General features: G+C 37.6%; 3 protein-coding genes across 3 annotated transcripts; 2 read left to right on the forward strand and 1 right to left on the reverse strand.

Annotated features, from left to right (window-relative positions):
- Window positions 1-18,658: 18,658 nt before the first annotated feature.
- Window positions 18,659-23,393, reverse strand: TFPI2 (tissue factor pathway inhibitor 2). The gene is made up of 5 exons (XM_007195760.3): window positions 23,085-23,393; window positions 22,619-22,801; window positions 21,211-21,390; window positions 19,834-20,004; window positions 18,659-19,504 (listed from the first exon to the last, which is right to left on the reverse strand). The coding sequence occupies exons 1-5, from the start codon at window positions 23,368-23,370 to the stop codon at window positions 19,422-19,424; spliced, it is 903 nt and encodes a 300-aa protein (XP_007195822.3). The 5' UTR covers window positions 23,371-23,393; the 3' UTR covers window positions 18,659-19,421.
- A 16,355-nt stretch (window positions 23,394-39,748) lies between these two features.
- On the forward strand, window positions 39,749-50,878 carry GNGT1 (G protein subunit gamma transducin 1). Its single transcript, XM_057550343.1, has 2 exons — window positions 39,749-39,846; window positions 50,750-50,878. The coding sequence occupies exons 1-2, from the start codon at window positions 39,751-39,753 to the stop codon at window positions 50,876-50,878; spliced, it is 225 nt and encodes a 74-aa protein (XP_057406326.1). The 5' UTR covers window positions 39,749-39,750.
- A 6,145-nt stretch (window positions 50,879-57,023) lies between these two features.
- On the forward strand, window positions 57,024-61,909 carry GNG11 (G protein subunit gamma 11). Its single transcript, XM_007195758.3, has 2 exons — window positions 57,024-57,529; window positions 61,479-61,909. Exons 1-2 carry the CDS (start codon window positions 57,434-57,436, stop codon window positions 61,602-61,604), a joined length of 222 nt encoding a protein of 73 aa, XP_007195820.1. The 5' UTR covers window positions 57,024-57,433; the 3' UTR covers window positions 61,605-61,909.
- The last annotated feature ends 10,180 nt before the right edge of the window (window positions 61,910-72,089 follow it).

Below are 72,089 nucleotides of genomic sequence, written 5' to 3' on the forward strand. Positions count from 1 at the left end.
GGATATACTCTACCTCCTCAAGCTATGAGATGAATAAAGACATAATAATGTCAGAATTGCTTATTTTTCCTGTTACTGGAAACTGTCATATAATGGAAGTAGGGGGGTAAAATTTTGCTTTTTTTTTTTTTACAACTCCAGGTAGACAGAAAGTATAATATAGTCTTATTTAGGATATACGTTAAGAGGAGGTCAAACTTAATGAAAGGAAAGACCTGAGACCAATATCTTATACCTACTTCATTCTTAGGACCCGTTTTCCCCATCAGCTCCTTAAACTTATTGGCCCCAAAGACCAACTTCCACCTCTCCCTTCTGATTCCCTTCAGAAACTCAGTGATTGCAAACTGGAACTGAAGGCCAAGGCTAGGAGACAAGACAGTGAGGTGGGAAACAAGGTTTTAAAGCAATTAGCCTGTAAGGAAAGGAGTTTCCAAAAAGAAAAGTTTTCGTTAGTGACCCCAGAGGGAAGGCCACAATTTATGTCCTGAGAGTCAAGAATGAAGGCATTCATGGTTATGGAGAAGCTTTGGGGCTCTCAGAGATACTCTGGAACCCCCAGGTCCTATGGACTCGTGAGTATTGGAGAATAATAGTCATGGTACAGAGACAGATTTACTGTGATGCTAATGAAGACTAAGATTCAAGGGTTTTCACCTGTGAATAGTGGGTGTTGTCGGGAGTTACAGAGTGTTTTGTGGGAGGGGAAGCCAGGGTGCAATCAAGAAGCATATCAGTATAGTTTTACTAGAGACCTCGGAAAAAAAAGGAAATTTGTGTCTCCCAGGCTCCAATATTTTACTGGCATTTCTTTTCTCATTCAAAATAAGCACTTTTGTACCTAATTTTGAATTTGTAAATTACCTTCTTTATCTAAAGATGGTCTCAAAAACTCTGTAAGCTTCAGATCTGTCACCTGGAAAATACCACTTAGGTAGTCCTGAAGAAGACTGGAACTGAACTAAAGAGCTATGCTGTACACTTTGCTGGCTTCACATGCATGACTGACTGGTCCCGCCAACATCTCTTATAATTTCAGCTGCATGAAAGGTGATTCTATGTTATAGGTGCATACATATTAATAACTGCTATCTTTTCATTGTGAGTCATATCCTTAACATTATTTTATGTCCTTTTTTGTCTTATTTAAACCTAGTTTATAACCATTTATTCTACCGTGTCTCATATTAAGAACACAATCTGTTTTCTTTTTACTTGCCTTTACTCTTTTTATTTTTAACTTTGAATCAGATTACTTTTAGATTTGTCTGTTGTGTATAGTACAGAGGTAGGTTTTTCTTTGTGATCCAGTCTTTTCTTTTCCACGTGATTTAGATCCTTACCTTCACTTATATGACAGGTGTGATTGAATCCTTTCATAGTGTTACATTACTTATTCTGTTTTAATTAATAGACTTTATTTTTTAGAGAAGTTTTGGGTTATAGAAAAATTGATCATACAGTACAGAGAGTTCCCATTTATCCCCCTTTTGCTCACGATTTCCCCTATTATTAACAGCTTGCAGCAGTGTGATATATGTGTTACAGTTGATGAAATAATATTGGTGCATTATAATTAACTAAAGTCCATAGTTTGCGTTAGGGTCACCCTTTGTGTTGTGCATTCTGTGGGTTTTGACAAATGCTTAATGTCATGTATCCACCATTAAGGTATCATACAAAATAGTCTCACTGTCCTAATAATCCACTGTACTCTACCTGTTTATCCCTCCCTCCTTCTCAAACTCCTGGCAACCACTGATCTTTTTATTGTCTCTATAGTTTTGTCTCTTCCAGAATGTCATACAGTTAGAATCATATAAGATGTAGCCTTATAAGACTGGCTTTTTTTTACTTAGCAATATGCATTTGGGTTTCCTCCATGTCTTTTTGTGGCTTGGCTTGATAGTTTTTTACTGCTAATAATAGTCCATTCTATGGAAAGGAACAACACTTTGTTTATCCATTCACCTTCTGAAGGACATCTTGGTTGTTTCCAATTTTTAGCAAATGTAAATAAAACTGCTAAAAAGATTTGTGTGTAGTTTTTTGTGTGGACATAAATTCAACTCATTGGGAAAATACCTTGGAGCATGATGGCAGGATCATATGGCAAGATGGTTTAACTTTGTAAAGTTGAGCCCCCAGGTGTTTTTAATGTCTCAAACTAGCCCGTGCTCAGTCTCCAGCAATTAGTCAATTATTATTTAAGTGTTCCTACCTGCTGCTCATGTGAGCTGTGGGATTCTGCTCCTGGACCTCTGCTCCTGGTAAGCTGTGATTCTCTGTATTCACCTTTCTCTTTAGTTTTCAGGGTGGCAGTTTACACTGTGATGTCAATTATCTGATAGATCTAAGAAGGGTTGTTAATTTCCAGTTTGTTCAGCTCTTATCTTGTTGTAAGGACAGAATGACAACTTTCAAGCTCTTTATTAGTGACTGGAAACTGCAAGTCTCTTCTGTTTTTATATATATGTGTATTTCACTAGATGTTCTATTTTCTTTGCTTTTTATTCCAGTTCTCTAATATTTAAGAAGTTTATTTCTTTTCTACTGGCTACTTGACAGTTTTACTTTTATAAAATGCTCTTAGTTCCTTCTTTCTTTAGTCGCTACCTATCAGTTCCCTATTATGAGCTACAGTAAAATTAACTTACGTTCTACCCGCCACTGGTAGTTGAACTGCACACTCAAGAACTTGATCTTAGTGTTTGTATTTGTGAATGTGTTACTATTCCAACTACTTGACTTCTCAGCTGTAAGTGATATCCTTTGACTCCCAGGTATCACAGCTGGTTCTGTTTTCCACCTTCTCTTTTCTTTGGCTCCTGATTTGTGTTACTAGTTTCATTTCTGCATTCAGCATACAACAAAATCACTCCACTCTGTTAGCCTTATTCCCACCTTTTTTTAAAATTAGTCTACAGTTAACAGCATTCATAGCTCCCAACAATAATTTTTCTCACATTTCTCTCTTGTTACTTGCTTGACTGCAGATTCTCCTCTAGGATTGTGTCCATTTAAGATTTCTTATTTGTTGTCATAGAAATTGTGGCAAAAATGCTCTTATTATCCCTGTAATCTCTATTCACATCTGCAGTTAAGTCTTTTGATACTTTTTTCTTTGTTTTTGTTTTGTTAATCTTTCCAGAAGTTTATAAATTTTACTAATAATTCCAATTAATCAGCGTTTGCTTGTTTGTGTGTTTGGCATTGTGTATTCTGTCCATTTTATCTTTGTTTCTACCTCCTTAATTCTTCTACAATTTTCTGTTTTGGGGTTTTGTTTTGAGCTTTACTTCATTGTTCTGACTCTAGTTTCTTGGGAAATAAATGATCAAAGCAGAAGGTCTGCACTGCATTTACTCTGCCCGTCAGGGGAGGAGACATCCCTGGAAAAGAATGAAGGCAGATGTCCCAGTCTAATCTCCTTGTAAACATACTGATGATAGACTTCATAGTAAACAAACGAAATGGTTTTGCAGAAAAATAGGCCTTATCTATGAAAGGCTTTTATCAGGGTGTGCCTAGTTATTAAGAATTGCTTAAAGTAAAGAAACTTGGAATCTGTGGATTTATAGGATATGATTGCCTAGAAAATATCATGTAAACTATAAGCATCTGAGTAGAAAGCAGAGATGGTTTATGGCCTAGATAGCACCTTCAGTGTGGGTGCTCTGAGCCAGAGAATTTCTGATGCAATTGGAAAAAAAAAAAGACCTGAGAATGCCCAACTAGAGGTCCTAGACCTCTCTCTGTGATTTGACTATGCTCTTTGACTGTTTGCATCCTTAATAAAGCTTGATCTCTTATTCATGTGAGTCTTATTTGAAAAATCCAATCTTTTTTTTTTTTGAAAATCCAATCTTTTTAATCTCAATTTTTAACTTGGTCATTTAACTCATTAGTTTAAGCCTTTCATATTTTTCTAATATATGCATTAAATGCTAACAATTTTTGTCTAGGAGCTTCTTAGCTGCTTTCTATGAGTTTTCTGTAATAGTTTCATTATTATTCAGTTCAAAATATTTTCTAATTTCCAATTATTTCTTTCTGACCCATAAGGGTTTTTCTAAATTTCCAAGCAAAAGTGATTTTCTAGTTAACTTTTTATTGCTATTAACTAAGTTAACTGTATTGTTTTCAAAGAATGTGGCTTATATGATAGCAATACCTTGAAATTGGTTGAGTCTTGTTTTAGGGTTAGGTGGTAATTTTCATTAATGTTCAATGTGTACTTAAGAACAAGGATCAGCAAACTATGGACAACAGGCTAAATCCAGCCAGGTACCTGTTTTTATAAATAAAGTTTTATTGGAACACAACCACACCCATTTATTTATGCATTGTCTGTGTTTGCTTTTATACTACAGTGGCAGAGTTGAGAAGTTGTGACAGAAATTCTATGTCCTGCAAAGGCTAAAATATTTACCATCTGGCTCTTTACAGATCAAGTTTGCTGACCCCTACTTTAGGAAAATATGTATTCTGCAGTTTGGGAGCAGTGTTCTATGTTCCATATAGAATATTTGTTCATTTAACCTTATAATTCTGTAAAATTTTTCAGTTTTGCTGTAGACAGATAGATAGATACACAGATAAATGATTTGTTCTTAGATGCACAGAAGCTTAGAATAGTTATATTTTTTAGGTGAATTGATTTTTAAAATTTGAATATTGGATGGAATTCTGGCCTTTTATTAACATACATATACTAACCTTTTTGTTTGGTATTTGCCTGGTATGTATTTCAATGCTTTTATAGTCAATCTTTCTGTGTATTATGTTTTAGATTTGTCTCTGCTGAACAGCAAAGTGTTGGAATTTATTATTTATTCCAGGAAAATAATCTTTGCCTTTAAAATTTCTTCCATGTGCATTTAATGTAGTTACTGTTATATTTATTTCTAAAGCTTATATTGGACTTTCTATTTGTCCTGGCTTTGGAATCTTTTGACTCTTTTTTGCCCCTTTCTTGCCCTCATTTGAAATGATTGTTTCTAATTTTATTTTTTCTTTTTAACCTAACAGAATCATGTACCTTTACTTTCTTAGAATACTTTCATTCTACTCAGTTTACTTTCCACTTAAACATAATTTTTCAATTTAGTTCTATCATATTTTAACCTCCTCCCCTAAAATTAGTTGTTATCATTTTTTTCTTTTTTGCACGGATTTATTTGTATTTAACTACAGTTTTCTACTATTTTAACTCATTTATTATTATATTTCAAATCTTCCATATAAAAAATTTCAAGTAAGGAAAAAAAAACTTACAAAAAGAATGTGGTGGAATTAATAAAGATAAAAGCAAAAGTTAACTTACTAGAACATATACAAATAGCAGAATCGTTAAATTGAATATTTGTTTATTAAAAAGTCAATAAAGCTGTAATCAAGGATAAAATTAACGAAAGGTTTGTCTTTAAAAATCTGATGTAAATTTCATTGCTAAAAATTTTGAAAGCCTCCATCAAATTACTTTAAAGGAAAATATTGATTGCCAAAATCAGCCCAAGAATTTATAGAAAGCCTGAATAAATCAAAAGTCATAAATAAAATGAAAAAGGTTGACAAAGAACTTCCTTTAAAAGAGTGCTAGGCTTAGACAGTTTAATGTGTGAGTTATTAAAACCATTCTTAACACAAATAAATAAATCTTATAATATTATAAAATCCCAGAGCATAGTAAAAGATAGACTACTTTAGAATACACCTTTTTTTTTTGGTCCAGCATAACACTAATGTCAAAATTTGACAGAGCATTAGAAGGAGAAAAGCTACAGATTTTAGATAAAATTCCTTTAAAATGATCAAATTGAATTCAGAGCTATATTAAAAGCTTTAATGTTTATATAAGGTTTATTTTAAGAATTTATACATAAGCTCATATTGAGATATCTATTAGATAATTTATCATATCAAAATTTCAAAGGAGAAAAAATATCACATTTATTTGCTGAAAATCTGTGTAACTAGAACCATGATATATTCCTCGTATAACGAAAAACCTCTTAGTAAATAAGGAAGATGATTATATTTCATTAATCTGATAAATAATATTAATTTCAAACCTGCAATCAATGCATAGTTAACTATAAGACACAGAAAGTATGTTGATAAAAGTCAGGAATACACAAATAGACTTTCCTTACTATTATGTATCGTTGTTTCTGGAAATTTCAGGCAATGCAACAAGGCAAGAAAAAGAACAAAGAGTTTAGATATTAGTAACAAGGAGATACAATTGTTATTTGCAAATTTTGTGAATCTCTCTGTAGAAAAACTTAAAAAATCAACTGAAATAGTATAACAGATAGTAAAGCTTTATTGTGTTTGATTAATCAGAAAATAACTAGGCCAAAAATCATCTTTCCTATTTAACAGTAATTACCAGTTAGAATGTATGAATCGTAAGACACTTTCACTAACACAAAACACAAAAACTTTAAAAACATGAAAAATAAACTTTAAATATAAAATAAATAAATAATGATGCATCAAGGAATGATTTTTTTGTTATTCTGATATAATACCCTACCAGAGAGGTCCATGTGTGTTTCACCCCTTTCTTCATCTTTAAGACAGTAAAGATAACATATCTTTGAAGGAATCAGGTAGGTATTTAGGGCTGTCATCCCTAGAAAGGAGTGAGATGCCTGGATTTATAGTAGCTATCCTTAGACTGTTGGACCTAACTCCATTACAGGAGGAGAGGGTTTCATAAGCCTTTTATTTCCATAGGGCTTAAGAAATCACGGAATCCTGGGGAATTATTGGTACAGGCAGAAGGGCAGGGGTTACAGATGCCCCCATTGAAACATATCTGATTCCTTTCAGACACAGCACCTCCAAAGAGCACCTCAGGAGAGGGTGGCTGTGAGTGAGCCCATAAGGCCTGGATGTGCTTTAGGTGAGGAATATCGCTGACTTCAACATTAAGAAACAGGATATGGATTCAATCTGAGCCTAAATTCCTTTGTAGGACCAGTTGATTTGGACAAGTGGCTGAGAAAAACAACCACATTACAGCATAGAGAAGCCAGGCAGAGTTGCAGATGATTGCTGATAGTGCATTCTCTTCTATAAAAGGATAAGTAGGGGTCATGGACAGAGAGGAGGCTTCTCCCTGTCTCTAAGTTGAATGTCTAGAGCTCTCATTTGCAGCTGAAGAAGGCTTCCATCTCCCAGTAATCTTAAACTATCCAAGTGAAGCAAGAGAATTCTCACAGATTTGTAGTGGACCATCTGTCTTGATAAGAGGACCTGGAAAAATCATAATATGATTTTACAAAATAGAGATAGAAATATGACCCTAAATGCATGCTTTGTGTTATTGACAAATTTCTTATATTACAGATGACAATTCTATTGCAAATGAAAGTATAGATATTATGCAAACCCAATTAATGGAATGGGGTTATATTTTTAGCTTGAAAAACAGATTCTGAAATTAACCTGGAAAAATAAATGTATCCAAATAGTGAAGAAATTACTTTTAAAGAAGAATAAAACACTGTGATATTATTGTAAAAATCAATATAAATCTTTAGAAAAGAAAGTTAGGTAATAACCATTTGTCTATTTTCTAAGAAGGGCAAATACTGGTCTTTAGTAGTTAAATGTTTGAACTAATGACAATAATTTAGAAATATCCTGATTTTAAAGGTAATTGTCTCCTTGAAGCATAACTCGTAATCTTGAGACAAGGCTAGCCTTGATTATTAGTTACAAGAAATGACATTTGCATACAAAAGTTTGATTTATAAAATAACATTTTATTACAGACAGCAATATTTGTTAAAAAGTTGTAAATAGCTTTGGTTGTTCACTTAAAATTGTAGACTACTATTTGAAACAAAAGTTTTTAGCAGGTAATCATTAAACTGATGGTATACCATCATTCATCTCACTCCAATAAACTCAAGAAACAAAAAATGACTGAGAATATATTCTTTAAAATTATAGCTGAACAACTTCTCTATGTAAAAAAAAATGTATTTTACAAGTAAAATGTATTTCTTTATCTGAAAAGCTTAACTTTAAAACGCAATGCGGAATATCAATTTGTCATGAGAATTATAGTGCTGTGATTCAGATGAAAAATTTCCCAGAGAGGATGACTAAGACAGACCTCTTTAGTATCAAATATAAAAGAACGGTTTAAGCAAAAATTAACCTCCATTTTAGTTTCAGAGGGGAATAGCTGGCCTCTACTGGAAAATTCTAATCTAGGACCCATATCAGTTTGTATCTTTGCTGAAGAATTTATTAGCTTCAAATACTAGGTAAGATAAAGTTGTAAGTGCAATTGTGGGGTTAAGGGGCTTAGGCTCTGAAGGTAGTGTCAACATATACAGTTGACCCTTGAACAACTCAGGGGTTAGGAGCACCCATGCCTGTGCAGACAAAAATCTGTATACTGCTGTCTCTGCCTCAAAAACAAAGGAATTAATAAATGACTCACTCAAGGGCAGGAAGCAGAAACAGTTTAGATAGAATCAGAACTCAAACCCCAGTCCTTTTTTTTTTTTCTTTCTTAAAGTATTTGTTTATTTATTTATTTATGACTGTGTTGGGTCTTCGTTTCTGTGCGAGGGCCTTCCCCAGTTGCGGCAAGCGGGGGCCACTCTTCATCGCGGTGCGCGGGCCTCTCACTATCTCGGCCTCTCTTGTTGAGGAGCACAGGCTCCGGACGTGCAGGCTCAGTAATTGTGGCTCACGGGCCTAGTTGCTCCGCGGCACGCGGGATCTTCCCAGACCAGGGCTCAAACCCGTGTCCCCTGCATTGGCAGGCAGACTCTTAACCACTGCGCCACCAGGGAAGCCCAAACCCCAGTCCTTTTGAGTCCACATAATGTGATCTCTAATCAAACAAACTTTTCCCCACACTTAGTTAATTCAAAGATCTGTAAAATTAAAATATGTGTAGTATATTTATTGAAAAAAATCTGCATGTAAATGGACCTGTGCAGTTCAAACCTGTGTTGTTCAAGAGTCAACTGTAATTTATATTCTGTACACATTAAGAGTTATGAATGTAAAAATCAGAGTAAGTTTTAAAAAGAGAAAAGGAAAATTGATCTGTGGTTCTTTAAACTTTAAATATTATTTCAGTTTTAAAAGTGTTTGTCAGATTTCCCTAGGATAATGGTGGTTATCTCTTAAGATAATAATCTCTCTACACATGCTCTAAAGACTATATGGATCCATAAGGAGATATAATAAAACCACCCATAACTTACATCTAGAGCAAAACTAAGAGAAAGGTAACACACAAACTTCAACTTACATGTAATTTAGGAAATAATGTGAAGATTATGCCCCCAAAAAAGGAGAGTGTAGTGGGGTCCGGCAGTTGGTGAAATACAGATAATATTACCCCAAGAAAAAGAGGGTTTTACCCAAACTGGAGTGTGAGACCTGGTGGATCAAAGCCACGGCTGTTGGGGAATTGGGAAGGAGAAAAGACATGGAAGCTGCAGAACCAAAGGTGGCAGACTAGGGAAGGCATTGCTTAGGGTGGCAGTGAGACAACCGAAAAGAAGTAAATATCCCTTGGAGGCTTGATAGACTTGATAGTGAATGGTAAGAAGGAAGAAAATGATGGAAAGTAAGAATCTCATAGAAAGTTCAAGAATTACAGCAGTAGAAGACACACCAACGTGTAAAGTCTTTATAATTCTGTGCACCAACAGAAAAGAGTATTCCTGAACTAAGAACCCTAGTAAGCCACCCAAACCCCTCATAGTGCTCCATGGGATGCTTGTTATTGTTGACTCAAGAATATCCAAGACATCAGGGGTCCCCAGCCGGGCCGCGGACGGGTACCTGTTAGGAACCGGGCCGCACAGCAGGAGGTGAGCGGAGGGCGAGCAAGCGAAAATTTCATCTGCAGCTCCCCAGCACTCGCATTACTGCCTGAACCATCCACCATCCCCCACCCCCATCGCCACACCCGCCCCGGTCAGTGGAAAAATTGTCTTCCACAAAACCGGTCCCTGGTGCCAAAAAGGTTGGGGACCACAGCAAGACACAAGCTGTTCAAAAGGAAAATACTAGATATAGAAAATAGACCAAGCAAATCATGTGTATGTATAAATAACAAAAGTGGCAAGAAGAAAAACAACTATAAAATATTTAAATTTTGGTCAATTTTGATATGTTACTCAGTAAATTATTAGACTCAAAAATTAAAGAACAAACCTCTGGGACTTCAGGCTAAAAGACTAAGTCACAGAGGAAAACAGATATCAACAATAGATTTCACAGCATTATTGATCCTACCACCTTTTCACTCTCTCTCCCCTTGATGCTTTCCTTCCTCTTTTCATGTAGCTTAAATTTCATAGATTTCAACATTAATTATGATGTTAACTGTAGGTTTTTGTGGGCATCCATTTTCAGATGAAGGAGGATCTCTTCTATTCCTACTTTGTTGAGATTTTTTTTTTATCATGAATTGATAGTGAATTTTATCAAATGCCTTTTCTGCATCTATTAAGATGATCATGTGATTTGTCATTTATTTTGTTAATGTGGTCAGTTACAATGATTGATTTTCTTACGTTGAAACTGTCTTACACCACTGGGACAAACTTCACTTAGTCATGATGTGTTATATATTACAGGATTTGACTTTGTAATAGTTTGTTCAAGTTTTGTGCATCTATTCACAAAGAAGAAATTGGCCTATAAGTTTTTTTCCTTGTAATGCCTTTCCCAATTAGTTTTAGTCTTGAAAAATGGGAAGTATTTCTTTTTTATTATCTTCTGGAAGAGATTTCGGAAGTTGGGATTATTTCTTATTAAAAGTCTGGGGTAATTTACCAATGAATCCATCTGGGCCTGAAGTTTTCTTTGTGCTAAAGTTGAACTGTGGCTTCAATTTCTTTAACAGATATGGGAATGTTCAGAATGTCTTCCTATTTTCATGTTAGTTTTGGAAACAGGACCAGCTTAATGGGCATGCATTCCATGTGGTCACATGCATTTACAAGGGTCCTGCTCTTGGTTTAATGTTTTATTGTCACCATCTTTAAATTCCTAATTAGTGTTTGAGCAAGGAATCTCTCATTCTCACTCTGTACTGGACCCCTCAAAATACATAGCTTTTCATGTTTTGTCATTTTTGTTTTTAAAGGAATTTGCCTATTTCATCTGAGTTACCAAATTTATTGTTATTAATTTGTCAACAATATCCATTAATTCTATTTTCAACAACTTTGTGATTTGTAATATTGTCTGCTTTTCTATTTGTGATATTAATAATTTATGTTCTTTTTCTTTTCTTTAAAATCTTGCTATTAACAAAATACTTGATTAACTTTTTTAAAGAAAAAATTTTGACTTTATTTTCTTAAAATTTATGTCTGTTTTCTAAACATTTTTATTATTGCTGTTATCTTTATTAACTTCCATTCTTCTACATTTTTGGGGGGTGCTTAAATGTGTTTAATATGGTTAATTTTCTAGTTCCTTGAGATGGAGGATTGGAACATTGATTTTCAATCTTTCTTCTCTTTAATTACTAATTTAGAAGTATAAATTTCCCTTTGATCACTATTTTAACTGCATCTCAGATTTTTGATATGTCAGATTTATTTTCACTTAGCTGAAATCTATTCCATTGTGATTTCATCTTTGGCACGTGTGTTATATAATATTATGTGTTTAATTTCCAAAACTCAGAGATTTTCCAACCATCTTTCTGTTATAAGTTTCTAGTTTAATTTTGTAATCAGGGAATATACTCTATGTGATTTTGATGCTTTGGAATAGATTGAGACCTACCTGCGGATCAGCAAGTGGTCCATTTGGTAAATATTCCATATATACTTAAAAACAATGTTTATTCTGAATCTGTTGGGTATAGTGTTTTGTTACTTAAATTTCCTATTTCATTAATTTTTCCTACTTTTTCATTTACTGAAAGAACTGTGTTAAAATATCAAATTATATAAATTACAATATAGATATGTCTATTTCTCCTTTTAGTTATCTCAATTTTTCTTTCATGTATTGAACTTTTTATTAGACATGTAGACATTTATAATTATTATATCCTCCTATTGATTAAATTGAGCCTTTTTATCACTGTGAAAGTCCCTCTTTATTTTGGCTATTCTCCTTGTCTCAAAATCTTCTTTGTCTGACATTAATAAACTATTTTGGTTAGTGTTTATATGGTATACCTTTTCTACTCTTTGTTTTCAGTTATTTATAACATGTATATAAAGCATGTCTCTTGTAAACAGTATTGAGTTGAATCTTGGATTTTTGTTTGTTTTTTAATTCAATATGACTATTTCTTCCTTTAATTGGAGTGTTTAGCCAACTTATATTTAATAATATTACTTACATAGTTGGGTTTAAGTCAGCTATCTTGCCACTGTTTTCTAATTGTCCCATCTTTTGTTTCTTCATTTCTTTTTTCTTGCTTTCCTTTGGATTAATCATTATTCCATTTTTCCTATTAGTCCATTCTTTCCTCTATTCACTTTTTAGCCCTATCTGTTTTGTTATTCTTTCACCAATTACCCTTAACTTACTGTATGTATTCTAGCTAGTAAGTTGTAATACTTCCCAAAGTATACAAGAAGCTGAAAAGAGTTTAATTCCATTAACCAACACTCCTACCTTTGGTGCTATTAATTCCATATATCTAAAACCTACATGTTTTAAATACATAAGATATAATACTCAATACTTTTAAACAGAATATTCATTTATAGTTTTTCACACTTCTATCTTCTAGTGCTCTCATTCCATTTTGCAGTTATGTGCTTGCATCTGGGATCATTTTCCTTCAGAATTTCCATTAATGTTTTCTGTAGTGCAGATCTGCTGACAACAGATTCTCTTGGCTTTTATTTATATGTAAACATCTTCATTTATCCTTCCATTTTGAAGGATATTTTTGCTGGGTGTACAATTATTGGTTTGCAGGTTTTGTTTGTTTGTTTAGCACTTTAAAATGTTGATCTGTCATTTTCTGACTTCCATAGTTTCTGTTGAAATATCAGTCATCAGTCTTTTTGATGCTCATTTGGAGATACTTGTTTTTTCTAGTTATATGAAGATTTTCAATTTGTTTTTAGTTTTCAGAAGTTTGACTGAGATGTGGCCAGTTGTATTTTTCTTTGTATTTATTCTGTTTGGAACATGTAGAGCTTCTTGAATATATAGACATATGTTTTTAGTTAGGAGAAGTTCTTAGCCAGTAATTTTTCCAATATTGCTTCTTTTTATATTCTCTATAATAATTCTTATAGTATATAACACTTTCCTTATCACTTTGTTCAAAATGTTGCAGTGTTTTATTGAGGAAATATCTCACAGTCTACTGGGCTTTGGCACAAATATCATACTTCCTGCTTTCTTGTAAGGATGTCACATAATCAATTTAAGAGTTGAGAAAGTGCTAAATGAACCCTGCTTAATGACATATCATGAAATAATGTAGCTTCACAATCCAACTTGCAGAGGAAAAACAAAATAACATCACTATTTATACAAATTGGAAGAAGATATCTGTAAATCATAACTAACAAAAGATTCTTACCCAGAATACATAAAAATATACAAATTAATGATACAGAGTCAAAGGGAAAAATGGAAGAAATACAAATGGACAATTTATAGAAGAGGAAATGAGAATGGCCAACAAAATATAAAAAAATGATTCTCAGCATCATTACTAATCAGGAAAATAAAAATTAAACAACAATGAGGTACAATTTCTCACTTATGAATGGCAACAATTAAAGACTTTGACAGTGTTCAATGTTGTCAAAAACTTGAAGAAAGAAATTTGTATACATTGGTGCTTAGTGGTACTAATATTTTGGTGAGCGATTTGGCAAAATACAGTAAGTTGAAGATGAACATGTCTTTAACTAGCAATTCCACTTCCAGGTCCATGTGTGTGTAATATGAGATATGTATATAAACATTTGTTATTATATTGTTTATAAAAGCACAAATTTGGGAATATACATCAATAGGGAAATGGATGAATATACTGTACTGTATTCACGTACTGGAATAACATTGTGTAGTCAAAATAAATGAAGCAATCTACATGAAACAATGTGGATTTATAGACTATACCTAAAACATAATGGTAGCAATGCATGATGACAATGGATACATAGCGTGACATCATGTAAATAATTTTAAAACGTGTAACAATACTTCATATTGCTGTGGGTGAATATATTCATAATACAAGCATTAAAATATGCACAGAAAGTATATACTCCAACATTAGGAGAGCAGTTACTTCTCAGGAGAGTAAGGGAGAGATAGGATGACAGAGGAACATTTGAGTCTTAAGCTCTATTTGCAACATCTCATTTCTTAAAATAGAAAAAGCACCTGAAACAAATCTGGCAAACTCCTATCATGTGTTTTAAATTGGGTCAGTTATAATGTTTTCTGTAATTTTCTATATGTTTGAAACAATTCATTATTAAAAATTAAATTATAAAATATTAGCTCTATTTTTATGTTAACATTGTAAGCTAAGTTTAAAGGGAAGTATTAACCTTTAATGAGAGAAAATGTATAATTTTTTTAAGTGCAACATTTAGTAATAATCTTGGAAATACCAATTAAAATAATGATTAGATACCACTTAATTATAAAGAAGTGATTTATTTTTCTGTTTATTTTAAACCAAATTGTTGGACATTTGCATACATTCTTAGATTCTTAGGTGGGGATAAATTGATTTAACTTTGTAATGCAGTTTGTTAGTATATACTGAGAGCATAAAAATGCTCATATCTCTTGACTAAGTTATTTCTCCCTCAAGGAGACAAATGTTAATCACTTAGTGGTAAAATACTGGATTGTTTTTATTTTTATCCTTATATTTTTCTTTTATTTTCTATATTATACAGTGAGTATGATAATATATTTTAAAATGAAAAACACCTATTAATTTTGCTTGAAAAACCCGAACACCCTAACAATAAAACTCCTGGGAAAATAATTAAATACTGCGTTAGAGAGACTAGGAGTTGTATTGGGTATAGCCAAGCCCACAGAACAAATGGGAGGGTCAAGGAATGCTGTGCCAACAAGAAGATTCAACTTGCCAAGTAGTTCTTAAGGAGGGATGGATACTATTTTCAAAGGAAAACTAAACATTCTAAGGCATAAAACAGTGTTCCTCACGTGTGATGCAAGTATACATTCTAATCATTTGGAGCCAGTGTTTTTAATGTACATCTTTGAGTGCCAACTCAAACCACTAAATCAAAACCCCTGGGCATGGGGCTTAGGAGTCTGTACTGTGCCTGGCTGCCCAGATCGTTCTCATGCACAAAATTTAATAACTGTATTATAGAAAAATAAAGCACTATGACATGCTTTGGAAGTTGAACACAATTTAGTGCAACTGAATTGTAGGTTATAGATGACGGTGTAATCGGGGAGATGAATCTGGAGCAGAATGTCATGGTCCATTTGTAGGAAGTCTTCAATGCCATACTAGGGGCTTGGACAGTAACATGAAGATTCAATAGGAAACCACTAAAGAGTGTTTTTTTTGTTTTTTGGGGGTTTTTTTTAGAATTTTATTTATTTTTTTATACAGCAGGTTCTTATTAGTTATCCATTTTATACATTTTAGTGCATGTATGTCAATCCCAATCTCCCAATTCAACCACTAAAGAGTTTTAAGCAGAAGAGTAACCTGGTAAGATTATTTTTTTTAAGAAAGATTACCCTGGCCTTAGTGTGGATGATTGGATATGGAGCAGACATAGGCAGGGAGGAAACTTGGGAGAATGTTTTAATTTTCCTGGAGTAAGATAAGGAGGATTAGAATAGGTTTGAATAGATACACTTGGCGACCAATTGATACAAGGGTGAAGGGAGAAGAAATAATTGTAGATGATTCTGATTCCCACATTTACTTGCTTCCATCTCTGTATTTATAACAGAATATATATACAACGAATATTTAAAGCTACAACTCTGCACTTTTCTACTTTTTCTTATTTTTATTGCAAGACCTATTTCTCTTCTTTTTTATTTTTTAGAAACATGAAGCTCCTAAAGACAAGCTTCTATGACCACTCTTACAATACAGGGAAGGACATGCCAAAGGACAGTCCCTTACTGAATAACATCATTAGCTAAATGTCTACAAGACTGTTGGCAGAGATAACATGTACACTTGGAGGTACCATGATCCAGGCAATCTAGAAGGCTCCATTGCAGTTTCTATGGGTGAACATGTGACAATGTGTGTGCATAAGTGGTAGTCCAGAGTAATTTTTTTCAGTAAGAGGCTGTGATATTTGAAAGCTAGCCATTCCTTTTTTGTGTCACGGAATGAAACATTCCTTTTAAACAGCTGTCTGGTGAAATCACAGTAGTGACCTGTCTTCAAGATGATTGTGGCAAAAAGGAATTTCCCTTCAACTGCAGAATGTCCTACGGCAGTTCTATTTATTTCTTCATTAAATTAAAATGGCAGTGGTTTGGGGTATTAGAACAGTTATATCAGAAAGGCTGCCTCCTACCCTTGCTGAACAGAAAGCTGTAGCTGTAAGCTAAGTCAGGTCCATGATCCCCAAAGGGCTTTGGTCCCAGGGTGGGTTAAAGTCAACAAATAAATCAAGCCTCCCTGTAGTGCTTGGAACCCCCTAACCACCATGCCCAGAGGCTCTGTATCACTCACTCGACCATCCCAGAGCACACACAAGATCCTTCTGCTATAGTCAGTCTCAGAAACCACCAAACAGTCATAAATACAGGCCTTATTCAACTGAAAACCTTTTAATGACGGGCTTTTTGTTGTTGTTACATCTCATACTCTATAAAAGCACTGTCTCCTCCTCTTTTTCCTCCTTTTAAAAAATTTTTTGGTTTGTTGGAGAAACTAGGATATTTGTCCTGTAGAATGTCCAATATTATGTATTTGGCTGATTGACTTTCCCTGGTTTCTTCCAACTTGTTCCTTTACCCCCCAAGAGTGCCTTACAATCTGGCAATATGATAGACAGTAAGCTCTAGAGACTGGCCTAACTTCAGGTTTAATTTTTTCTCTCTTTCTTTCTGCAAGATTACTTCATCAGAAAGGGTGTACACTTCTTATTGCATCACATCCAGAAGTGAATAATGTCTGTTGGCACACTTTTAGTAATGTTAAAATTATCCATGGGTTCAGAGACATTAGTCTGATTTCTCCATGGTACTGTTCCCCATCAATCTTTCATGCCATGGTTTCAGCATCCACAGATGATCGTTACCTAGATGCATACTTCATTAGGGGTATCTTCTAACATTTTATTGCATGTATTAGGTGGGATTCTTCTATGAGTAACTTTCTCTCATACACTATTTAGTTGTTAAGACTAAATAAAAAAGGATAAGTACTTTAGTATTTCTCTAATTCATCAGTTTTCAGAGTAATGAGATAGTGCCCTAGCAACCTCTAAGAGTCACCAAGGAGGTGTATGTGTAATTATTAACTCATGTTATATTCATATTTATATACTTATATATATTGTGGTCATTATTTGTTTTGATGCTCATATTGCCTCATTTTAGGTCAGTGGAAGTCCCCTAATGTTACTCTTTGTTTTTGTGACGTGATTCATTAGTCTTTTTTTTTTTTTTGATTCATTAGTCTTTGATAGTTTCCTTGCTTTACAGCATAAGATGGCCCAGGTTCATCTTACACATTTCCTGTCCCAGACCTAGACTCAGCGAGCTCTGGTTTCTTTTAGTGACCATAATCTGGGCAGTAGGTGTACTTACTCCTACTGAGGTGTCAAAAGACTGTTCAATGAAAGGGTGGGAAATACATTTTTATAGAGTATATAATATAGTATTCTATGTATGATAGTTTCAAAATAACAATATTACTAATCAGGCTAAAAAATGCATTTTTAGATATCTTCAGAATTTATTTGACTCAGATTATATCCTCCAAAAGATACAGAGTCAAAATACTAGTTTTGAAAGTCACTGAAAATAATTATATACCCTTTTTGTAGTTATGCCACTATTTGATATTCATTTAGGTTCAATTGTTTTGTTTCCAATTTTAGAAGGAATGCTTTTTATTCTTTTTGATTTAATTTTGTTTTTTAATTACACAAAATATTACATGGTCCAGGATCAAAATTATGGTAAGGTACATTCACATAAATTTCACTTCCATACCTGTCCAATCCTTTGTCTCCTACCTCATCTTATAGGTAACCATTTTTAATATCTTTGTATCTTCTGTGATTTGCGTGTGTGTGTGTATTTATTCATATTGTTCTAGACCTTGTTTTTCTTTAATGTATCCTGAGGATCAGATGATATCCACATATAGATAATTTGCTGATTTTTCATCCATAATTTCTACAACCAACCCCCTATTGATGAGTATCTGGTTTGTTTCCAGTTTTCAGTTATTCCAAATAATATATCAACTACAGCATATAGCATTTGGGGTTTTTTTTTTTTTTTGTCACAATACCTTTGGGATAGATTTTTAAAGGAGGGATTGCTCAAGAAAAGGACAAATGTACTTATAATTTGGACATATCAGGGGCATACTTTTAAACATTAATCTTGCCAAGAAAATGTAGGAATTTTTAAAAATCTTGTTACAGAGAAAGAAAAAAACTTTAAAATGGGATGATCATATTTATCAGGAATATTTTATTAGTGGAATTTAAATTATTAAATTTTTGCATTGTCTCTGGTATAGTATAAATAAGCACCTTGAACAGTACAAAAATTTTAACAACTTAGGCTGAGTGGGGATGGATGGATAGATGAAGAGAGAGAGAGACAGAGAATCCCCCCACCCCGACCCGAGGAGAACATTTCTGGTTGTAATTACTTTACTAGCTTTTTAATTCAGTCAAAAAAGTTACTTTATTTTATTTTCTTTTAAATGACACCGTAGAAATAGAAGTAAGTTAGCATTCTCTACATAATAGCATTTGTAACATTTTTTGAAGTGTCGGTAAGTCTGCAAGTTTGTCTCCTTGGGCCCAAAATATAATCTAACTTTTAAATGCAAAATTAAATATATTTGCTGGTCCTTTTTATAATCCTGTGTGTTAAAAGAATATGATTATATTGTCTTATATTTTTCAGTTACTATCATCTTCTGAAATCAGGGAGAACAACCCCAAGAACTGGGTGAGTCATATTTGCTTTTATATCTTATGCACAGCAAGAATTTAACCTCATAAAAAAATAGTTGAACATTAAATTTAAAGTAATAGATTCACATTTGAATAGCAGCTAGTTATGTATAAGAAATACACAAATTTAAAAATGTAACATATAAGAACTGGTGAATAAATCACTAATGATTCGCTTACTTGTGTTACCATATTATCCTTCAGATGTAACCATAAAGGCATTCACAAGATGACATATGGAAAAAAAAAGGGTTAAAATTGCTTCTTCTTAATTTTCAGTCTTCTACTTGCAAAGAGAAGCCTTGGCATCTTCTTGTTCTTTTTCTTTTTCAAGGCTGAGGTCAACAAAATAAAAATAAACATCATATTCCCCAGTCTGTAGGCTCGCTATAAATCACCACTTCCGACATGCTTACAAACTCACCTCATCTTAATTTTAATGATTATAAAGTCAGTTTTACTCACTATCCACTTAGTCAATAACAGTCTACCTAGCCAGTATAAGCATTTTGACAAAACTGACCAGTATTAAAGTGCTAACTATGTAGAAGTAGTCTAGAAATGGCAATATGCTATTAGTAAAATGGATACATCAAAATATAATTTTGCTTATGAGTTATTTATAAAGTTAGTTTAAAAATTGAATAAGAAAAAAATCCACTACCTTTTACACAAATGCTTTTGCAGTCCTTCACGTTAACAAAGTTATTGTGATTCCCTCCACAGCCAGTATAGGTGAAGGCCTCACAGGCTTTGTGTCTTGGATTAAAATAATAGCGAGTTGCATTAGCAGAGCATAGTCCCTCATCTTTTGGACTATAGCAAAATGATGGACCTTAATGAAAAAGAAAATAAAATTAAAAGTGCAGTAATACCAGATTTACTAAACTGTGCTGATTACTGAAGTAACTGAAGAAAATCTAATCCCATAGAAGCTTCGTTCTGAATCCAGAATATCATACTACGCCATTTAAAAAGTGTGCCTTGAATTTGAAAACGGCTTACATGCCATATTTTGTTAACTCTAAATTTTTATAAAGTGGACAGAATATCAAGCTATATCCTTGTATCGTTTGAATGTGTAAAGAAATTAAACCCAAAAAACAGATATGGCCAGGTAAAAATGGGCTACATTTCACGGGGAAATATGTGACATGCTTTGGTAAACTCTCGTGTGTTGGTAGTTTTATTTTAAATGTTTTTATCAGCTCTCCTTCCATTATTAATCAAGAATACATGTATCTAATTCCCAGGTAGCCACTGGAACACTTACATTTACATAAACAATTTAAAAGAACGCCAGCAACAACCATCTCCTCATTAATTCAAGATTTTGCATATTCAACACTGTATAGCTACAGAACTTTATCAAAGTCTCTGCCAAAGCAAGTTTCCCTTGTTTGTTGAACTTATTTACCTCTGTGTACTTGTATCTCCTGTGCCTACGGAAAATGCCTATACAAACATTACATACTACCCAAGTAACCCATGATTTTAGGGATTGCGTGGGGGGGAATGTAGGTAAGAAGTGGGGAAGAGAGAAAAGAGGGATAGAGATAAATTTGTGCTACAATTTGTAACTACTAAAGAACACAGAAATCTAACCAAAAACTTTAGAAATTTTCAGGTTTCACCATCTGAAGTCTTTCTATCGCACTATCTCATATATACAACTGATTTCATACAAACCTGAGGTCATGTCATTCATTAGTGAAGACTGTAATTTTTTACATGTAAATTAAGTAGATGAGAAATAGTTCTAAAGAAACAATGCAGAAGAGGAAGCAAAACTTGAATCACAGCTTTGTCACTTTCCAGCCCTGAGAACCTGGCAAGTTGTTAACTTCTAGCTCGCACACTAATATGTAGAACAGGGGATAATAATACTCCCTCACAGGGCAATAGTGTGAAGATTGATATCATATTATATGTGAAATCACCAGAATGCAAAGCATGTTCATTCCACATCAAATTATTAACTTTTTCACCCTAAAGCCTTAATAAAGAAATGAAATAGAAACACCGTAAAAAGAATATTTACCTTTCTTTGGCGCACAGAAGCCCATACAAGTAGCTTCATCCGGGAACCGGTTCTCACTGCTGTGACACCCGCCAGATATGAATTTTTCACATGCCATGGAACTTAGATTGAAGAAATACACTTCTCTGAGCTCCCCACACTGCCTCTTACTGACTTCCAACCGGCAAATCTTGGGAACTTCTAGGACAAGGAGAGCATAAAACAATGTTAGTAAAAAATTAACCTTCTTAGTATTACTTTCAAAACTATACTGTATTTTCAGAAACAACTGGTGGTGGCCGGGGATGGAGTGGGGGAAGGCATCATATTTAGTGCTGGGCTAGTAAACCCCCAAAAGACTGCCCACTAGTCCAGTTACAGTGAGACCTTGTATCCCTGGGTCCAGAATCCACAGATTCAACCAACCCCAGACAGAAAATAGTCAGGAAAAAAAATTCCATAAAGTTCAAAAAGAAAAAGCAAAACTTAAATTTGTCCTATGGTGGCAACTATATGCCTAGCATTTATGTTGTATTAGGCATTGTAAGTAATCTAGAGATGATTTAAAGTATAAGGGAGGATGTGCATAGGTTATATACAAATACTGTGGATTTTGGTATTGGGGGGTGGGGTCCTGGAACCAATCCCCACAGACACTGAGAGGCAACTGTATTCGGCATTTTTTTTTTTTTAACAGTGTCTCCAGACCTGACTCGGCTATGATAAATTTTTCAACTTCAGTGGAAAGACTGTTCTCTCAGAGTATTCTGATTGTTTCTACATACGAAGTTAATCAAACTTATTCATAGGAATACACATTTTTCCCTGGCTCAATTCCTTGAATAGCAGAGTCCCATGTTCTGTTACAGGCCTTAACAGAGATAATAAACATAATTAAAATAAAATCGAAAACAGCATCATGAATCTCCACTATATCTCTATACTAATCTAAGACCTGATGGGGTATCGGGGACAAAAGTAAGGTTATAATTAGCTAAATCACACTTTAATAACAAAATCCATTAAAAGTATTTCAGATTGATAGATAGTGGACACAAGAAAATGCTATTCTCAAGGAGGCATAAAAACCATAGGTTTAGAACTATGATAAATACAGACAAGCCCTTATGTTGCACCTAATACGGTATACTCTTGCAGTGTTATGTCTTACTGGTGAAATCTTTTCCTGAGTCTGCACACGCAGTGTATTATGATAAATGTCAGTTAGGAGACAGGAGATGTCTTAGGCGTTGTAAACTTTGTGATCACTTGTGGTAAACTGAAAAGCATTAAAAGCCTTACTTAATATTTGAGAAAATTCAGGCTAAAACACTGTAGAAGATGGGGTCTGGAAAATAAGCTGAGTTACTACTAGCCCTTCAGTGCAAGGAGCAGCGCAAGAGTTCTGAGTGTGCGTGCAAGCACTTACTCGGTATCCTCCAGCAAGCTTCATCGCAGGCCTCCCAAGTTTCGAAATTGTTGGCATTGCCCTCGCAGCCCCCATACATGAACTCGCGGCAGCTCTGCGTATACCTGTCATAGTAGTAACTGGGGATCCGAGCCCGGCAGGGCCCTTCGTCCGGGGGCAGGAGGCAGATCTCCGCGTTATTTCCTACAGGAGGGGCAGAAGGAGAGCCAGAGAGAGAGAGAGAGAAGGAGGTCAGCCACATCTCCGCGGAGGAAGAGGCTTCCCGGGGAGTTCTGTCCCGGCAGCTTCCCAGCACAGCAGAAGGGCATCTGCAGAGAAAGAAAGTGCAAACTTGGGCGCAAGTGCCCCATTGCATGGTGCACGGCAGGGATCGGGGAAAGCGGGGCACAGAGAGCGAGTGCAGGGGTCCGCGGAGCCCTCGCCGCCTGGCCGGGGCGATAAGGAGGTCCCCTGGGCAGGGAGATACCTGGCGGCGCTTGAGGAGCATCTCCCAGCGCAGTCCCCACCAGGAGCAGCGGCAGAACCACCAGCCGGAGGGGGCGAACAGAGTACATGGTGTCCGGATTCAAGCTACCCGTGGGGTGAGGCGTCCCCAGAATGTGCCAGCGGGAGGAAGGTGCACAGCGTCCAACCTCGAGGCAGTCTGAGTTCCAGCGTGGTGGGTGCCGCTGCTTTATGTAGGGTGAGCGTCCTTCTGACCCGGGACAGGGCGGAGCGCGCCTTTGCGGAGCCTGGAGGGGAGACTGATTCATGCCCTGAGAGCTCTGACCCTGCCGCCCCCTGGGCGCTGGAAAGTGTGTGCGGGGGTGGGGGGGTGGGGGAAGAGGAATTCCCCACCAAGTTGAACCTGCCTCCCAAACTTTCTCCAGTGGCCGAGTGGGGATGACCAGATGGGGCATTGTGTCAGAGATGGGAAGTCCACAGGCTAGAGGGAAATGACCTGGGTGTGATTGCACAAGGTTCCAACTTGCAGCATCACGCTGAATCTTGAATCCACACCTTGAAAGCACAAAGTCCACGTCTTTGAAGGGCAGAAAGTGTGAAATTCACAGGGCCAAGGGGAGCTGGGCTCATTGCATTAGACCCTTTAATAGAAATTTAAGTATATGTATTTCTTTACATTTATATGTAGATATACACACATATTCATATTTCAATCGAGCTCTAATTTACATTTCATAAAAGACTCATAATATTACAGTTGGATCAATTTTGACAACTATATATACTCTTGTAATCACCACTCCAATCAAGAATTAAACATTTCCATCACCCCAGAACATTCACTCATACCCTTTCCCAGTCAATCCTTCCATCCCCAGGCCAGGGGCAACCATTGTGAGCATCACAGATTGGTTTCACCTGTTGTAAATCTCATGCAAATGGAATCGTAAGATATGTACTGTTTTGTACTTCTACTCCAGTACTGTTTTTAAGACACACATGCTATTGTAGAGTTTGTTCCTTCTAAGTGTTGAGCAGTCTTCCAATGTATGAGTATACAACAAAGGTCTGATTATTGGACATTTGTGTTATTTCTAGTTTGGGGCAACTATGAATAAAGCTGCTTTGTGTGTGCAAACAACTTTTATTACTCTCGAGTAAAATATTTTAAAATATTAGAAACTGCCAAACAGTTTTCCAGAATGATTATACCATTTTACACCCCCATCAGCCATGTGTTAGAGTTTTAACTATGTTTTTGGAGCTGGAACATGAAAGTCCAAAGAGAGGTGGCCTTAGGGGGAATCCTGAAGCTTGGCCAGATCAGCCCCTTCCCATACATTTCTTAGTGTCAGTGCATCTATTATAGTTAATTGTTCCTTTGATATATTAGCCTGAGCCTAACTTTTTATTTATACAAAACAAATTATCTACACTGGGATTTTACATGAAATATCAAGGATATTTTTGGAGAACATTTTAATGGGTTCTCTTGATGAATGTGTCTTCCCTTCCTCCCCCTTTTTCTCTTGCTCTATTTAATATTCTTAAGGGAATAATTATCCTTGGCTTCTCCTAAAGGTACTGGAGGGAGTTTACAGGAGTTCTCTTTCAAGTTTCTGAGAATCTGTATGCTCACAGCGAGTTAATAGTCTGGGATGTTTTCACACTATAACCCCTCGGGCCAGTTTTCAGTTATCCTGATGCCATGACAGAGAACCATATTCCTAGGAAGACTAACCTGGTCTGGAAATACTCTGTGTCATTTATTCTGTCAGATTACTAGATATCTATGATTAAGAATGACAGAGATGTAAGAATACACGTTTAACAACAAGCTTACCAGGAGGAAAAAAAAAGGGCGGGGTGGGGGGCTTGGTGGTTTGTATATTTTACTGATTTCCATGGAGTAAATGCTCTCACTTTGGCTTGATTTCAGGCTGCCAGAGTTGGAAATAGATGGATACAATCAGTTCACCAGAGCCAGTGTGAGCTGATTCCAGCACGCCAAACCCTGGGGCAGCCAGCTGGTTTTGGAAAAACACACTCATATGAGAATCAGATTAGACCTTCCCAATTCCTCCCAAATATTATTAGGGGAGGAAAATTTTACCAGACGTTTATACAGGATCATGTTCGGAAGAAAAGCTAATTCAATGTCAAACTTAACCTATTTCCATTCTTCTGAATATGATTAAATATATCTCCGAAACGGACTAAAACAAATTCAAGGACGGAGACTGAGTCAGACTTACCATTTAGCATTAACTATTGTCACTTCTGTTCTTTGTTCTCAGCTGCTGGCAGTTTTTAATCGTCTTTGGCTTCATGTAGAAAGAGAAATCTTTGAAATTAGGGCAGATTATTTTGGGAAATTGCATGGTGCAATGGGAAAGCAGACTTGGGAGTCTGAGGAAACCTGGATTTTATTCCTTGTTCCTTTGGACAAGTTACATAAACTCTCAGAGCCTCAGTTTTCTTATCTGTGAAATGGATATAATAACCGTCCCTTACAAGTGTGCTATAAGGATTAAAGGGAAAGCGCCTAGGAACTCTGAGAGATGTGCTCCTCACATACAGGCACAGAATCCATCGGAATCATCCCATGTCTCAGTTCCCACTCAAAGCCTTGGCAGAGCATTTTAAGATGGAGCATTAGCCACAATTGAGAAACACAGCAACATGAACTGGCCTTGCGGGACTACAGCCTGTGGCTTTGCTCCCATCAGCTCTCCTCTTTGGCTGCGCTCAGAGGTCACCTCTCCACGTAGGAAGATGTCACACAATCAGATTCCACTTTGTGATAGTCTCTTCTGGGGAAATGAGCTTCAGGGTTCTCTCAGCCCCAGCAGAATACTCAGTCCACTCAGGCCTGCTGTGTAACAGATGGAGGGCGAGGGGTTCAAAACCAGGCTTTTCACCCCTCTGTGGTATGGAGTCTATAGACACAGGTTGAAATCTGTATTCAGAGATTCTCTAGAAATGTTAGTTTCCTCCCTTGTTCTATGCCAAATCGGGTGCGTCTCTAACACCTCTGTGACCGCTGAGCAGGGACAGGGAAGGAGAAGTGAACAAGTGGGGGGAGTTAGAAGTTTGAGATTGTCAAGCCAGATGATCAGGAAGGAAATTACTCCTCAACTGCAAAACACTTGAGTATTTTTATATCCATGAAAAAGATATTTTCCAATATAAGAGGAATCTAAAATTCCTGGGACTACTTTAAATTACTGGATTTATCCTTAGGACTATGTGGAAGGAGCCATGTGACCGCCACGATCAGCCTCCCCATAGGGATGTCATAGTACTTCTATTTCCTTAAACCAATGTCTAGGCCAAAAGGTTACCACAGCTGAGGAAAAGAATTCCTTAATCCAAAGTCAACAGGAGGTACAAGGCTGGAGGGAACTGGGAAGAACAGTCACCCAGATTGATTTGTCATTGCCAGACCAAGTGACAGCTCTAGTGGCTGCGGCTAAAGACAGAGGCTCAAAATAGTTTAGATCTCTGTAAAATAAGGCATGGAGTTCTTATTATTTGAATGCTGAAGAGAACTATCAATACCATCTGTTCCAGTATTTTTATTTTACATTTACAAATTGAGACCTAGAAAGATAAAATGGCTGGTCATGTTTAATTACCTTAGTTTGTTGGCAGAGCTGAGACTAGAACCCACATTCTTGATACTCACTCAGCCTTGTATTCTTTCTGACATACCCAGACCTAGGCTCTTTCTACTGTATCAAGACCTTAGAGCAGAACACTAAACTCCAGAATTAAAACACACAAAGGCTCCCGTGAGTTCAGGAGCAGCTTTGAGGTGCCAGATCCTTGCCTCTGTTCTTTTCCACACCCTCCCCCATGTTGGACCCATAACAAGTGGATGTGAAGTTGACTTGGAACACAGTAGCTCCTAGAATTCCCAAGCCTTGAGCATGCTGTTCTATCCTCTGAGAGCCCCACAGTCTTGAAAGGTGACCGTGAATTTAAAGAAAAGATTGAGGTAGATGGTCTTCCTCTCTGTCAGACACCTTAGGGAGAGGTGGCATGTCTAACTCATGAGTGAATGAGGAGAATTAATTTAGCCCAGTGATTTGGGGATGCGTATAACATAACATAGTCACTTAAGGAGTTACATTGGTAACTTCTTGATAAACAAAGTTCTTGCTGCCCGTTAGTTTAGCCCTGTCAAAATAAAATCTGAAATGAGTCCAGCTGGCACTAACAAGGAGTTTGCACATCTGCTAAGAAAGGCAGTTAGTCTCTTCTGAGAGATTAGGGGTCATGAGAGTTTTGTTAAAGTTTAGACAGCTCCTTCACCAACTAGACATTTTTCCAGCGGGTTGGGCCTTGTAGGAAATGTTTGCTCTAATGCACCCTCTGTCGGACACAGAGTACATTTGTCAGTGTTATAATAAAGTGGAGTCACTTAAAAGATGAGACATTCCCCATGCCTAATTTTATTATTCTCCTTCTCCCTAGGCAGAACAAGATAATGGAGTGTATAATGTGTCTCTTACCATGGTCATTCTTTCATACACCTATTTTAAAAATAAGCAGATTAAACATTTAAAATGTGCCCAACTTTGTGCCTTTGTGCACTTTAGGGATACAAAGATGAATAAACACATTAGGGATGTCACGGCAAAATAGGGTAGACAGATGAACACTCTATGACCCAGTCGCAATATAGTGTTCTTATTATAATATTAAAAATATGTACCAGGTTCTATGGGACTATGGAGGAGGAAATAAATAAAATTTAAGCAAGAGTTCAATTAGAAATAAAAACCAGTCCACACAAACATATCTCACATTACATCTTCAGTGCCTGTGGGACACAGACACTTTTCTTCATCAGCTAGTTGCTTTGGTTGGTTCTTTTAGTAGCTGTGGTTATGGCAAAGCATTGCCTTCTGCAGAAGGGCAGAATCTCAGAAACCCCCTTTCTCTTCTTCCTAGATGTATGTTCCCTCAAATGTCGTGCCTACTTAGGATGCAGACCATCTTTTTTCTCACTCAGGTGCTGCACATTTAACTATGTAGGGCACGCAGAAGGTTGGAACAAATTTTGGACTATTTTATCCAAGACCTTTCTGGCATAATGCAGCTTCACCACCTACCCAGAATTCTAGCTGGGGTAACCAATCCACTAGAGAGTGACACATTAAGAATGGGGGAAGAAGGGGCAAATTTCCCTAACTCTTGTATACCATGTGGAAACCTCAATAGCAATAACTACAATACTGGATAAAATGTTTATTATTGAGAGTTTGCATTGTACCTTGCATTCATTAGCTCATTAAACCCCCCACGATAACCACTTGAGACAGGTACTTTATTCTCCCCACTCTGCAAATGAGGAGGCTGAAGCTTTAGATAGATACATGACTTGGTCAAAACTATACAACTAGCAGTCTGAATTCTGGTCCCCTGGTCTCACGGTGCACACATCCTTTTCTTCCACATTAGTGGGGACCAAAGTCAGGCTCATTATATAGAGCTTGTGCTCGTGACCCTCGTTCAGTACCTGGACAGCTCTATCTCAGATTTCCTTTTTCTTCAAGCATGAAGTTTGTAATTGAGAACTAACAGATAGCTACAATTTAAATACATTGCTCTAATGCTCTAAGAGAAACATCTGCCAGAGTTGGTAATCAGATTAGAGGATTGAGAGAGTTAATCCCTAAAGACCTTATTATCAGGGTTATATTTAGCAGTAAGTAATGGATCTTGACCTTTCAAGTATAAAGATACCCTTTCATGAAAATGCCTTGTTATTTTTATACTCTAACCCAAATCTCATGTTGGTTATACATTACTTACTAAAGTGTCATAAGCCCTCCAAATGTTCATTTGTTCTAGCTTTATGTAGAAAAGCTGTGTATCTTAAATCACACAGGAGGGACAACCTGCCATTTGGGGGCAGGAGAAAACATTCGTTGCAGTTTGAAATGGGCATACATCTCCTAGCACTACCACTATTTTTTTCCTCTTATTGACTATCTATTAGCTGAGGGAAAAACTGAGTTGAACTGAAATGTCTGTATTAGAAGAGAATTGAGTACACTAGTCTGGACTGGATATACTGAACCAGCCAGAGAAGGGTCAGTTGTTCCTCCTGGTCAACTGAATGTCCTGTATTCTCTGTCTTGCTTTTTCTTACAGTGGAGGGCGTGCCCTGGTCCAGTCAGAGACCAACCCCTTGGCTACTGCTCTGGGTCCTTTCCTCTCTTGCCTTCTCAAGGACTTCACTCACTCCTCTGCGACATTCAGCACATACACCCAGGTTTTACGTTTCCATTTGGAGTGCTCGATCTCTGATTCTTTTTCATCCCAAACTTAAAATTCTTATTTGATTCTACATCCCTTTCCTGTTAGGACCCCACTTCACTGCTCCCTTTCCCAGCAAAACTTATCAAAAATGTTATCTTCACTCTCTGCCTCCACTTCCTCATCTCCCTTTTTTCCCACATTCCACTCAGTAAACTTTCACACTGGGAAGAGGAAGAACAGGAAGTGCTCTTGTCAAGAGCAACTCATCAAGTTGCCACATCTTACTGGACCTCTCAATACATATGACAAAGCAGCTGGCCCTAAGGTCACCAAAGACCACATTTTCCCATCTGCATTGTGTCTAACCTGTCAGCAGTATTTAACAATTTCAAATCCTTCGTCATTCTCGAAATGCCTTTTTTTTAGTCTTTACCATACCACATTCTTTTGGTTTTTCCCTACTTAGTTGACTGCTTTTCAATCAATCTATCCTCCTCTGCCTGCCAATTAAAGGTTGGGCTGACTCAAGGCTCTAACTCTGCTCTCTCCTTATGTGATTTCAAGTACATATACACATAAACTTTACATACACATATACATATATTTATGGATAGTCTCGATCTCACCGCCGGATTCCAAACACTTTTATCTACTTAACATATCCACTTGGATGTCTAACAGGCATCTCAAACGCTATGTGTCCTAAACTGGAGTGTTGGTGATAACCCCCAATCCTCCTCATTTCTGTAAATGACACACTTGGATTCTCAAGCTAAAAACTCTGGAATCATTCTTAACACCTCCCATCCATTCATTGCCCAGTCTATCAATAGTCCTGTCAATTCTACCTCCAAATCACATTTTTAATTTGCCCATATCTCTTTATATCTGCAGTCACCAGTTTCGTTCAAATCTATCTGTTCTTATGGGACCATTATGTTAGGTTAGTGGAAACTCCCAGTTTCCACTTTTGTTCTCCATTAAACCCCACAGAGCAGAGTATTTTTAACACATTAGACTGTGTCACAACACCTGACTCCTTCAAAATAAAAATAAAGCCCCCCATTTAGCGCCTCATTTTATTTCTCACCATGGAAGTCACTAACTCTGAGTGACTATGGGATCTGACCACTGTCTCCCTTTACTGACCTCATCCCATCACTCTTTCTTGATCTCACTAGACTCAAGTTACACTGTGTGTTTTATTCTCCTCATACAAGTTTGTTCCCACCTCGGGTCCTTTGCATGAGCTGTTCCCTCTGCTTAGCCCTTATCCCTGCACGAAATGCTCATCTCCTGATCTTTACTTCACTGACTCCTTCTTGGCATTTGGGTGTTGGTCCCACTGGCAGTACCTCTAATCAGCCTTTATGATGTTGCCCCATATCTCAGTCACTCCTTATGACTTCATGGTATCACAAACTATCCTTATAGCTTTATCATTTGAAATCACTATGTTTATTATTTTACTTTGACTTGTCTAACCCTCTCACTATTATATAAGCTCTATGAGAACAGGTAACTTACCTGTCGTACTCACCATTGTATCCCGATGCTAAGAACAAGACCTGGAAAGTAGGATCTCATAAATGTCTGTGGAACAAACAAATTACTTATTATTGCCACAATCACACTTCTTTCCAAATGTCTTGAAAACCCCTCTGGCTCAGTAGAAACAGAGAAATAGAGTTGCCCTGGGGAAGGAAGCGAGTTGTCACAGAATATATTTGAATGTCTGTGAGTCACACGTGCCTTAAGTATAGGCTATAGGTTGAGAGAGATTGGTATTCATGTAACAAAAATAGCAACAGATACAAAAGCAACTGGCTTTTTTTTTTAATCTTTTTATTTTATGTTGGAGTATAGCCGATTAACAATGTTGTGATAGTTTCAGGTGTATAGCAAAGGGACTCAGCCATACATATACATGTATCCATTCTCCCAGCAACTGGCTTTGAAAAACCAAATATGATAAAATGTGTGATCAACTTGATTAGATGGAAGAAAAAACCCAAAATACAAACTACCTTTTATGTGATAAGAAAAAAACCCTCAACTGAAAAGAATGATTTATAGAGTGATGCAGTATAAACACAGTAAGAGATAAGAAAGTTGATTTCGTTTGCTGCTTCAACCCCTAGCAATCAAGAGTGCCTGGTCCCTGGTAGTTACTCAATAAATATTTGCTGAATAAATAAACACTTGTTAGCTGCTATCATTTTATTGGTCCATGTACAAAGACAGAAGGAAGAAGAGTAGATACATACAGATATAAAGGGATAGAGGTATTGCATATGTGTGTTCAGCACAGTGTCTGGCACGTGGTAAATGCTCAAAAGTTGTTAACTAATCCTCATCACAACAAACTCACTTTCCTTTATTAATTTTGTCTCATCTCCCTCACTCTAGAGGGTTAGTGTTTAATCCTTTGTTCTCTTCTCTTTCCTGTTCATCCTGGGTATTCCCATCCATTCCCGTGGCTCTCTCCTAAGCTCTGGCCTTTCCTCTAAACTCCAGACTGCCCATTCAAATGAATGTGTAACAAGCATCTTAAACATGGGATTCCCCTTCTCAAGTCTTCCTCATCTCAGGAAAGAGCAAATTCCTTCTTCATTTGTTCAGACCCAAATCATTGATGTTATCTTGACCTTTTCTTTCTTTCTTTTTTTTTCCTACATCTGATCTCTCAGCCTATCCTATTATCTCTACTTTCAAAATATATTTAGAATCTCACCACCTGTCCCCACCTCCACTGCTATTACCCTGGTTTTAGCCACCATCATGTCTCACCTTAATTACCGAAATTGTCTCTTCTCTGCTTCTACCCTTGCCCTCTATGGTCTAGCCTCAAAATAGCTGCCAGAATAATGCTACTAAAATATATGACAGATAGTATCATTCTATTACTCAAAACCCTCCAGTGTTCCCTAAGTCACTCAGAGTGAAGCCAGAGTCTTTACAATGGCCCGAAAGACCCATGTGATCACTGATACCATAAACTATTCTTCCCCCATATTCACTTGGCTCCTCATATTCAAACTAGCTCACTGTTCCCCTTGTACTTACTGTTCCCTGGAATAATCTTCTCATAATCAATAATAATCAATAATCAATAATCATGCATGGCTCACTCCTTCAGGTCTTCATTCAAATAGCATTGTCTTGGAGAAGCCTGCCCTGGCCACTCTCTCAATAATTGAAATACTTCTCTTGACACTTCCTATTCCTTCTCTGTTTTATTTTTCTCCTTAGGACTTATCACACTATATTGCCTCATTTAATTTTTTTAACCTTATTCATTGCCTCTCTCCTTCATTAGACTGTAAGTTCCCTGTAGGCAAAGTTTTCTGATTTTTTTTTCTCTGCTCTACCCTCAAGCATCTAGAATAGTGTCTGGCACATAATAGCACTTGGTAAATATTTGTTGAATGAATGAATAAAATGTTAGCTGTTATTCTTTAATAGTCCCAAGTATAATGTCAGGATGAAAAAGAACAGTATGAGACATAATTTATACCCATATGATTACAAGCTTATTGTACATAACAGAGTAGATTTGTTTCTGAAAAAAAGTGTCAAACTGAATGTTTATAAATCAACATATTTAAAGTGCTAACAACATTTCTATTTCAAAGAATCTGTGATTGACCCTCTGTATAAAACAAAGGACTTTTAAAAATTAATTTTAATAATTTCCCCTAATATAGCCCTTATAAGTTAAATATTTTATTAGTCAAGTTTTCTTTTTTTAAAAAATAAATTTATTTATTTATTTTTGGCTGCATTGGGTCTTCGTTGCTGAGCATGGACTTTCTTTAGTTACGTCGAGCAGGGATTACTCTTCGTTGTGGTGTGCGGGCTTCTCACTGCAGTGGCTTCTCTTGTTGTGGAGCACGGGCTCTAGGCATGTGGGCTTCAGTAGTTGTGGCACGCACGTTCAGTAGTTACGGCACGCAGGCTTTAGAGCGCAAGCTCAGTAGTTGTGGCACACGGGCTTAGTTGCTCCGCGGCATGTGGGATCTTCCTGGACCAGGGCTCGAACCCGTGTCCCCTGCATTGGCAGGTGAATTCTTAACCACTGCATCAGCAGGGAAGCCCTAGTCAAGTTTTCTTACTTCAAAATACATTAATCTATGATGTGTAAAAGCAAACAGAAAACAAGTAGCCTTTTGACTTTACACTAGGCCATTTTAGTTCTAAATAAATTATCAAGAAACCTATGGAAACTCTGAAAGACATTAGTGAGACACTAAGCTATTCTACATAGTTCTATCCTCAACATCCCTCACCCGTACCTACAAAACCAGTGAAAACCATAAACAACATGACAGTTTCAAAAGGCCCCCTAGGGGACACTATTGCTCCCATTGAGAACCAATGCTCTGTGGCTGGGGTACAGCTCTGAGATACTTTCTCCCCCTCCTCTTCTCTTCTTGGCTTTTTTGGGCCTTAGCTCCTCTGATAGTAGTAGTGCAGGATGGAGGAAGAAGTAAAAGGTGACATATATTCTAGCTAATGGGGGTATGTTTCTCCCCTGAATTAGCTGTAACTGCTACCTTAGCTTGTTGGTCTGAGTCTTCATTCCTCCCCTTATATTCTGGTGAAGGTGGGGGTAGGGATACTTGGTAACAGTTCCAGCAATCTGATCTAGCCCCTCTTAGGTCTCCCCATGGAGGGTGGCCCAACCTGAAAGTTTAGAATGTAAGTGGCCTAGTTAGTGGAGGAACTGGGGGGATGGAGGTGGTTAGTGCCCTTGGTCATCAACTCTGTGCTTTCTTTCTCTATGTAATTCTGGAGTAATGGAGTATATATTAAAAAAAAAAACAAACAAACAAACCTACTCCTTAAAACTAGTTTCAAGAGGGTAACTGAGAGACATGAGCTAGAGTAGAAAACATCCCAGACCAGAAAACAAACATTTGTGTTATAACTCCAGCTCTGTTGTCACCAACTGTGTGATTTGGGGCATTTCAATTCTCTGGATCACCTTTGCCTCATCTGCAAAATGGGATAAAGAGCAATTAAATGATAAAATGGCCAAAAAAGCACATGAAAAGATGCTCAACATCACTAATTATTAGGGAAATGCAAATCAAAACTACAATGAGGTATCACCTCACACCGGTCAGAATAGCCATCATCAAAAAAATCTACAAACAATAAATGCTGGAGAGGGTGTGGAGAAAAGGGAACCCTCCTACACTATTGGTGGGAATGTAAATTGGTACAGCCACTATGCAGAACAGTATGGAGGTTCCTTAAAAAACTAAACATAAAACTACCATATGACCCAGCAATCCCACTCCTGGGCATATACCTGGAGAAAACCATAATTTGAAAAGATACATGCACCCCGGTGTTCATTGCAGCACTATTTACAGTAGCCAGGACATGGAAGCAACCTAAGTGTCCATCAACAGAGGAATGAATAAGGAAGATGTGGTACATATATACAATGGAATATTACTCAGCCATTAAAAAATAACAAAATAATGCCATTTGCAGCAACATGGATGGACCTAGAGATTGTTATACTGAGTGAAGTAAGTTAGACACAGAAAGACAAATATCATATGATATTGCTTATTTGTGGAATCTAAAAAACAGGTACAAATTAACTTATTTACAAAACAGAAGTAGAATCATGGATACAGAAAACAAACTTACGGTTACCAGGGGATAAGGTTGAGGAGGGATGAGATTGGGATTGACATATATACACTACAATATATAAAATAGGTAACTAGTAAGAACCTGCTGTATAGCACAGGGAACTCTACTCAATACTCTGTAATGGCGTATATGGGAAAAGAATCTAAAAAAGAGTGGATATATGTGTATGTATAACTGATTCACTTGCTGTACACCTGAAACTAACACAACATTGTAAATCAACTATACCCCAACAAAAATTTTTTTAAAAAAGAGCAATTAAATGATATTATATCTGAATCCTTTTATTTTTTAATTTGTAACTTTATATTTTCACTATTATTAAAATGAATATATGTATATAACTATATATTTAATATAATAAATTTACATATAATTTTTAAAGATTCCACTTATATAATTTTTGAAGGTTCTATATTATTATTTTATTTATTTTTTTATACATCTTTATTGGAGTATAATTGCTTTACAATGTTGTATTATTTTCTGCTGTACAACAGAGTGAAACAGCTATATGCATACATATATCCCCATATCCCTTCCCTCTTGAGCCTCCCTCCCACCCTCCCTATCCCACCCCGCTAGGTCGTCACAGAGCACGGAGCTGATCTCCCTGTGCTATGCAGCTGCTTCCCACTAGCTATCTATTTTACATTTGGTAGTGTATGTATGTCAGTGCTACTCTTTCACTTCGTCCCAGCCTGCCCTTCCCCCTCTGTGTCCTCAAATCCGTTCTCAAAGTCTGCATTTTTATTCTTGCCCTACCACTAGGTTCCTCAGTACCATTTTTCTAGATTCCATATATATGCATTAGCATACGGTATTTGTTTTTCTCTTTCTGACTTACTTCACTCTATATGACAGACTCTAGGTCCATCCATCTCACTACAAATAACTCAGTTTCGTTTCTTTTTATGGTTGAGTAATATTCCATTGTATATATGTACCACATCTTCTTAATCCATTCGTCTATCGATGGGCATTTAGGTTGTTCCATGTCCTGGCTATTGTAAATAGTGCTGCAATGAACATTGGGGTACATGTATCTTTTTGAATTATGGTTTTCTCAGGGTATATGCCCAGGAGTGAGATTGCTGGGTCATATGGTAGTTCTATTTTTAGTTTTTTAAGGAATCTCCATACTGTTCTCCTTAGTGGCTGTATCTATTTACATTCCCACCATCAGTGTAGGAGGGTTCCCTTTTCTCCACACCCTCTCCAGCATTTGTTTCTAGGTTTTTTGATGTTGGCCGTTCTGACTGGTGTGAGGTGGTACCTCATTGTGGTTTTGATTTGCATTTCTCTAATGATTAGTGATGTTGAGCACCTTTTCATGTGTTTGTTGGCCATCTGTATGTTTTCTTTGAATCCTTTTAAATCCTTGACTTCAGTACAACTCTGAGCATTTGAACTCTCCATGCAGACAATATATGCTGTGCTTCTCTGTGTATCTAGGTGTCCTTGAGGGTGGTGAGAGTTTTGATCCTCACTCTTTGAAATTTTTCATACAAGACCCATGGTATCAAATTTGGCAAGCATTCTCAAATCTTCTAAGATTCACCTCCACCAAATGAAGTGTGTTTTGCTTAAATTATTATTAAATATGGTGAATCACAGCATTTTAGAGTTAAGAAATCATGTGTTATTAATATGAAGTTATATACTGGAGGGGAGCAGAATATGCCACCCCAAAGTATTCCTCTCTGGCATAAGGAGTATTTTGAGCTAATTATTTTTAAGAAACAGCAGACACAGGAGAAGCCATGAAAACCAAGTAGAAGTTATCCTCTTATAAGAGACATTTACATTTATAAGGGAAATCTCCACTTGTAATTGTGTCTCCCTCTCTGTACCAGAAAGAGAAGGATGAATCTAAATCTCTAAAAGCTCTTATCAATGGAGAAGGCAGCAACTCAAATCTCATAATCCTTGTTTACTGTGCTTTGCCTGCTAACCTCCCATGTCTGACTCCTCCTCCGCCTCCCCAACATCTTCTTTTGTCTTTAGCTGGAAGCAGCGTTTAAGGTGGTGGCTTGGGCCATTTGTGGGAGTTACTCAGTTTTCCTGGGTCTCTCCCACATATACAGGAGGTATATACGTTACTAAACTTTTGTTTGTTTTTCTTCTATTAATCTTGTATTACAGGATGGTCTCAGCCAAGAACCTAGAAGTGTAGAGGGAAAATTATTTTTCCTCCCCTGCAACATCGTGCACTTTTCTCTATGTCTAGGTGAATATTTCTGATGTAAGTTGCAAGTGACTTTATCAATACTTTATGATTCTCTTCTGTATTCCAAACAATATACAAAACAATACACAGGGATAAGGACATAAGTTATGAAAGCTATGGATGCTCTTGTAAAGGTCTTTACAATCCTTTGTGTCTTAGAGTTCTTAGAAGCAGAGCTAAGACAGGGACACTTGTCCAAGTGATTTATTGATGGTGAGCTCTCAGTAGAAATCTCTGAAGGAAGGAGGAAAGCAGGATGAAGGAGGAGAAGATAGGCAAAGATGCGATTTCAGAAGTCTAGCTTCATCCTGAACCCATGGGGTGCTCAGGAAGTTTCTCAATTACACCAAGGCTTTTCAGCCCAGAGGCAAGTCATCTGGGCTATTAGAACCCCACTTCAGCCAGCCATTTGCTACAGGACACCCACAGGGGCCCGTTGTCATAATCTTCCAGACATCACCAGCTGAAGTGGCTTCCGTCAGCTAAGGACAAACGTATGTAAAGGTTTGGTGGTCAACAACCGCAGTTTCTGGAGGTATAAATACCCCACCCTGGAAAGGGAAAGGGGGGCCTGGAAAGGGCACCAACGGCATCTACTACACATGGTATTAAAGGAGCTAAATCATGTCCACATGATATCCTTTAAGAGCATTTATAAAGCCACCTATCAGCAAGTGACAGGTAAGACAACACAATCTGAAACTCTAGAGGTACAGAGTGAGTAACATCAGCTAACATGTACTGAGGGCTTGCTCCATGCTATGCAGTGTTATGCAGTCTTTATTCTTCTCAGAAAACATCTACAATGTAGGTACTATTATTGCTCCTATTTCCTAGTAAACTGAGGCACAGAGAAGTTACATAACTTGATCACGACCACACAGCTAGCAAGTGCCAGTGAATGATTTCATTGGCTATATATGGTAAAGTTTCTCTGGAACAGAGAAAATGAAATTCTAACCCCTACCCCAAATCAAAATCTCTTAAGTTGGGCCCCCATTTTAACAAATTCCTAAAGTGATTCTTCAAAGTCACTGCCAAGTGGAAAACATTTTCCAAGATGGAGAAAAGTTGTGCAAGAGACAATGTCAACAGGTAAAAATGATCAGCAGAAACAGAGGTGCTTGTGAATTTTTGCAGATAGTCTAAAGGGAGTAAGAAGGAAGGTAAGAATAACACTGAGAATGGGCTCTTGAATACCAAGCAATAATTACACAGGAAGATATAACTTTTTTGTTGTCATATTGATTCTTAAGAACAGAATAAAATAAAAATTAAAAGGATACCCATTGGCTTTGGGTACCCGTCGGGTGTTCTCTTCTACTTCTGTGCTGGCCTATGTAGGCATTTATCCCTAAAAAATAGGTTAAACTACCTCTTTTCCAGAGAAGAACAGAATATTATAAAACTAAGAAGGAAAAGAATATTTCCTCAAATGTTTCGGAAATGAAAATACTATATAAATGCAAGGAAGTAAGTTAATTGCTGAAATGTGATTAGCAGCATATTTTTATGTAGATGTATGATGTTGTTTTCTGAAATAACGTGTGACCTGAATGTGTCTACTTTAATAAAAATACGTCGTCATAGAAGTTGGACCAGAGAAACAAAAGAGAAGAGGGGACCGAAAGAGGAGAGATTATAAAGCATGATGCCACTTGGCTACAATGAAATGTTTTCCAGGCAATTTCATACAGGAATCATTAGCTACTGTGCCATCTTCCCATTGCCCATTGATCTAATTAAGAAGAAGAAGACATTGTTAAAAGGGCAGAAGAGTCTGGTTTTTTATGATGTACATCAGGAGATCAGACTCACTGCATCCCCTTTAACCTGCTGCATTTGCTCATCATTGCCGTCCAATTCGTCGTGACAATTACATACAAAAAAATTCCAGGAGAAACACATCTAAGTAGTATGCTAGTTTGTTTCTAATTAACAAAGTTATTTGTTTGTTATATTTTCATTCCATTGGTTTATATTTCAATTCATTATTTATAAGGAACTTATAATGACACTTTTTATATGTTTCTCTGTTAATACCAGATCAAATACTCCAGCGATTTAGGGGATTAATGGGCAGTCCTCAGAATGACCTCAAACTAACTTAAATGGCATAAATCACATGAGGGAGGGCTTTGGAGTTGGAGATAAGGGTTGGAACCTCTAGTTTTTACACTGTGTCAAAAAAACAGGGAAAAGGAGGAGCATTGGATATTTAAGATTATATACTGACTGAACTGACCTCTCCCCACAAACCTACTAGCAGGTGTTTAGAGTCAAATACTTAGTTTAATCATATTAATGAAGATTATAAGGAAGCTTTAAAATCTCAAGGCTAGTGTGCAGTGCTAGAATTGTTCAGAGAGCATTCAAGAGAAATTGATTATCATAGGAAGTTAAACAGTTCACTTAGTAAGTTAAGAGCTGAGGGAAGGGTTGGCTAACATTAACTTGACGTGAGTCTAGCAATTCAGGTGTATAAACTTTCTACCTTTTCAGCAGGCAAAAGATGCCAGTGATCAATATTGAGGACCTGACAGAAAAGGACAAATTGAAGATGCAAGTTGACCAGCTCAAGAAAGAAGTGACACTGGAAAGAATGCTGGTAAACTGCTGCTCTGTTTTGAATTTTATTTTTAAACTAGAGATAACTGTAGCGCTACCAGGTTAAAAACCATTGAAGGGGAGCAGAATTTGCCACCCCAAAATATGCCTTTTTGGCATATGGATTATTTTAGGCTGATTATTTTTGAAAAATAGCAGACACAGGGGAAGCTCTGAAAACCAACTAGAAGTCACCCTTTCCTAAGAGACAGTTACATTTATAAGGGAAATCTCCGTTAGTAAGGGTGTCTCCTTCTCTGTATCAGGAGGAGAAGCATGACTCTAAATCTCTAGAAACTCTTATCATGGAGAACACAAGGACTTAGATCTGCTTAACAGCCTTACCCTTGTTTACTGTTGTTAAAAAACAAAATTCAACTGAGTAAATTTGAAGATATAATTGACTTTATAAAATAATTCATGAATTGGGCAGCATCCCATCTAGCAAGTAGAAAGGCTCACCAAGGAGCTGTACAAAATGGAAGGTTTTTATAGGCACAAGGGGGGGGGGGGGGGCGGACAAGGAAGTCATAAACAAAAGAGAATTATTTCAGGCAGGAGCAACTTCCTTTGGGGGAAGAGCAGGGGTCTATCATGCAGATTACCTCACTAGTGCTGATCAGGAAGTTACAGACTGATAGATATAAATTCCACTCCTGGGAAAGGCTGAAACTGCAGTTAAGTTAGGTATTAAGTTTTGGTTTGTTGATGTGGGGCTTTGTCCATTTAGGGACTGTTCTTTGTTTTTGCTTTTTTTTTTTTTTTTTTTTAATACTGTGCTTTTCCTTTATTTTTTTTTTTTTCCCCAAATAAAAAACGTGTATTTGGGGTCTTAAGAATTACAGTTCAGGAGACAGATTTGGGTAGAACGGAAAGAGTGTTCCAGGGAAGAGAAAGAGTCAGAGGCTTACAAAGGCAAAGCCAAGAAGTTGTACTCTGACATAAGGGAGGAAATATTTGTCCTTAAGGGATAGGCTGCTGTGAATTATTTTAGGGTGAGGCTCTGGTAATTATCTTAAGCCCCTAACTGGCTCCCCACACCCCTGTCATCCACACCTACCATCTTCTTTTGTCTTTCACTGCAGTGGGATTTAAGGTGGTGCCTTGGACAATTTCAGGGAGCTACTCAGTTTTCCTGAGTCTCTCCCTTGTATACAGGAGGTATACATGTTATTAAACTTCTGTTTGTTTTTCTCCTGTTAATCTGCCTTTCTTATTAAAGGGTTATCTCAGTCAAGAACCTAGAAGTGTAGAGGGAAAATTATTTTTCCTCTCCCACATCGTTCACTGGAGAAACTCAACAACTCAACTCAAACTTTTGATTAGAGTTAAAATCAACAGTTTGGCAAACTAGTTTCCATAAGCCAAATCCAGCCCTTAGCCTGTTTTTCTATGGCCACTAAGCTAAAAATGTTTTAAAATTTTTATAGAGTTGTTTTATTTTTTATTTATTTTTTAATTTTTTTTGACATCTTTATTGGAGTATAATTGCTTTACAACGTTATGTTAGTTTCTGCTGTATAACAAATGATATACATATATCCCGATATCCCCTCCCTCTTGCATCTCCCTCCAACCCACCCTATCCCACTCCTCTAGGTAGTCACAGAACCCCAAGCTGATCTCCCTGCGCTATGCGGCTGCTTCCCACTACCTATCTGTTTCACATTTGGTAGTGTATATATGTCCATGCCACGCTCTCACTTCATCCCACCTTACCCTTCCCTCTCCCCGTGTCCTCAGGTCTATTCTCTACGTCTGTGTCTTGATTCCTGTCCTGCCCCTAGGTTCTTCAGAAAAGAAAATTTTTTTTTTTAGATTCCATATATATGTGTTAGCATACAGTATTTGTTTTTCTCTTTCTGACTTACTTCACTCTGTATAACAAACTCTAGGTCCATCTACCTCACTACAAATAACTCAATTTCATTTCTTTTTATGGCTGAGTAGTATTCCATGGTATATATGTGCCACATCTTCTTAATCCAGTCATCTGTCGATGGACACTTAGGTTGCTTCCATGTCCTGGCTATTGTAAATAGTGCTGCAATGAATATTGTGGTACATGACTCTTTTTGAATTATGGTGTTCTCAAGGTATATGCCCAGTGGTGGGATTGCTGGGTCGTATGGTAGTTCAATTTTTAGTTTTTTAAGGAACCTCCATACTGTTCTCCATAGTGGCTGTATCAATTTACATTCCCACCAACACTGCAAGAGGGTTCCCTTTTCTCCACACCCTCTCCAGCATTTATTGTTTGTAGATTTTTTGATGATGGCCATTCTGACTAGCATGAGGTGATACCTCATTGTAGTTTTGATTTGCATTTCTCTAATGATTAATGACACTGAGCATCCTTTCATATGTTTTTGGCAATCTGTATATCTTCTTTGGAGAAATGTCTATTTAGGTCTTCTGCCCATTTTTGGACTGGGTTGTTTTTTTTTTTCATATTGAGCTGCATGAGCTGCTTGTATATTTTGGAGATTAATCCTTTGTCAGTTGCTTCGTTTGCAAATATTTTCTCCCATTCTGAGGGTGTCTTTTCATCTTCTTTATGGTTTCCTTTGCTGTGCAAAAGTGTTTAAGTTTCCATAGGTCCCATTTGTTTATTTTTGTTTTTATTTCCATTTCTCTAGGGGGTGGGTCAAAAAGGATCTTGCTGTGATTTATGTCATAGAGTGTTCTGCCTATGTTTTCCTCTAAGAGTTTTATAGTGTCTTGCCTTACATTTAGGTCTTTAATCCATTTTGAGTTTATTTTTGTGTGTGGTGTTAGGGAGTGTTCTAATTTCATTCTTTTACATGTAGCTGTCCAGTTTTCCCAGCACCACTTATTGAAGAGGCTGTCTTTTCTCCACTGTATATTCTTGCATCCTTTATCAAAGATAAGGTGACCATATGTGTGTGGGTTTATCTCTGGGCTTTCTATCCTGTTCCATTGATCTATATTTCTGTTTTTGTGCCAGTACCATACTGTCTTGATTACTGTAGCTTTGTAGTATAGTCTGAAGTCCAGGAGCCTGATTCCTACAGCTCCGTTTTTCTTTCTCAGGATTGCTTTGGCTATTCGGGGTCTTTTGTGTTTCCATACAAATTGTGAAAATTTTTGTTCTAGTTCTGTGAAAAATGCCATTGGTAGTTTGCTAGGGATTGCACTGAATCTGTAGATTGCTTTGGGTAGTAGAGTCATTTTCACAATGTTGATTCTTCCAATCCAAGAACATGGTATATCTCTCCATCTGTTTGTATCATCTTTAATTTCTTTCATCAGTGTCTTATAGTTTTCTGCATACAGGACTTTTGTCTCCTTAGGTAGGTTTATTCCTAGGTATTTTATTCTTTTGGTTGCAGTGGTAAATGGGAGTGTTTCCTTAATTTTTGGTATCAGGTTGATGGTGGCCTCATAGAATGAGTTTGGGAGTGTTCCTCCCTCTGCTATATTTTGGAAGAGTTTGATAAGGATGGGTGTTAGTTCTTCTCTAAATGTTTGATAGAATTCGCCTGTGAAGCCATCTGGTCCTGGACTTTTGTTTGTTAGAAGATTTTTAACCACAGTTTCAATTTCAGTGCTTGTGATTGGTCTGGTTATATTTTCTGTTTCTTCCTGGTTCAGTCTCAGAAGGTTGTGCTTTTCTAAGAATTTGTCCATTTCTTCCAGGTTGTCCATTTTATTGGCATATAGTTGCTTGTAGTAATCTCTCATGATCCTTTGTGTTTCTGCAGTGTCACTTGTTACTTCTCCCTTTTCATTTCTAATTCTGTTGATTTGAGTCTTCTCCTTTTTTTTCTTGATGAGTCTGGCTAATGGTTTATCAATTTTGTTTATCTTCTCAAAGAACCAGCTTTTACTTTTATTGATCTTTGCTATTGTTTCCTTCATTTCTTTTTCATTTATTTCTGATCTAATCTTTATGATTTCTTTCCTTCTGCTAACTTTGAGGTTTTTTGTTCTTCTTCCTGTAATTGCTTTAGGTATAAGGTTAGATTGTTTCTTTGAGATGTTTCTTGAGGTAGGATTGTACTGCTATAACTTCCCTCTTAGAACTGCCTTTGCTGCATCCTAGGTTTTGGGTCATCGTGTTTTCATTGTCATTTGTTTCTAGGTATTTTTTTATTTCCTCTTTGATTTCTTCAGTGATCTCTTGGTTATTAAGTAGTGTATTGTTTAGCCTCCATGTGTTTGTATTTTTTACAGATTTTTTCCTGTTATTGATATCTAGTCTCATAGCGTTGTAGTCGGAAAAGATACTTGATACGATTTCATTTTTCTTAAATTTACCAAGGCTTGATTTGTGACCCAAGACATGATCTATCATGGAGAATGTTCCATGAGCACTTGAGAAGAGAGTGTATTCTGTTGTTTTTGGATGGAATGTCCTATAAATATCAATTAAGTCCATCTTGTTTAATGCATCATTTAAAGCTTGTTTTTCCTTATTTATTTTCATTTTGGATGATCAGTCCATTGGTGAAAGTGGGGTGTTAACGTCCCCTCCTATGATTATGTTACTGTCGATTTCCCCTTTTATGGCTGTTAGCATTTGCCGTATGTATTGAGGTGCTCCTATGTTGTGTGCACAAATATTTACAATTGTTATATCTTCTTCTTGGACTGATCCCTTGATCATTATGTAATGTCCTTCTTTGTCTCTTGTAATAGTCTTTATTTTAAAGTCTATTTTGTCTGACATGAGAATTGCTACTCCAGCTTTCTTTCGATTTCCATTTGCATGGAATATCTTTTTCCATCCCCTCATTTTCAGTCTGTATGTGTCCCTAGGTCTGAAGTGGGTTTCTTGTAGACAGCATATATACAGGTCTTGTTTTTCTTCCCATTCAGCCAGTCTGTGTCTTTTGGTTGGAGCATTTAATCCATTTACATTTAAGGTAATTATCGATACGTATGTTTCTATTACCATTTTCTTAATTTGGGGGGTTTGTTTTTGTAGGTCTTTTCCTTCTCTTGTGTTTCTTGCCTAGAGAAGTTCCTTTAGCATTTGTTATAAAGCTGGTTGGGTGGTGCTGAATTCCTTTAGCTTTTGCTTGTCTGTAGAGGTTTTAATTTCTCTGTTGAATCTGAATGAGATCCTTGCTGGGTAGAATAATCTTGGTTGTAGGTTTTTCCCTTTCATCACTTTAAATATGTCCTGCCACTCCCTTCTGGCTTGCAGAGTTTCTGCTGAAAGATCAGCTGTTAACCTTACGGGGATTCCCTTGTATATTATTTGTTGCTTTTCCCTTGCTGCTTTTAATAGTTTTTATTTGTGTTTTTATTTTTTGATAGTTTGATTAATATGTGTCTTGGAGTGTTTCTCCTTGGATTTATCCTGTATGGAACTCTCTGCACTTCCTGGACCTGACTATTTCCTTTCCCATGTTAGGGAAGTTTTCAACTATAATCTCTTCAAATATTTTCTCAGTCCCTTTCTTTTTCTCTTCATCTTCTGGGACTGCTATTATTCGAATGTTGGTGCATTTAATGTTGTCCCAGTGGTCTCTGAGACTGTCCTGAATTCTTTTCATTCTTTTTTCTTTATTCTGCTCTGTGGTAGTTATTTCCACTATTTTATCTTCCAGGTCACTTATCCGTACTTCTGCTTCAGTTATTCTGCTATTGATTCCTTTTAGAGAATTTTTAATTTCATTTATTTTGTTGTTCATCATTGGTTGTTTTCTCTTTAGTTCTTCTAGGTCCTTGTTAAATGTTTCTTGTATTTTCTCCATACTATTTCCAAGATTTTGGATCATCTTTACTATCATTACTCTGAATTCTTTTTCAGGTACAGTGCCTATTTCGTCTTCATTTGTTTGGTCTGATGGGTTTTTACTTTGCTCCTTTATCTGCTGTGTATCTCTGTCTTCTCATTTTGCTTAACTTACTCTCTTTGGGGTCTCCTTTTCACAGGCTGCAAGTTCATAGTTCCCATTGTTTTTGGTGTCTGCCCCAGTGGGTAAGGTTGGTTCAGTGGGTTGTGTAGGCTTCCTGGTGGAAGGGACTGGTGCCTGTGTTCGGTGGATGAGGCTGGATTTTGTCTTTCTGGTGGGCAGGACTGTGTCCGGTGCTGAGTTTGGGAGTGTCTGTGAACTTATTATGATTTTAGGCAGCCTCTCTGCTAATGGGTGGAGTTGTGCTCCTGTCTTGCTAGTTGTTTGTCATGGGGTGTCCAGCAGTGGAGCTTCCTGGTCGTTGAGTGGAGCTGAGTCTTAACGTTGAGACAGAGATCTCTGGGAGAGCTCTCACGATTGATATTATGTGGGGCCAGGAGGTCTCTGGTTGTCCACTGTCCTGAACTTGGCTCTCCCACCTCAGAGCCTCAGGCCTGACACCCTGCCGGAGCATCAAGACCCTGTCAGCCACACGGCTCAGAAGAAAAGGGAGAAAAACAAAAGAAAGAAAGAAAACAAATAAATAAAATAAAGTTATTAAAATTAAAATTTTTTTAAATATTATAAAAATAAAAAAGTAATTAAAAAAAAAGAAGAGAGCAACCAAACCAATAAACAAATCCACCAATGATAACAAGCACTAAAAACTAAACTAAGGTAAACATAAAAATCAGAAACTAGTCAGTCACATACAGCAAACCTCAAGTTTACAGTTGCTCCCAAAGTCTACCACCTCAGTTTTGGGATGATTCATTGTCTGTTCAGGTATTCCACAGATGCAGGGTACATCAAGTTGATTGTGGAGATTTAATCCGCTGCTCCTGAGGCTGCTGTGAGAGATTTCCCTTTCTCTTCTTTGTTCGCACAGCTCCTGGGGTTCAGCTTTGGATTTGGCCCTGCCTCTGCGTGTAGGTCGCCTGAGGGTGTCTGTTCTTTGCCCAGACAGGAGGGGGTTAAAGGAGCGACTGATTAAGGGGCTCTGGCTCACTCAGGCCGGTGGGGGAGGGAGGGGTACGGAGTGCAGGGCAAGCCTGCGGTGGCAAAGTCCGGCATGATGTTGCAGCAGCCTGAGGCGTGCCATGTGTTCTCCCGGGGAAGTTGTCCCTGGATCCCGGGACCCTGGCAGTGGCGGGCTGCACAGTCTCCCAGCAGGGAAGGTGTGGATAGTGACCTGTGCTCGCACACAGGCTTCTTGGTGGCTGCAGCAGCAGCCTTAGCGTTTCATGCCCGTCTCTGGTGTCCACGCTGATAGCTGCAGCTCACGCCCATCTCTGCAGCTTGTTTAGGCGGTGCTCTGAATCCCCTCTCCTCACTCACCTCAAAACAATGATCTCTTGCCTCTTAGGCAGTTCCGGACATTTTCCCGACTCCCTCCGGGGTTAGCTGTGGTGCACTAGCGCCCTTCAAGCTGTGTTCATGCAGCCAACCCCAGTCCTCTCCCTGGGATCTGACCTCCGAAGCCCGAGCCTCAGCTCCCAGCCCCGCCCGCCCCGGCAGGTGAGCAGACAAGCCTCTCGGGCTGGTGAGCGCTGGTCGGCACCGATCCTCCGTGCAGGAATCTCTCCTCTTTGCCCTCCGCACCCCTGTTGCTGCACTCTCCTCTGTGGGTCTGAAGCTTCCCCCCCGCCCACCCCCCTTTTCCACCAGTGAAGGGGCTTCCTAGTGTGTGGAAACCTTTCCTCCTTCCCAGCTCCCTCCCACTGGTGCAGGTCCCATCCCTATTCTTTTGTCTCTGTTTTTTCTTTTTTCTTTTGCCCTACCCAGGGGAGTTTCTTGCCTTTTGGGAAGTCTGAGGTCTTCTGCCAGCATTCAGTAGGTGTTCTGTAGTTGTTCCACATGTAGATGTATTTCTGATGTATTTGTGAGGAAGAAGGTGATCTCCACGTCTTACTCCTCCGCCATCTTGAAGCGTCCTCCTATAGAGTTGTTTTAAATAAAAGGGAAAGAAAAATAAAATGAAGAATATGAGACGTCATATTTTAGCTAAGCAATAAAGTAAAGCAATGCATATAGGCGTTTCGTTTTTACTTTTCTAAATTGATAAGCTTCTCTTTATTTAATATTGTTCAAATACTTTTAGCCAAGACATCCCCTCCAGCACTGTCATGGCCAGTAATGAATGAATAGATTCTATTCCTTCTTTGCAAATAAAAATGAGTTCACGCACAAGAACTCACTGGTTTCTCCTAAAAACATTTGTCAGATCTTAGAAATGGTTACCAAAAGTCCTCTGCCAGTAGAAGGAGGAGAAATGGCAAAGGAATAAAAGTTTCCACCAAACAGTGACTGAAGCTTAGAAAATGTAGATAAGTATTTTAGATTTCTTTGTTTTGGGAACATCAGTAGAACAAAAATTCCTCCACAAGTGATAAGAGTATATTTCATATTTCTTAAAAAAAACAAAAACAAAAAAACCTCATCAGGCCAAAGCGAAAAAAGGAGCTTGTATTATCTTCGTACTTTGCTCAAAACTCTTAGTCCCAGTAAAAATTGGAATTTTGGCTTCTTTTATGTTTGTAGTTGTCTCAGACTTCCCTGTTGCCCTTTCCATACAGGCAAAACATGTATTGCTGTAAAGATAAAATTAAATCTGTAAACAGCACAGAAGCTTGGAACACACACCAAAAAAGTTTAAATTCTTATGTTTGTAATTTGGGGAAAATAAACTTTTGAGGTAAAGGAGGGTTATCTTTTTCTTCTTTATTTGAAACATCCAAAAGCTGTTTTGTTATTTATATACTCAGGATTGTTTTGTAGGCAGTTTGGTTGTCGTCATGTTTACTATTCACTTGTGGCAAGTTCACCTGGGAATTTTTGTTTTCGATAAATATCACATCCATCCCCATTTGTCAGGTTTTGGGGTTTCTTTGCCCTATTACTCAATGTGTCTTTGCTCTTGGAAGTCAATTTAATCTAATATCAGACTGCCAAAACTACACACACATGCACACACACAGAACTTTCCAGGCCTGAACCCAGAGCTCTGACACAGGATAGCATAGTGTCATCACAGTACGGGTAAGTGGGTATCCTCTGGAACCATATTCCTGGTTCAGATTGTGGCTCTACAACTTACTTCCTGTGTAATACTCACTTAAATAAGCTAACTCATCTGTGCCAGTTTCTTCTTCTATAAAATGGGAATAGTAACAATATGTAATTATTATTACTTTAAAAATTATTATTTATATCTGTGAACCAGACTGATTCATAACATGCCTCAACCTACTTTGCTGTTAAGGCAACATTATTGTCAGAGTAAGACAACTCTTTGCATCCAGTTTCTAAAGCTGAAAGATTTGCGATGACTATAAGCGAATATAATAGGCAAAAACTAAAAGCAATCTTTATAGTAATAGCTACCATTTGATTGACTATCTATGTATGCCAGGTACTTAATGCAGTCTGTGTTGCTTCTCCTATTTCATAGATGAAGTAACTATACCTTAGATAAACTATTTTAACTAAGGACACACAGCTGCTGGTAAGTGGGTAGAGTCAAAATCAAACCTGCGATGGCCTGAATCCAATGCCCATGCTCTTCCCACCATGCTATGTAATCCTGTATTGAACTATATATACTTATAATAAGGCTCTGTGAAATAATTTTGAAGCACATCCACTCACATAGGATTTTAGGTAGTCTGTTGCTCCTCCATATCCTCAGATCCTAGCCAGACACTGTCAAAACTAACCCCTCACTGAGTCCTGTTCCTGACAACTGGTTGGGGCCCAAAGAGCTGGTGTTTGGAAGACGGGGGAAAAAGTGAATCTAAATCTCAAGTTTGAATTTTGAGGAGGAAAAAAGTGAATCTAAAGTATTGCATATTTCAAACGTGTGCATAACCTCCAAGTATCGTCCTTAATGCATAAGTCTATGCTTTTCTTAAAGCCACCTGACCAATGCCCTGCCCCCGATTAGAAATGATCTGCTCTAATATGTAGATAATGAGTTTGCAGAGTTCGAAGTAATCTCAAGTCTTCTGTCTAACGTTGCTTAGATCTTTCATGCAAAAATGGTGTGAAGATTTTATTAAAACAAAACAATAAATACCTTAGGTAACTTACAGAATGGTCACTTCATGGACTGCCAAAAATGAAGCAGTTTTGTGTTAATGTCATGAAGGATAAATTAAGTGAAAACAAAACAAGTTGACAGTTAAAAGAAATGAATAATTTGGTCCCATGTGTGTATATGCATGTGTATACACACACACACATACACACACATACACATACTCATACTTACACATGTATAGAACTTTGCCTCTCTCTAAACAGTATGTTACATGGTACATTAACAGGCTCTGGCTGAGTCCATTAAAATACTAAAGCCTGATTTTTCACAGAGTCATTACTATAATGGAGCAGATGACTAAGGAGCAAGCTCATAAACAAAACGAATGATTGAGTTCAGCCAATATTTATTTACTGAGCACCAACTAAATGCAGGCTCTGTTCTAGATGCCTGGGATACATGTGAACAAATCAGCCAAAGGTCCCTTTGGAGCTCACCTTCAAGTTCACAATCATGATCAATCATTGTAGACAAGCTTAAAATAAAATTACATGTGTATACTTCTGAGAATCCAGGAGTGGTGATAAGCCTGGAATTTAACAATTATTCATTCCCTTCCACCTTCACAGGTCACATTTTTGGACTGAAGAAAACGATTTAATCAATGCTCACTCTGGTAATGTTCTTGACTTGTGTTGTCAGCTGTGTTCTGATCCTTGGACCCTGTCTCCTCTAAAGAAGCTGGAGGCAGCGTGCGCTGAGAGCCCTTAGCTGGAGTATGGCAGCTGGTTAGCCTTTGCCCAGAGATATCCACAAGGGCAGGGCAGGGAGCAGCTATTTCTTCTTCTCTGGTAGAAAGTACAAATGCATTGGCAGAAAGCAGAATCACATTAAAAAGATAGAACACACACAAAAATTATTATTATAAATGCATTCTTGGATTCTGCAGTATTCTCTATTAAGCCAAATGAGTCATCTCTTTCTTTTTTTCCTTTAAGGTGTCCAAATGTTGTGAAGAAGTAAGGGATTATGTTGAAGAAAGATCTGGGGAGGATCCATTAGTAAAGGGTATCCCAGAGGACAAAAATCCCTTCAAGGAGCTGAAAGGAGGCTGTGTGATTTCATAAAAAAAATTTGTTTAATTCCATGGAATATCTTGAGCTTTAATGACATACTATTTGGTCATATGTAATAGTACTATTAAGCATGTACATGAATTTTTAAATTATAAATATGAGCATTTAATAAAATTTGAACTGTGATAATGCATAAGTCTATGCTTTTCTTAAAGTACTTAGCACAGGGTTTAACACATAATTGACAACAAATATTGATTGACCCATTTCTTTAATAATATGTTTTATAAATGAGTCTATATTATTCTGGATGCCAGCAGATAGTTAATGTTTTATGTTTCTCCATTACCCTTTCAGCACTCTTAATTTCATGGTTAGACTTGTATTTTCCCTAACCTTTCACTTACGTAGAGAATTAAGAAATCTATTCTTTTGATTCACGGAAAACCTATCTTGGCAGAATGTATGCTGTGAAGAGTTTTGTTGTTGATGTTTTGTTTTTTGTTTCCCTTTCTCAACCCCCAGTCAGCAGCAATGGTTTTAACATAACCTCTTTCTGCATTCTTACCAATTCTACTTGTCACCAATGACATGACTTTTTCCCAGAATGCCAGTTGGATTAAGGGTTCAGTCTGTGGTCATGGAGCATGGTGGATTTAAGCAGCACTCAAATAAAGGTCATGAGAAGCCAGAAAGGTCTGGCTCTGGCACTTTACTGCCTGCCTGACTTTGGATAAATTACTTAATCTCAGTTTCTTCTACTGTAGGATAGGGATAATAATGATCCAACCCCCTTTTTCATGGTGGTTAAATATTATACTAGGGTAACTACAGCACTTAGCATATTGTCTGACATGTAGTAAGACCCAATAAGTGTTAACTAGTATTATTACTGGGAACAGAACTAGACAAAATACTTAGAATCCTTTAAGATGCATGCTATTCCATCCCCTCCCCACGAAGACTCACCAGTATAGTCCTTTTTTTCTGCAGCAGTGTAAGGGCAAGATGATAGAATAATAGCCATCGCCTGCATCATCTTCCTAATCAGTTTCCTCCTGGCATCTTAACTGAGTTTTCACAAGCCAAATTTCACTACCTTTGTGCTAATGACTAAGAGATAACTTGCCTATGCTTCTGTAACAAATGACAAGTGTAAACTACCCCAACTCAGAAACTAATTTTGTTGTTAGTGTCTCTTTGTTGCTATCCCACATTTACAGTGCTGTTTTTGGTTACATTAGTAATCAGAATACTCAGAAATGCCAATTGATTGTCATCCTTTTAAAAACAAGGTAAGAGTTATCTATGATTGGGCCTGGAAGGGAATCTAAAGGTCGTCTCAGGTTTGGCTCCTAGCACAGTGCCTTCCTACTCTGGCCAGAGTAAATGTTCAGCAAAGATCTATTGACTCTTGTCCAACCCCTTCATCTTGGCATGGAGAAAATCGAGGATCAGAGAAATGAACTGGCAAATTTCTCAGGGCCAGATTCTGGATCTCTGGATGAATCGCTAGCAACACACTCCAACACATATCAAACTGTTAACTGAGTCTAAGCGCGTACTGCTTGCTGCACAACAGGCCAATAATCAAGAGATGAGTTCTTCAGGCAAAAGGAATAAACAACTCTATTCGGAAAGCCAGCAAACTAAAAAAGATGGTGGGCTTGTGTCCCAAAGAACCATCTTGCCTGAGTTAGAATTCAGGAGTCTTCTATACTAAAAGGGGAGGGAGTCAAAGTCAAACATTTCCTGGTTCCCATCAGCCTCTGGAGGGGATGTATTCATTTCTTCCTACCTGCCATCGTTCACAGGCGGGCCTGGTCAGGATGTTTCCTGTGAGCTAAACAGAGGTATTTTAGCTAAATGCATATTACCTAGGAGGCAGGGTTCCCAAATATGGGCCATTATGTATAATTTAAGCTTGTAGGCAATATCCCTTTAGTGATTAACTTGTAATAGAATACAAAAGATTCTTCCCTATTACAAAACATGCTTTGTGTATTAAGGGATTCCAAGATAAACTACAGGAGTCTCGTCTTTTTTCCTCAGGAGAAGCTTTTCTCCCCTGTGTAAAATTACGAAAACCCTCTCCAACCTCACCCCCAGCACTCCCTATCTCCCTTTCCCACTCTAATTTTCCTCCATAGTACCCACCACCTTCTAGCATCCTATATATTTTATCTATCTGTTTGTTTGTTTAATTGTGATCTATCTCTAGGAGCTTTTTCCATGTGCCATTTAATGTTTATTAAGTGTTCAGTATATATTTTTTTTTCTGATTAAGAAAATATGAAGTCTTGGCTTTGGCATTTAGTAACATGTATAGTCCTAACGACATCTCTACCTTTCGTCTAACAACTGGAAATAGATTCGGGAGCCAGAAGATGCTACATTAAAACCCTGACTCATCCACTTTATAGCTGAGACCTTCAGATAAGTAATTTCAACACTTGAACTTTGTAAAATGGATTAAGGTGGATCCTTATGTGACTATATAAAATCATTTAGATAGGAGATAAACATATAGAAAAAAAGTAATAAATGTCTTCTATTATTATAAAACCTTTAGACTTCCTGTAGTCAACAGACTTAACTATTAAATAATTCCTGGCGTGCCACCTCATTTTCTCACCTGGATTTAGTCATACTGATCTCTCCACCTGAAATGTCCCTCCACTCCATCTCATTTCAGCCTTTTGAAATCCTACCCCTCTTCTGAGGCTCACTAAAAACTATCTCAGTCTCTCATTCCATTCCCAGCGTATATCTCTTAAGTCATTTAACATTACTTTGCTTTCTCTTACTATAATTTATATGGTTGTCTTAATATCAATGCTATACTATAAATTTCCCAAGTCAGAAACTCTGTTCATCTTTGAAACTGCCATATCAATTAATAAATTGTCTCTACAATTTAATTAACTTAATAAGTGTTCAATTAAAAGCAGGCAAGGGAGGTATTTTTTATATTGTATAACTCAGAATTCTTATTGGCTTAACAAATGATTAAATCAACCATAGGGTAAAATTCCTGTTGCTTAAAAATACAGATTGTCAGCAGAAATTTGAATAAGATAAAAATTATAGGAAAGATGTATAGAGAAAGATGGTCCAGGAAGAAGGAAATAAAATCATGAATGTCCCTCAGCCTACACAGCTACAACTGGCAGTCAGTGACTCTGGGTTTTTTTCAGAAGTTATTATTCCAGGGCCACCATTGTACATATAAGTGAGTTTAAACTTTAGCAAGAAAAAAAAAAAAAACCCTCACTTATTTTAATTTGGATTGATTTGATTTTAGCCCAATTTCAAAACAAGGCTAATTTCAAACTTCCTAAATTCTTAAAAGAATGTATTGTCACAAGGAAGACAGTAAACTGAGTAATGAAAAAGACCAATTATATGCAGTAGAAATTAAACTCTTGTATGGACAGAATTGGTAAATCATTTTGATACCATGAATTGTAAGTAATTGTTAATGAAAATTGGAACATCAGACCTGGTCATCCTGTGATTTCCTATTATTTTTATCTGGAAAAGGAATCTTATAATAAATTGAACCAATATCAAATGAACCGAGTACATCAAACGTGGGTTAAATATTTCCCGTAAAGAAACAATCATTTTCATGGCCTAAACAGTCACCATTTACTTTATAAATTTTAGAAGAGCAGAATTTGGGAGGTAACCTAGTTTTATTTATACTACAGAACAGAGACAGAAAGGATCTATGTCTTGAAAAAATCACAAGATAAAATAAAACCAGAACCCTGCTTTTCTTTGAGCTCATGTTATATTAAATCAACTCCAATAAAATTAACCTCAACATTTGCTTATAGACTTTTCTTTACATGGATTTTTAACAGCATACTTAATACATTAGAAAAATAGTCAAAGAGCTGTTTTCCCTTACTTTACATGACAAGGTAAATATGTCATAGTCTTTGCTCTTTTATACTTTAAAAGTGAAAATAACCACATGGTTAAATTTTTTTTTTTTAATTTAGCAGATTCTTTAAAACATTTGTCAAGAGACAGTGGGCTAATAAAGGTTCATTTCTGATTATATCTGTCATCTTCACTGCAGAATGGTTTCTACACATACTGTTTTGTAAAGTAACTTCTATTAGAGGTAATATGTACAATATAAGTAAAAAGTTAACATAATTGAATACAACTAATAATGGATTTTAACATTTGTTTATCCAAAATGTTTTGCTGATGAAATACGTCTTCGAGAATACACGAGAAATTGCTTACCATGGTTGCCCTCTAGGAGGTGAAGTCCGTGCTTAGGAATAGGGAGCTACATACTCTTGTTTTTTGTTTTTTTGTTTTTTAAAGAAAAAAGTACCCATCATTTTACCATTTAAAAACCAAACAACAACAAAACGTGTGATCATGAGATGTCAGCATTTCCCAACTCATTTTAGTTTAATCAATTTACTTAATATGATATTATTAGCATGTGAATTATTTGATAAGAATAAAATTTTTAATTATACTAATATGTATTTCATTTCTAATTTAAGTCTCATAATACTGTGGAAGAAGTTAAAGAACCATTATGGATTTATAAATATCACTGCATGCAACTAGATGATTTCACAGGGAAGAAATTTCAAGGCCAAAATAACTCTATTCTTATGATTTGGAACAGACGAACATTAATTTACTTAACCAACTTATTTAATTTGGGTGCTGAACTTATTTAATTCAGGCCACATTAACTTACTTTCACTAACTTATTTAAGCTAGTTTTAACCAACCTTTTAAATTTAAGCAATGGGGAAATTAAAAAACAAAAAATCAGTTCTGGAAACAGATGTGAGCTTTTTGTCTTGGCTCACTGCTTGCTAACAGGGAAAACTCCTGCAGCTGATCCAAGTTTTTTGAGCCTGGGAGATCCTGGAATGTGTGGTATTTCAAATACAGAAAATGAAGCTCCTAAATATTTTTCTTTGTGAAAGTGATGTGTCAGATGTAGATACATAAATACAATTAGAAATGAAATTCACCTTAGCTAATTCACCCCTCCCCTACCCCATGACATATCTCACAAACTAGAAAACCAAAATCCAGGAAGAAATAAGTGACTTTTCTAGTGATGGCCAGTGGCAGAGCAGGGACCGCAATCCATGAGTACTAGTTAAGGGGCTCATTGTTCTTTTCATTCTAATATATTCATTGAGGATAAGTGGGTGGAGCCTGTTGAGGAATTATGAACAAACAAAAACCTCTGCTTACAAAACAGGGAATGGCTATGGTGTCTAAGGCCAAGTACCCTGAAATATTCAGTTACTGCCTCTACTCAACTTGAATTTGACTCTATAGGCAGGAGGTAATCTCTGGGGAGAAAGGAATATGTATCTGACTGCTTGGGATACTTTATTTTTTCTTCCTACATGCTTTATTTTTCTTCTAGTCTTTTGAGCATCATTAACAAGGTTTTAGATAGTCAAAGGGAAACCTTGTATTGCATGCAAACGTTTGTCACATCAGACATTGTTCCTGGCTTCACAAAGTAGCAGCTAGATGCATGGTGCTTTCCAGAAAGTGGAGTAACCAATACTAAGCGGATCCACTGTAAACATCCAGGAAGATGCTTGAGCCAGGAATTCAAAACCCTCGGTGTCAAGTGTCACCCAAACCTTGACAGATGGGGAATGGAGAAATACTTTCTGGTAAGAACTTCAAGGTTTCTGTTGTCTGTCTTCTCTAGGATCATCCGCTTATACTTTGAACATTATAAAACATTCCCCTGAAGAAAGAATAAAACTCTGCTGTTGAGGATGCCAATTTATTAATGTCAGAAAATGGCCGTGCGAGTTATAAACAATATTCACATCCCGATGCCCTTTTTGTTCCAAAATTTGTTAATCCGCTTCAGGCATTTAACAGACTGGGTGTGTATACATCAACAGATGTGATGGGCGTTTCTGAGATTGCAGCTCAGTTTCATTTTCCTCTTGGGCCTTTTTTTAAGCGTCCACATTTCCCACAGTAAACATGCATGTAGCTGGAGGAAAGTTACATGCTGTATATTTTTGAAACTCTTGGAGAGGTGAAGGGCCGTTATTTCCTGCCGGGTAGTGTCCTTCTTTTCTTGCTTCACAAACAAAACCCGGATGTGACTTGGGGCGGGGGGAAAGAAATGGAACAAAAAGTAAAACTTTTGTTGTTTCTCCAGGAAGGTGGGCTCGCTCAACTCCAACCCTTTGGCCCCAGCCCAGGCCGGTGCCCCGCGGGCGTGGCAGGGTCGGGAGCCGGGGCGGGTCCGGCCAGCATCCCCGGGGAGACCGCGCAGCGCAGCGCGCAGCCTCTCTGCGTCCTTGGGCCCCCTCGCAAACTCAACCCTCCCCGGGCTCCCGGGGGCAGGCCTCCTCGGGAAGTGGAGACCTGAAAAAGAGCAGGGGTTTTAAGATCCTGGGACGCTAGGCAGGGCTGGCGTGAGGGGACGTCGTCTGGGCCCTGGGGGAGGCTGTCACCTCCTGCGCTGGCCGGGTGCGCAGGCAACGTAGTTAGTTCGGGACGCGCCCTGGTTTGCGGCACTTCCAGCCGCTCCACTTCCACAGCTGTCCCTGCTCCCAGTCTGGGGCGAAAATGCCGGCCCTTCACATCGAAGATTTGCCAGAAAAGGAAAAGCTGAAGATGGAAGTTGAGCAACTTCGCAAAGAAGTCAAGTTGCAGAGACAACAGGTAAATTGGATGTCCCAGAATATTTCCTTCTCTGAAATGAACCAAAGTCAGCTTTTCCTAGTTTGTTGCAGTAAAACAGTTTTTGGCTCTTGGCGGGGGGAGGGGGGGGCGGTTTGGGTTTTTGTTTTGGGTTTTTTTTTTTCCTTTTTTCTGCAGCTTCTTTTGAAGAAGGGCTTTGGTGGTGCTTGGGAACTGCCAGCTGATGTGGGGAAATCACAGGAGGTAAAGGAGAGAGCAAGGATCTCATGAGTAATTTAAAGCCAAATGTTTGAGAATGAGGGGAACAGACAAGAAATTCTGCCTGCTGTTAGTTGGTTTTAAAAACTACTCAAGCTGTAGGGAAAAGGCAGATGGCTACTTAGTTCCTTGATCTTTTTCATAATGGGAAAGAACGGTATTTAAAAGGTTTTAAAAAAAATCACAATGTAAGTCTTGAATTACCTAGTTTTGAGTTTCATCAGGGCTCTCTAGGAAGTGTGTGATGAACAGTCCACTGGGGCTTGGGAGCAAAACATTACAGTATCTATCTTTATTTATTTGTAAATCTCATCCCTTTATAATTTCCACTTTATGTTTTGTAAGTATGTGCAATGAACTAATACCTATACAGTAGTATGTGTATTGATTTATAAACAAATAATTATACTGCATACAAAAATTCCTTTTCGTGATCATGATTAGAAATTTTAGAGACCACTGAAGTGGATTACAAATTCTGTTAGAACATATGTCCCAGTGTTCAGAAGTCTCCACTGAAATTTGTTGGAGACTTTGTAATTTTTACTTTAAGTTTTTACTGGGAATACAGGCCTTCGTTTCTTCTCTTTTTCCTCAGTCAGGCAACCTGTAGAGTCCAGAAATAGGTTTTTGGATAGATAATTTTTTAAGGGAAAAATAGTCCCTTCTCCCCAGCAAGAAACGTAGTCCTTTCTCCCCAGCAAGAAAAATTTAAACTGATTTTATTTCTCTATGGTCTAATACTAGAAAAAGTTAAGGAAAAAATGGAAAGGAAGTAGGTATGGTTAATACGTTCACTTACCTTCCTGCTCTAGTTATGGTAAATCTGTTCATAACAAGAGTCTTGTTACTCAGAAGGCACATTTTGAGTGATGTTTGGAAGGGGCAGGCTTTTTTGTGTTTTACTCTTTATACATTTCTTTTCTCAAATTTAATCTGTAACTTCCAAATCCCTAGTCTTCCAGGATTTTGAAGTTCAAAGTCCTTTTTGTACGTGTTGAAAGTTTCTGTAGCTCTAAAAATACTGCTGTGTTTAAAGGAAAAACCAAAGTTACAGGACCCAGTGAATAGGATTGTTTCTTGAAACTTTAAGGGATCCATTCTGTGGATGGCAAAGCCCACAGTTTGGCATCTGTTGATCACTTAGATTTTTTTCACGCATTGAAACTCAGAGGTTACAAATTAAACAGAGTTGCATATATTGAAGTAAAGCATTGTCTGTGCCAAGCTGAAATATCTTGATATTTGGTATCACTGTGCAGAACTTACAGGGAAAAAAAGAGACAAGTGTCTTCCAGTTATCAAGCTTCAAATTAGAAATTGGGCGGGGGCCTGGATGCAGCTGACCGTGTGGAAGTTAAAGGTATCATTCATTAGCAGTTCCTCCCTGCCAGCTCCCTCCACTCCTCAGGACACACCCTGCTGGATTGGCTTTCCAGTTCCAGAAACCCCAAGTCTGTGCCAGAGGGAGAGAAAACTTCAGGGATTACCTTAGAGGGCAGAGGGAGAGCCATCTACGTCCTAATAATAAGATTCCAGCATTTCATTATGAACTTTGAATTATAGAGTGTTAGTGCTAGAAAAACATGGCTCTTAGAGATCATTCAACCCACTCACTTTTAAGGATTAAAAAACCTGAATCCCGAGGAGGCTAACCAGCCTTTTATTTAAGACCCCAGAGATAATGATAGAGCAGTTATTAAAACACCAAAACACATGTCTTCTTGATACCCAGTCCGCTATTCTGTCAATAAATTGTTCACTTCTGAGCTGTGTACTCCGCTCAGGCCAAGGATACAAAATTCACAGGCTGAATTCTGGCTCTAGCTAGTTGTTGTTCAAACATATCCTCTTGACCGTGGAAGGAAATGCATCAGAGAAGTCATTATTCACTTCTGGAGGTTACACATCTTTTTGGAAACCTAATGAAGAAGCCTCTCTAAGAACAGATACAATCTGGGGAAACATGAGTCTTATCCACAAATTTCTCTGTGGCCACAGAGCCCAGCTTATGGACGCTTAACATCATCACCTCTGAGAATTCACTTAAAATGCCCGCACAATGAACGTCAGCAATGATTGACAGCAAATGTTACCTGAGAGAATGGTACTTGTAAAGATTTGTAAAGATTTTATTTTGCCACATTTTAACTGTATCACCTAGGCCTCCACACTGACGTGCCAAGAATCTTTGAGGTGTGGGAGTAAAACACTAAATTTTTGATTTTTAAAAAATTTTAATTGCGGTATAATAGACATGAAACATTATGTTAATTTTAGGCGTGTAACATAGTGATTTGATATGTGTATATATTGCAAAATGATATATTTTTGGCTAGTTTAGAATCTCATCCTTTAATAATTTCTAGTTTATATTTTATGATTATACATGATGTATTAACACAGTAGTAACTGCACTTAGTTATAAGTAAATAATTATGTACATTTTGGGATACATATGCAAACATTTTTTAGTGATCAACATTAAAACAGTTTGAAGATTACTAATCTAGATTACAAAATCAATGGGAACATTTGCCTAGTTTTAAGAGGACTCCACTGGAATTTTCTGGAACTTCTATAATTTTTACTTCTAATTTCTTACTAGTAATGCAGGCCTTCATTAAGGCAGTAATCCTTTTTTTTTTCTTTCTTGTTTATTCCCCTCCCTTTTTCTAAAATCACTCTTACAAACTGTCTCTTTTGAATGGAGTTTTTGAAGAAACTATTCAATCCTTCCTCCATTCAGAAAAAGTTTAAACTACTTACATAAACACAAGCCTCAGATAAGCCGACTAAGCCTCGGATAAGTCTTTTCTTATGATCAATTCTGAGCAGAAACATGGGGTGGGGATGGGGGGGGGACTTTTGGACAACATTAGCCTCTCCGGAGTCAGACTTTCTCCAATGCTTCTATCATTTTACGAAATTGCAGAACCTGGCACATACCCAGGAAGTGAGACTTTTTGCAGGACACACCCCAAAACATTTGGGGAGTATCTACTATTGCATCTGTTCATTAGCATGGAAAATTGAAAGTGAAGTATGTTTCAGTTCCTAAAATATGGTGGATACATCATAATTGTATTTTAGCAGAGGAAGGAAATCATATGAGGCATAGTGGATAGAAAATGCTGGAGGTAATTTTTTTTTTTTCTTAGCAGCTTTATTGGAGTATAATTGCTTTACAGTGCTGTGTTAGTTTCTGCTTTATAACAAAGTGAATCAGCTATACGTACACATATATCCCCATATCCCCTCCCTTTTGTGTCTCCCTCCCACTCTCCCTATCCCACCCCTCTAGGTGGTCACAAAGCACTGAGCTGATCTCCCTGTGCTATGCGGCTGCTTCCCACTAGCTATCTATTTTACATCTGGTAGTGTATATATGTCCATGCCACTCTCTCACTTCATCCCAGCTTACCCTTCCCCCTCCCCGTGTCCTCAAGTCCATTTGGAGGTAATTTTTTTAATACAGCGACTTTCAAACTTTTTTGACCCTGACCATAGTAAGAAATATATTTTACATAGACTGTATCATTCATATATATTATATAGCCTCTGTGCTTCACTCTAATATTTTTATTCTATTCTCTTTCATTTAAAAACTTCTGGTTGTACCCAATTATATTAATTTCACTAAAGGGTGGTGACAAAGTTTGAACAATCCTGACCTGATTCATTCTTTCTTTCCTTTCTTTTTCTCCTTAAGGTGTCTAAATGTTCTGAAGAAATAAAGAACTATATTGAAGAACGTTCTGGAGAAGATCCTCTGGTGAAAGGAATTCCAGAAGACAAGAATCCCTTTAAAGAAAAAGGCAGCTGCATTATTTCATAAATAACTCTGGGGAGATACTTCCTCCTCAGTGGAAGAAGTAGTTTGTTGTAGTTTTCTGAAATAAAACCGACGTGCCTTTTAAAGAAGGAACAACAAAATTTAAAGGAGACTTTCTTAAGTGCTCACAGAGATATGGTTTTGTCTGAAAGCTATGTGCTTCTCATCTTGCGCACTACACACCCCTTTTAAGAGGACAGAGAGTATCAAATGTACGATTATGGGAATAAGGACATCACTTGTGCATGACTCACCTCTTTCAGTATATTGCTTGATGCCTCAAATAAAGTTTTATCTCTGGAAAATGAGTGTTGGTGATTTAAGAAAGCTTTTTTTTTTTGCATTACCTTTTATACTTCTCCCCATAACCTTTTGGGTGTTTGGGACCTGTATCTAAAGATTAGGTGGTTTGATAAATCAGGTCTCAGATCCAGTTCTGACTCCTGGAATGTTTTCATCTAACATTAACTATTAGGGAACTGAGTGAGTAGAATTCCTAAAGGTGATGGAGTCAGATTATTTGAGTCAGGAACCAGGCCAAGCCACGTCTACGCTAGCACTTCCCGGTTTGTCGTCATACGGATTTTGTTCAGAGTGTTGCTACGATAGTGGCCTGGAGAAAGGGAGGGGGCTGGGGATCAGGAGGAGCCCCTGGGGACCAGCCCTGGTCTGTCCTCCCGCAGGGAGCCGCATCTCCAATGTGATCGCCAGGTCTTGGCGTGGCGACCCTCCAGTTCTGTGGCATTGGGCATTGGCACAGATGCTTAGCTCTGCGCCTATGCCTACCAGCCTCTTCCAGCAGGCCCGGGCCAAGCTCGCCTCCTTTCTTTCTCCAAAGGGACAAATTAACCTTTTGCCACTTTCTAAACTTAGCTTGCCTTGTTTCTCATTGCTTCGTTGGAATTCTCCATGTATTCTGGCCACTCATCCTTTGCTGGTGACAGGTGTTGTGAATACTTTCTCCCGATTCACAGCTTAACTTTTCACCGTGGGATCCTAGCTACAGAGGTTTTAGCCTGTGGATGCAGCACACCAAAGTATATGGCCTGGCCCCAAAGATATCTCGGAAAAGCTGTGGACCAAGATTGTAAGAGTTCTGCAGGGTGTGTAGGGGTGTGGAATGTAGGGTCAGGCCACTCAAGATGGCTGTTCTCTTGCTCTCTGTACATCCGCTGCCCGACCAGGGCCTGCTTCACATACACCCTATGCAGGGGACTGACTGACCTTCCTATGTCCTTGCCCCAGGCCCCAGCTGGTGATTGTTCTTAGCAAAGGGCTGGTGAGGGGCGTGCCCCTCTACTGGTTTCCCTGGTAACTAATGAGCCGGCCTGACGTCAGTTCCCCTATAACTGGTAACCTCTCCCAACACACCCTCCACCGGCCCCTCCCCATCCACCCTTCCCCGGAGTGAAGACTGCTGTCCTGTCTCGCCTGCAGTCCGCACTATACAGTGAGGTGTCACTCCAGGACCTTGCTTCAGACACGTAAGCTCCCCCATCCTTTAAACCATTGACGTCTCTGCTCCTGGAAAAAAACAAACAAAAAAAGCAACAACAAAGTATATGGCCTGCTCAAGTCTTTCATGAAGGCACCAGCAGCACGACCTCAAAGAAAAGGACCTTTCTTCCTTTCTTTGCACATTTTTCCCCTCTCCCTCTGTTTTTTGGATGCAAATTGCTCCAGGTTAAAGTGAAAGGAAAGACAAGCAAAACCCTGACAGGTTAGCTCCAGCTCAAATGGGTTTAGTTACTAACTTGCCCTGCAATTTTCAGTGTGGCATAGAAGCCCAGGTTTCTCCTCAAGGAGGTCTTTTCTCCTGCTTATATGCATAGGTGTACCTTATTAAACCAGAGAGGTGCCAGTGACCTCTAGAAGCTTCCTAAAGTATATCAGCATCCTCATTCCGAAACTACCTTCCTTCTCCTCTCAGAGAAGGAACAGGATACCCCAGGCCTTTGAAAGAGCAGCTTATAGCAGACCAAGAGCTGGAACTATTTCCTTCAGTTTCCTGCCTTTTTTCCAAGTGTTGACGTCAATTGGGATTACTGGGAGCCCAGGGATAATTTTATCCCAAAGCATGATCAACTCCACGGTGGAGTTTAAAAAAGTAAAGATATATTTTTTCCAACAACCATAGAACAATTAGTATTTGGGATGTATTGCTACTATTAGTTATTTAACGTTTAAGGTGGCACGGGATTAGTACCTTGGTGCTTGAAAAGTTTTACTTTAATGAGCTGTTTCATTTCTTTCAAGTCATAAGGTTTTCTTCTGTTGTATAGGGAAGCAAACATCTATTCTGGTTATTGGGAAGGTAGATCAAATCATTTGCTTCCTTCAGGGAGGGCCAAGTCAGCACCTGTATCCCCTAACTTTTTGAGAGTTGTGGATTACAAGGCTGATCCTGAATTTCTATGAGTCACGTTCACCTATTCAGTCATGTATACCTCCAAGTCCTAGTGTTTGCTTTTCATGTACTTTCAACCGTATGACAAATTAGCCCACTTCAATTTTTTTCCTTAATAAATATCCAATCTCATAGATGTTTCTACTAAATCTAATTATGTTTTTTTTCCCACTGTTTCATCATAGTAACTCAGCAAACCTATAGAATTGTAATAAAATCCTCTTGATTTTAGAGTGTTCAGCTGCTAAAAATGTATTAGCTTACATTAGGAAGAAAATGAAAAAATGTGGTAACTGTGTATTTGGATATATTGTAAAAGTAACTTTCAGTAAGTGGGAATTTGTTAAGTAGAATTTAAATCATGGGTTTAATTTCTTCCCACATATCTAGTTCTGTAATCATTCAGTATCTGATTAAATAGTTACTGTGCTTTGTGCTTTGAGACTTAGATTCTATGAACTCATATTATATTAGCAAAATTGGTTTTTCTATTTCTAGGCAGAATTAACAATACGAAGCTTACCCATACTTGGTATTTCAAGACCATTTATTTTGTATATTGGTTGCAAATTGGTATCTCATTATTGTCTAAATTTGCACTTCCTTGATTTCCGGTGATTTTTGCAGTCAGATTTTCATGTACCTGTTGACCATCTTCACCTATTTCACTCTCTCAACACCCCACCTCTAGCAACCACCACTCAGTCTCCTGTATCAATGAGTTTGCTTTTCTTTTCTTTTCCTTTTTTTTTTTTTAAGATTCCACATATAAGTGAGATCATATGGTATTTATCTTTGTCTGTCTGACTTATATCACTAAACATAATACCCTAAAGGTCCATCCATGTTGTTACATGGTAAGATTTCTTTCCTTTGTTATGGCTGAATAATAATTTCATTGTATATCTATAACACAATTTCTTCATCCATTCATCCATCAATGGACACTTAGATTGTTTCCATATCTTGCCTATTGTAAATAATGATGCAATGAACACAGGAATGCATATATTTTTAGAAGCTTATGTTTTCATTTTCTTTGGATAAATACCCAGAAGTGGGATTGCTGGATCATATAGCAATTCTATTTTAAATTTTTGAGGAAGCTCTGTACTATTTGCACCAATTTACATTCCCACCAACAGTGCACAGGGGTCCCTTTTTCTCCACATCCTCACCAACACTGTTGTTGCTAGTCTTTTTGATAATAACCATTCTAACAGGTGTGAGGTGATATATCAGTGTGGTTTTGATTTGCATTTGCCTGATGATTAGTCATGTTGAGCGCATTATATTATACCTATTTGCATCTGCTTTTATTTGTTTAAATAGACTTTGGACGTTTGTACAGGGAACTAATAAAAATTGCTACCTATTAGGGCCAATGTTGGGTATAGTCAGGTGGGAAAGGATGAGATGGAGATTTCTCATTGTGTATTTTTGTATAAAGTTTTGATTTGCGGATCTTGCCAATATATTATCTAGTTTAAAAATAAAAGTAATTTAAAAATAGAGCAAAATTCATATTTCTATGTATAGCCTTTTGAAAGTAAGTATATTTGGGTATTAACATCATATGAATCAGTAATAAGCTTGTATAGTTTACAGGATATAACTAATCATCATACAGTTTGATCTGTTAAGCTTATCCCACCAAGTAAGACAAATATATTGAGTCAGTAATAGTTATACTCTACCCTTATCTCTTCTAATTGAGTCTTAGAAGGATGATGATCAATGAGAAGTGAGCCCCTATTTCTATTAGAACAGTCTAGGAGAGCAGGGACCAGTGAGAAGATATCTTTGATTTAATAGAAGGAGTGGGAGGATCACAGAAAGAAAGTGCTGGGGCCCCTCTCCTGTTAGGGTGAAACCTCATATCGTACTCTGTGCATTGAGCTGTCCTAACCAGGGAAGACCAGGACATCAGCAGCACCTTTTCCAGTCAAGCTACACTCAATCTGAAGGGAGGAATCCACAGACCATTAAAAACCATTCACTGACACTGGGAGAATGGAGAGCCTCACTGATGCTTCCTTTTCCTTTTGGCTCAGACACACATTAAATGATGACCTCTTTTTCTTAAAAAAAAAAAAAAATCTAATATTAAAGAGTGCATAATTTCATTGAACATGAAAATGGACAGGGAGGGATTAAAATAGGTGGATTATAAATTTCAGAAATTGGCTCCAAAGTTATTGTGCAAAAGTTACACTTAAAATGAAGGAAATAGATCCTTGTAAAATTCTACAGTCATGAAAAATAATCCATATTAACATATATGTAAATGTATGTATGCATTTATTTATTCAACAACAAAAATATTTGGAGCTCCTTCTATGTACTGGGCACTGGTTTAGGCCTAAAGGATACAGGAGTGAATTAGATAAAACCCTTAAGATCATGGAATTTACAGAAATTATACTTACTCAGATATAGTGGAAATTACAGAGTATATTATGATTTATAAGGATAAACAGGAAAGTACGTTTTGTATTTTTCAGTGGTGATGATGATGGCATGATGATGATTATGTAATTTATGATGGCATGATGATGGTTACACTTAAATGATTATTATTATTATTTATTTATTTATTTATTTATTTTTGGCTGTGTTGGATCTTTGTTGCTGCGTGTGGGCTTTCTCTAGTTGCGGCGAGCTGGGACTGCTCTTCATTGCAGTGTGTGGGCATCTCACTGCAGTGGCTTCTCTTGTTTCAGGGCACGGGCTCTAGACATGCGGGCTTCAGTAGTTGTGGCACGCGGGCTCAGTAGTTGTGGCACATGGGCATAGTTGCTCCGCGGCATGTGGGATCTTCCCGGACCAGGGCTCGAACCCGTGTCCCCTGCATTATGATTATGATGATGGTGATAAATGATGCTGCTGCTGATGATAGCTTATACATATGAAGTGCTTAATATTTGTCTGACACTGGAGTAAGCTTTTTACATAGATCATGTCTTTTAATTCTGACAAGTACCTTATGTATTGGGTAAATAATTCACTCAAAATCATATAGCTAGTGTAACTAGCAAAACAGAGACTGTGCCTTAAACATTATGCAATCGTACTCTCTTTTAGAAGCCAAAACATATTCAGAGTGAAAAGAACTATTAGCTCAAGAATTTTCTGAGGTGGCTTTTGGCATATGTGTAGCCAGCTACTATAGCCTCAGAAATTTTTGCCCTGTGTATGACATAGAGTTTTATAGTCACTTATTTTAATTGTTTTCATTTGTTGGTTGATTGGTTGATTTTTTTTGTAATCACAGCCTAGCATAACAATTTTAACTTATCAAATGGGTGAATTTTGCTTTGTTAAAATCATATCACAACTCTGAATTATTATGACAATGATGAATTCTAATTATACAATCAAATAGCTTTGCTCATTTGCTGAATACTATAATGTCTCAGTTTAGTACCAGAATTTATCTGATAGAAGCTGCCTGAATTATGGTAGAACGCCAAGAAGAGATAAATCAGACTCTATAAAGACTTTCTTGCAAACACAAAAATTATTAGTGATAGCCCTAGAGAACTGCTTACAGGTACCAAAGAACCTTTTCAAAGAAGTCATCAAATTCAGTCTCTGTAAACTGAGTTTTCTTTAGTAAAGGTAGCCATAGGTTTTAGCTTGTGTCATCTCAACCTTTTCTTACAGCCAGCCTGAGACAGACGAAGTAAATGACCTACGTCACAGAGTTGTTTTGGGAATTAATGGGTCTGGTTGTCTAGGTTGTGAGTAGAGCTCCTTAAATTCATAAAAAGTCCTCATGTATTGACGATGATCAGTATTTATCAACAAACACCCTCAAATCCCATTTGGAAATAATTAGATTAAATATAAATATATAAAGAATTATCCATCCTACAAACTTGGCGTAGTTACTCCGACTTTCACAGCTCTGATGGGCACAGTACAGAGAAGGAAGGGGAAGGAGTTGGTCTTGCCTTATTGGGTGTTTTGGAATAGTATTAAAGCCTGGATATGTCTCAATCTAAGGGAGACAAGGAAGAAAGGAGAGAAACATTTAAAGCGATATTAAATATTTTGAAAACATCATCTAAAAACTGATAAAGACTGATATAGTTCACTGATTACTTAAGAACAGTTCAAAGACCATTGTTGCTAAATATTTCCTTTTTATAACTAAAGTCATGTGTTAATGAGGAACATACAGCAAGGATGCACTTGCTCTTTAATTGCCCATGTCCAGATTTGCCTTTTCTTTTATTGTTTTAAGTAATTGTTGAAAGATTGGGTTTTCAACTGATTCTTATTTACATATATTATTTTAATATAAAAACAGATATAAGGTAGAATAAATTAATATTTATTAATATTTGGACTTTTCCATTTGGAGCAGGGAGTAATTCAAACATTTAAAAACCATTCATTTTAATTTGATTTGACAAACGGATTAAGGGCCTGTAAACATGATACTCTATGGACAAGTTCTGCCAATATTTTGCCTGCATTCTAGGAATCAGCAGTCGAGACAAATGGTGGTGACAGTTATCAAGTTCAATTAATGAAGCGAATTTTATGTGCAAAGTGTAAGTGGATTAAGTGTCCGAGAAAAAGAGGGGTAATAAGTGAATGATGAGGGTAAACCTAGGACGTTTTCTACCTTTTCTTCTGGGAACATTTCATGGAAAGAGACACAGTAGCTTAAGTGAAGGAAAAGAATTTGTGGTATTAAATTAAGAGAGAGAAATTCCACTTACTGAGTTCAGCTTGGCCGACTAAGAAGGCATTTATCAAATTTATACTGCAAGAACAGAAGGAACTTATAGTTAATTGGGTACACTGTCATTGATAAAAAGTCTTTAAAAATGCTTTTCAGTTATTGTGGGCAACAAACTACCCCAAATCCAGTGAGTTAAAACAATGCATTTATTATTGTTTCTGAGTTCACCAGTCAGTCTATCTGGGCCTGGCTCTGTTGATCTTGGTGGGTGTCACTGATTCATCTGTAGTCAGTTGATGGATCAGCTCCAGGCTGACTAGTCAGTGGGTTTTGGCTAGGGGTTGGCTGCGGCAAAGTTGGTGACTTTCATCCTTTAATAGGCTTGCCTGGGCTTGTTGTCATAGTACAGCAGGATTCTAAGAGAGTGGAAGCAAAAACAGTGTCTTAAGGCCTAGGGAAAGAACAAGCACACCATCACTTCCACTGCATTCAGTTGTGCAAAGCAAGACACAAGACAAACTCAGATTCAAAGGAAAGGACAATAGATGCCCCCTCTTGAATGAGGGAGCTTCAGAGTCACGTGGTAAAGGGCACAGATACAAAGAAGGGCGGAAAGTTGGGGATATTTTACCATCTACCTGCATCATTGAGTGAGGATCTTGGTCTCAATTTTGGACCGTGGAAGCCAACAGGAACAACCTAGGGATACAGGGGAAAAGCAACTCCAATAGAATAAACTAGAAGGTTTTGGTGCTAAAAGAAAAACATGGGCATGTTTAGGGCACAGACTCAGGCAGTAATTTAAAAAGGTGGGAAGGGGAAGATTAGAAATCTGTATCAAAATGAATTTGAGAGTTTCAGTAACTTGACAAACCTTCACAGCTAGTGTGGCAAAGCTGAATTGCACTAAGGAGAAAATGAGCAGCCTCTTGAAAATTAATTTTACTAAATCCGTTTACAGACACACCAATTTCTGGAAAGCGGAAGATTACGGCTTCCAATTATGTCCTTTTCGCATCTTATGTTAGAGAGTAGAAAGGACCCCTGCAACTTGATCACCTCTTCAAGCAGAGGGGCTCACGTTCAATAGGGTCAAACCCCGTGAAGTCACAAGCTTTTATTTCTGTTCCCAACACCGGTCAGTCAGTCTGGTGAGGTTAAAAGCCAATCCCGCTAATATTTCAGAAACTGATAATATTGTGCCACTCCTAGCTCACCCTCTGGGGAAGCCTGAGTTTCTTTCTAGTCTCTTCCTAATACTCAGTCTTAGAGGGCTGAGATGAGAGAGACGTCCAGAGTGAATTGGGGTTGGCTCTTTAATTTACTCCTGTCCTCCCAAATTTGCTCTTGTTTTAATTCTTCTGAACATTTCATCTGAATGTGGACTTTAGAGGGACTCCTACTGACATTTCTTTGGGTGTATGTGTTGGAATTTTTTTTCTTGGTACATTTCTCTTATGAAGGCTGAACTCCTTCTCCTTAATACTGATCAGTATTTCTCTGGCTTCTGATGTCTTTTACTGTGCCAAATGTTTCTCACATAACTTCCCATACTTTGCTATAGTTAAAAGGATGCAGGTTATCTAGAAGGGAAGGAGTTTGCAAATGCTTTTTGAATAACGAGTAGCACAATCACACATTTGAGAACACAAAAATCACAAGCTTAAACTATCCCCCGTAATCTAATATTTGTGTTATTATCATGCATTTGTACAAACTAAAAAATGGGTAAGTTTATGAATTTGTTGTATATTGGAATAAGGCAATATCATAAATGTATTTTCCTGAGGTCACAAATCATAATACTACACTAGATCAGGGGTCGTCAAACTTTTTCTGTAAAGGGCCAGTTGGTAAATATTTTAGCCTTTGCATGCAGTACTATCTCTGTGGCAACTACTCCAATGTGAAAGCAGCTACAGACGATACAGAAACGAACAGGTGTGGCTCTGTTCCAATCAAATCATTTTTATAAAAATAAGCAGCAGGCTGTATTTGGCCCACAGGGCCCTGCTCTGAATCACTGTCTTTCAAACTGCATGTTAAGGCCCATTAGTGGTCAATGTAGTGGAACGTTACCAATATTGTTAATAAAATAAATTCAAATAAACTAGAATATCAGCATACATTCCGTATAGTAAAAGGGTATTTGTCTTATGAAACATGTATATGTTGACATCAACACGTAAAATTCATTTCTTTTTGTAGGTTCCAGTCAACAAAAATTTGAAGGTTGCTGGTCTAGAGTGTTAGAACTGGAAGTCCAGCTTTTGATAGTATAAAGAATTTAACCTCATCCAAAGAGAGGTCTGGCCTTTCCCTACCTACCGCTGGGGGTGATCTCTAAGCCCTCTGAATGTCCTGCCTGATAAGAGTGTCTGTTCACCTGGGGACTTTGGGCCATGTCGGACAGTCTAACAGTGTGACTTATGGGGACTCTTTGAGTCACGTGGTATCAGCTTGATCTCTGGAGAGGCTGTAGACAGGCCAGCAATGGGGGCACTTGACCATGGAGCCCCAACAAAGATTCTGCATATGAAGGCTTTGGTGAGTTTCCCTGCTTGGCAGTACCCCATGCATGTCACACATTGTTTCTGAGAGAGCAGCGTTGGCCGTGATTCCACTGGGAGAAGATAATTGGAAATCTGGAACTTTCCTAGACTCTGCCCCATGCATCACTTCCCTTGGCTGATTTTACTCTGTCTCTTTAGCTGTAATGAAGTGTAACTGTGAGTATAACAGCTTTCAGTGAGTTCTGTGAGTTCTTCTAGCAAATTACTGACTCTAAGGCTGGTCTTGGGGACTCCTGAACTTGTAATTAGCATCGGAAGTGAGGGAGGTTTTGTGGACTGTGTCTTTCTAATTTCTCAGATGAGGAAACCATGGGCTAATGACATTTATAAAGGCTGTGCAGCTAAGTAGTAGCAAGGCCACAATGAGAGTATCAGCTCTGTAAGTCTCCTTATTCAGAGGCTTCTTCCTATTCCTGTGTCATTCCTGCTAACAAATGCTAACATTTGTTGAGTTTTTCTGACTTTATGCCAAGGGCTTGATACACATTAAGTCATTTTATCCTCACAAGGACCCTATAACAGTTGTACTAGGATTAGCCCCATTTTACGGCGACAAAACTATGGCTTGGAGAGTTTAGGTACATTTCCCAGGGTCATACACGTTTTAAATGGTGAAACCAGCACTCAAAGCCAGAGACTCTGATTCCACCTGAATCTCATTTTCTCATTGCTTGTATTGTTTCCTTGGATGTTGTACATTCCGTTCTCTAGAGATGCTGATTTTATTCCACAAGAAACCACCTAGTTACCTGGTAGATATGTACATAACAAAGAACTGAATCGTATACATCTTCAGTATTTAGTACATGGCA

The sequence above is a fragment of the Balaenoptera acutorostrata genome, chromosome 7 (assembly GCF_949987535.1).
Source record: "Balaenoptera acutorostrata chromosome 7, mBalAcu1.1, whole genome shotgun sequence".
In the NCBI taxonomy this organism is placed as follows: domain Eukaryota; kingdom Metazoa; phylum Chordata; class Mammalia; order Artiodactyla; family Balaenopteridae; genus Balaenoptera; species Balaenoptera acutorostrata.

Bases quoted from the DNA above. Each gene is read 5' to 3' on its own strand.
- GNGT1 (XM_057550343.1), top strand. From the start codon at position 39,751: ATGCCAGTGATCAATATTGAGGACCTGACAGAAAAGGACAAATTGAAG. The intron at 39,847-50,749 runs GTAAACTGCTGC...TTTTCCTTTAAG, and splicing joins TGACACTGGAAAGAATGCTG to GTGTCCAAATGTTGTGAAGA.
- TFPI2 (XM_007195760.3), bottom strand. From the start codon at position 23,370: ATGAATCAGTCTCCCCTCCAGGCTCCGCAAAGGCGCGCTCCGCCCTGT. The intron at 20,005-21,210 runs GTAAATATTCTT...TTTTTCATTAAG, and splicing joins CTTCTGTGCGCCAAAGAAAG to GTCCATCATTTTGCTATAGT. The intron at 19,505-19,833 runs GTAGTGGATTTT...TGTTGACCTCAG, and splicing joins CAAAAGCATTTGTGTAAAAG to CCTTGAAAAAGAAAAAGAAC.
- GNG11 (XM_007195758.3), top strand. From the start codon at position 57,434: ATGCCGGCCCTTCACATCGAAGATTTGCCAGAAAAGGAAAAGCTGAAG. The intron at 57,530-61,478 runs GTAAATTGGATG...TTTCTCCTTAAG, and splicing joins TCAAGTTGCAGAGACAACAG to GTGTCTAAATGTTCTGAAGA.